Source organism: Lipotes vexillifer, unplaced genomic scaffold, assembly GCF_000442215.2.
Source record: "Lipotes vexillifer unplaced genomic scaffold, Lipotes_vexillifer_v1.1 scaffold492, whole genome shotgun sequence".
NCBI lineage: Eukaryota > Metazoa > Chordata > Mammalia > Artiodactyla > Lipotidae > Lipotes > Lipotes vexillifer.
Window position 1 is genome coordinate 1,609,018 of NW_006780910.1, and position 72,089 is coordinate 1,681,106.

A 72,089-nucleotide genomic window follows, 5' to 3' on the forward strand; every position below is an offset into this window, starting at 1 on the left:
ATACATATATCCCCATATCCCCTCCCTCTTGCGTCTCCCTCCCACTGTCCCTATCCCACCCCTTTAGGTGGACACAAAGCACCGAGCTGATCTCCCTGTGCTATGCGGCTGCTTCCCACTAGCTATCTGTTTTACATTTGGTAGTGTGTATATGTCCATGCTACTCTCATTTCATCCCAGCTTCCCCTTCCCCCTCCCCATGTCCTCAAGTCCATTCTCTACGTCTGTGTCTTTATTCCAGTCCTGCCCCTAGCTTCTTCAGAACCTTTTTTTTTTTTTTTTAGATTCCGTATATATGTGTTAGCATACAATATTTGTTTTTCTCTTTCTGACACAGATTCTAGCTCCATCCACCTCACTACAAATAAACCAATTTTGTTTCTTTTTATAGCTGAGTAATATCCCATTGTATATATGAGCCACATCTTCTTTATCCATTCATCTGTCGATGGACACTTAGGTTGCTTCCATGTCCTGGCTATTGTAAATAGTGCTGCAATGAACATTTTGGTCCATGACTGTTTTTGAATTCTAGTTTTCTCAGGGTATATGCCCAGTAGTGGGATTGCTGGGTTGTATGGTAGTTCTATTTTTAGTTTTTTAAGGAACCTCCATACTGTTCTCCATAGTGGCTGTATCAATTTACATTCCCACCAACAGTGCAAGAGGGTTCCCTTTTCTCCACACCCTCTCCAGCATTTATTGTTTGTAGATTTTTTGATGATGGCCTTTCTGACCGGTGTGAAGTGATACCTCATTGTAGTTTTGATTTGCATTTCTCTAATGATTAGTGATGTTGAGCATGCTTTCATGTGTTTGTTGGCAATCTGTATATTTTCTTTGGAGAAATGTCTGTTTAGGTCTTCTGCCCATTTTTGGATTGGGTTGTTTGTTTTTTTGATATTGAGTTACACGAGCTGCTTGTATATTTTGGAGATTAATCCTTTGTCAGTTGCTTAGTTGGAAAATATTTTCTCCCATTCTGAGGGTTGTCTTTTCATCATGTTTATGGTTTCCTTTGCTGTGCAAAAGTTTTTAAGTTTCATTAGGTCCCATTTGTTTATTTTTGTTTTTATTTCCATTACTCTAGGAGGTGGATCAAAAAAGATCTTGCTGTGATTTACGTCAAAGAGTGTTCTTCCTGTGTTTTCCTCTAAGAGTTTTATAGTGTCTAGTCTTACATTTAGTTCTCAAATCCATTTTAAGTTTATTTTTGTGTATGGTGTTAGGGAGTGTTATAATTTCATTCTTTTACATGTAGCTGTCTAGTTTTCCCAGCACCACTTATTGAAGAGGCTGTCTTTTCTCCATTGTATATTCTTGCCTTCTTTATCAAAGATAAGGTGACCATATGTGCATGGGTTTATCTCTGGGTTTTCTATCCTGTTCCATTGATCTATCTTTCTCTTTTTGTGCCAGTACCATACTGTCTTGATTACTGTAGCTTTGAGTATAGTCTGAAGTCAGGGAGCCTGATTCCTCCAGCTCTGTTTTTCTTTCTCAAGATTGCTTTGGCTATTCAGAGTCTTTTGTGTTTCCATACAAATTGTGAAATTTTTTGTTCTAGTTCTGTGAAAAATGCCAGTGGTAGTTTGATAGGGATTGCATTGAATCTGTAGATTGCTTTGGGTAGTAGAGTCATTTTCACAATGTTGATTCTTCCAATCCAAGAACATGGTATATCTCTCCATCTATTTGTATCATCTTTAATTTCTTTCATCAGTGTCTTATAATTTTCTGCATACAGGTCTTTTGTCTCCTTAGGTAGGTTTATTCCTAGATATTTTATTCTTTTTGTTGCAATGGTAAATGGGAGTGTTTTCTTGATTTCACTTTCAGATTTTTCATCATTAGTATATAGGAATGCCAGAGATTTCTGTGCATTAATTTTGTATCCTGCTACTTTACCAAATTCATTGATTAGCTCTAGTAGTTTTCTGGTAGCATCTTTAGGATTCTCTATGTATAGTATCATGTCATCTGCAAACAGTGACAGCTTTACTTCTTCTTTTCCGATTTGGATTCCTTTTATTTCCTTTTCTTCTCTGATTGCTGTGGCTAAAACTTCCAAAACTATATTGAATAATAGTGGTGAGAGTGGACAACCTTGTCTTCTTCCTGATCTCAGTGGAAATGGTTTCTGTTTTTCACCATTGAGAGTGATGTTAGCTGTGGGTTTGTCAGATATGACCTTTATCATGTTGAGATAAGTTCCCTCTATGCCTACTTCCCAGAGAGGTTTTATCATAAATGGGTGTTGAATTTTATCGAAAGCTTTTTCTGCATCAATTGAGATTATCATATGGTTTTTATCCTTCAGTTTGTTAGTATGGTGTAGCACATTGATTGATTTGTGTATATTGAAGAATCCTTGCATTCCAGGGATAAACCCCACTTGATCATGGTGTATGATCCTTTTAATGTGCTGCTGGATTCTGTTTACTAGTATTTTGTTGAGGATTTTTGCATCTATGTTCATCAGTGATATTGGCCTGTAGTTTTCTTATTTTGTAACATCTTTGTCTGGTTTTGGTATCAGGGTGGTGGTGACCTCGTAGAATGAGTTTGGGAGTGTTCCTCTCTCTGCTATATTTTGGAAGAGTTTGAGAAGGATGGGTGTTAGCGCTTCTGTAAATGTTTGATAGAATTCACCTGTGAATCCATCTGAACCTGGGTTTTTGTTTGTTGGAAGGTTTTTAATCACAGTTTCAATTTCAGTGCTTGTGATTGGTCTGTTTATATTTTCTATTTCTTCCTGGTTCAGTCTCGGAAGGTTGTGCTCTTCTAAGAATTTATCCATTTCTTCCAGGTTGTCCATTTTATTCACATATAGTTGCTTGTAGTAATCTCTCACGATCCTTTGTATTTCTGCAGTGTCAGTTGTTACTTGTCCTTTTTCATTTATGATTCTGTTGATTTGAGTCTTCTCCCTTTTTTCCTTGATGAGTCTGGCTAATGGTTTATCAATTTTTTTTGTTTTTTTTTGCGGTACGCGGGCCTCTCACTGTTGTGGGCTCTCCCGTTGCCGAGCACAGGCTCCGGACGCGCAGGCTCAGCGGCCATGGCTCACAGGCCCAACCGCTCCGCGGCATGTGGGATCTTCCCGGACCGGGGCACGAACCCATGTCCCCTGCATCGGCAGACGGACTCTCAACCACTGCACCACCAGGGAAGCCCTATCAATTTTTTTTATCTTCTCAAAGACCCAGCTTTTAGTTTTATTGATCTTTGCTATCATTTCCTTTATTTCTTTTTCATTTGTTTCTGGTCTGATCTTTATGATTTCTTTCCTTCTGCTAATTTTGGGGGTTTTTTGTTCTTCTTTCTCTAATTGCTTTAGGTGTAAGGTTACAGTTTATTTGAGATTTTTCTTGTTTCTTGAAGTAGGATTGTATTGCTATATACTTCCCTCTTAGTACTGCTTTTGCTGCATCCCATAGGTTTTGGGTCGTCGTGTTTTCATTGTCATTTGTTTCTAGGTGTTTTTTGATTTCCTCTTTGATTTCTTCAGTGATCTCTTGGTTATTTAGTAGCATATTGTTTAGCCTCCATGTGTTTGGATTTTTTACAGTTTTTTTTCCTGTAATTGATATCTAGTCTCATAGTGTTGTAGTCAGAAAAGATACTTGATATGGTTGCAATTTTCTTAAATTTACCAAGGCTTGATTTGTGACCCAAGATATGATCTATCCTGGAGAATGTTCCATGAGCACTTGAGAAGAAAGTTTATTCTGTTGTTTCTGGATGGAATGTCCTATAAATATCAGTTAAGTCCATCTTGTTTAATGTATCATTTAAAGCTTGTGTTTCCTTATTTATTTTCATTTTGGTTGATCTGTCCATTGGTGAAAGTGGGGTGTTAAAGTCCCACTATTATTGTGTTACTGTCAGTTTCCCCTTTTATGGCTGTTAGCATTTGCCTTATGTATTGAGGTGCTCCTATGTTGGGTGCATAAATATTTACATTTATTATATCTTCTTCTCAGATTGATCCCTTGATCATTATGTAGTGTCCTTCTTTGTCTCTTGTAATGGTCTTTATTTTAAAGTCTATTTTATCTGATATGAGTATTGCTACTCCAGCTTTCTTTTGATTTCCATTTGCATGGAATATCTTTTTTCCATCCCCTCACTTTCAGTCTGTATGTGTCCCTAGGTCTGAAGTGGGTCTCTTGTAGACAGCACATATATGGGTCTTGTTTTTTAATCCATTCAGTGAGCCTGTGTCTTTTGGTTGCAGCATTTAATCCATTTACATTTAAGGTAATTATAAATATGTATGTTCCTATTCCCATTTTCTTAATTGTTTTGGGTTTGTTATTGTAGGTCTTTTCCTTCTCTTGTGTTTCCTGCCTAGAGAAGTTCCTTTAGCATTTGCTGTAAAGCTGGTTTGCTGGTGCTGAATTCTTAACTTTTGCCTGTCTGTAAAGGTTTTATTTCTCTGTCGGATCTGAATGAGATCCTTGCTGGGTAGAGTAATTTTGGTTGTAGGTTTTTCCCTTTCATCACTTGAAGTATGTCCTGCCGCTCCCTTCTGGCTTGCAGAGTTTCTGCTGAAAGATGAGCTGTTAACCTTATGGGGATTTCCTTGTATGTTATTTGTTGTTTTTCCCTTGCTGCTTTTATTATTTTTTCTTTGTATTTAATTTTTGATATTTTGATTAATATGTGTCTTGGCATTTTTCTCCTTGGATTTATCCTGTATGGGACTCTCTGCACTTCTTGGACTTGATTGACTATTTCCTTTCCCATATTAGGGAAGTTTTCAACTATAATCTCTTAAAATATTTTCTCAGTCCCTTTCTTTTTCTCTTCTTCTTCTGAGATCCCTGTAATTCGAATGTTGGTGTGTTTAATGTTGTCCCAGAGGTCTCTGAGACTGTCCTGAATTCTTTTCATGCTTTTTTCTTTATTCTGCTCTTCAGTAGTTATTTCCACTATTTTATCTTCCAGGTCACTAATCCGTTCTTCTGCCTCAGTTATTCTGCTATTGGTTCCTTCTAAGGAATTTTTAATTTCATTTATTTTGTTGTTCATCATTGTTTGTTTACTCTTCAGTTCTTCTAGGTCCTTGTTAAACGTTTCTTGTATTTTCTCCATTCTGTTTCCAAGATTTTGGATCATCTTTACTATCATTACTCTGAATTCTTTTTCAGGTAGACGGCCTATTTCCTTTTCATTTGTTAGGTCTGGTGGGTTTTTATTTTGCTCCTTCACCTGCTGTGTATTTCTCTGTCTTCTCATTTTGCTTAACTTACTGTGTTTGGGGTCTCCTTTTCTCAGGCTGCAGGTTTGTAGTTCCCATTGTTTTTGGTGTCTGCCCCCAGTGGGTAAGGTTGATTCAGTGGGTTGTGTAGGCTTCCTGGTGGAGGGGACCTGATGCCTGTGTTCTTGTGGGTGAGGCTCGATCTTGTCTTTCTGGTGGGCAGGACTGCGTCCAGTGGTGTGTTTTGCGGTGTCTGTGAACTTAGTATATTAGGCAGCCTCTCTAATGGCTAATGGGTGGGGTTTTGTTCCTGTCTTGCTAGTTCTTTGGCATGGGGTGTCCACCACTGGAGCTTGCTGGTCATTGAGTGGAGCTGGGTCTTAGCGTTGAGACAGAGATCTCTGCAAGATCTCTCGCTGATTGTTATTACGTGGGGCCAGGAGGTCTCTGGTGGTCCAGTGACCTGAACTCGTCTTTCCCACCTCCGAGGCTCAGGCCTGCCACCCAGCTGGAGCACCAAGACCCTGTCAGCCACACAGTGTTGGCATTCACCATCAGGAAAAGTGGGTGCTCATGCACTGCTGATCCACTTGTGAATTTTTCAAGTTTCTGTGAAAACAGTCTAGCACAATCTGTTTTAAAAAAACCCAACAAAACTCTTGGGCCACTTTTATAAGGCACTAATCACAGCCCAAAGCTACTTCCTAATAACATCACCTTGGGGGTTACGTTTCAACATATAAATTTGTGGGGGACACAGACATGTCAGACCATAGCAGCTCTATGCCTATGGGCATGCTTGATTAGTAGACCTTAATGAGGGTTTTTGAGTGAGGATCTACAAATATCAGTATCTTATCTTGTAGACCAGTGGGTTTCCCCTGAGACTTCTCCAACCTCTTGCTTAAGGGCTCTAAGCCTGGCTATCAGTATTCTGGGAGCTTAATGCAGAGAGGGCAGTGTCTTTCTGTTCAGTATGCAGACTTTCACTTAATCCCCATTTTTAGTATCGGTGCCCCTCCTCCATCCTCACCAGAGAGACTCTGTACCACGGTCCAGAGACTCCCATTTTAATCTTTCTACCTATCTCCCTTCTTCAGTTTGAATGGAGGTGAGGAATCTGTCTGCCTTTGTATGCTGGAAGAGCAGAGCTGGGGCTGCAGACACTTTTTATATAGTCTTCTGTATGATGGTCCTCTGGTGTTCTGCACTCTGCACTCCAGCCTCCAAAGAACCTGATGCCCCCAATTTCCAAGCCTTTCTGGGCTCTTCAGCAAAAACGGTTCACCTCTCAGTGACTTTCCACCTACAGGCTCTTAGCTTTAGCTTTTTCTGCTTTTAAAGGCATACCTCATTTCTTGCACTTCGCTTTACTGTGCTTCCCAGATAGTATAACATGGAGACTTGGTAGTGAAATAAACTTAGGGTCAAATTCTAGCTCTGCTACTTGCTGGCTGCCTGACCCTGGGTGTGTTATTTAAGATCTCTCCGCGTCTCATTTTTGTCCATCTGTAAGCCAGGGGTGATTTTATCCAATTTATAGAATTCTTATGAAGATTAAATGAGATACAGACTTTATAACTATGTAGCACAAGGCCTGTCACATAATATGATGCTCCTTAATGGTTGTGGCTGTCATCATCATCATTTATTAACAGTAGCACAATCACTATCAATTAGAAGGGAAGTAGAGGGCATATTATGGACAGGTATCCTTAGAGCTATGAGAAATTATAATTGATAATATAGTTATAATTGACATTAAAGGTGGAGACAGAAAAGTAACAAAAAACATGTAACAAAAAAGAGGCAACGATATTGGGGTATTTGAATGAAGCCAGATCACTTTTATGGTTCAGTAGACCTGTAATTATTGCTATATAATAAGTGATGTTCACACCGATGATTTGAATTATCAAAAGGTTTAAATGTGTTTGTTATAGTGTATTTAAGAAGACAAATAGAAATGTAATTAGGAAGATTCCTATCTAGAATGTTTAATGGTGAAGAATATTGATATGTATGTATTAAATCTTGAAGCCTATATGGAAAACTCAGTCATAGAGAATAATTCATATGCTTGAAGGTTTCATATAACTGAGATTTTTCTCTTAGGAGTCGTAAAATCTTTAGTGTACATGTCTGATCTTGTTAAGAAAATTTGAATGTTAAATTCAGTATCTTGGGTGTTGTCACCTATGTTACATATGTATTTACTTGAATACTAACTACCACTTGTAAAAATGTACATTTTTTTTTTTTTTCCCTGAAAATGTATTGTTCCTTTTCCCTTCAGAACTGGTCTTTTGAGAATGAATATTAAATGGAAAGAAATTGTTTTCTTAAACTATTATAAAATTTAAAGAATAATCCTGTACAAATTAAGAATATTATTTAAACTGTTTTGTATTTTGGAAAATTTATTTTCAAAACATTTAAGTTGTAAATTATTTTGCTTGTTTTTACATGTATTTCTATTTAATTGAACATTGCTTGCTACAATAAATTATTTTACTTCTTGTAGATCAGTGATACAATGAACAGTGCAAAATCTGAACATACAGCTATGAAAGGAACTTCACTGAAAAACAAACCAGAACTCAAAGCATCGACTGATTCTAATGCCACTTTACATTCATCTTTGGCAACTAACGCTTCTAATCATAACAGTTGTGTGGTGGATATGCTAAGGAAAAATGAAGGTATAAAGATGGCATTCTAAATAAAGCTTAAGCTTTTTATAATAATGGCAGAAAATTTTAGAGTCTTTGAAAAAGTAAATGTTATATGGTTTGGATCCATTTTCAAAATATAATATATACCTGCCATATTAACCCTAATTAGAATGATGTCAAGATACCAAGCAAGAACTTACCTGAATAGTAAAGATTAGTTATTAACTACAGAATTTAAATGAGGCGAGCTCTTGTGTACCATTTGAGATTGGCCAGTGTGTTCAGTATCACTGTTCCATTACCCTGTTGTCCTAGCACTTATAACTATCTGCAGTAATTTATTTTGGGCCAGGATTTTGTCTATCTTGTTCACATAAAGTTCTCCAGCACCCAGATTGATGCCTGGTAAATAGTAATCACTTAATAAATAAATAAATATTTGTTTACCAAGTAACTGGATTATCCCCAGAAAGGTAGTTCATTTATGAAACTGTTGATTAGCCTGTTGAATTCATGGTACAGCTTGTAATTTGATGATCCTTATATTTTAAAGTATTTAATTTGAATATTCTGATACCATTTGAGATATATTAAGTGTTGCCTCTGATTTCATTGTCTAAAATTACTTTATAAATCTCATTCTGATATATCCCTGACATAGGAATATGTGGTTTTATTTTTAATTTGAAAAAATTACGACCGTAAAATATTCAAGGAAAATAATTTCCTATAGTTTTTCTAATTTTATTATTTGTGGAAGAGGAGAGCACTTTTGTTTTGTTGATTTTCTGATATAAGGGAATCATTTGGTCAAAATTATAAAAGTTGGTCTTGGACGTCAGTTTAAATTTCTTTTTTATAGTGATTTTCTATGTCTATCATATAAAGAAGTTTATACTCTTGAAAACAAATATGAGCTTTGAGATTTGAGAATCTTAATGTACTCTGAATCCTACTTGTAAGGCAGTTTGGATAAAATTAATATTAGTCAAATGGAGAAACAAGAGTGGTTGTACAATGACAGTGTCTGGCACATAGTAGATATTCAAATGTGTGAATGAATGGTTACCCAATTTCAGGTTAACAAGAGGAGATTGGGCTTTTTCTCTGTAGGTTGGAGTAGCTGATATGTTTCTTTCTTCTTTCCTTTTTTTGTGTGTTTCAAAAGTGAAAAAGTGACACGATTAGTTGTGTTTCTTTTAATTAATTAATTTAATTAATTTATTTTTGGCTGCGTCGGGTCTTCGTTGCTGCACGTGGGCATTCTCTAGTTGCGGCGAGTAGGGGCTACTCTTCATTGCAGTGCGCGGGCTTCTCACTGTGGTGGCTTCTCTTGTTGCAGGGCATGGGCTCTAGGTGCGCAGGCTCCAGTAGTTGTGACATGCAGGCTCAGTAGTTGTGGCTCGCGGGCTCTAGAGCACAGGCTCAGTAGTTGTGGCGCATGGGCTTAGTTGCTCCACGGCATGTGGAATCTTCCCAGACCAGGGCTCGAACCCGTGTCCCCTGCATTGGCAGGCGGTTTCTAAACCACTACACCACCAGGGAAGCCCCACAATTAGTTTTTGTTTTTTATTTTAGAAAGGACATTCTAGCCTCACCATCAGGAAGAGTTATAATAGGAAATGGTTGGGAGACTCCGTTAGGAGGTTCTTTTAGGACTCCAAGAGATGCATAGAGACTAAAGCAGTGGGTGGGATGGAGAGGAGAGAATGCATCAGTTTAGAGACCTTTAGAAAGTAGCACCTATTAGACTTGGAAACTGGTTAGATATGAGAAATAAAAATGAGTTGAACATGACTCCCGGTATTCTGGGTTGGACATTCAGTTGTTGATGATACTATTCATCAAGATCGGAAATACAGGAGCAAGAACAGATTTGGGGATAAGATAGGTTCAACCTTGAACTTACTGTTTTTGAGCCACTTGAGGAACATATTGGTAAAGATTTCTAATAGGCAGTTGGATACTTAGGTCTGGAGTCTACGAGGCAGTTCTTGGCTGGAAGTATAAATTTAGAAATTAAGAGTATCTAACATGTAAGCTCCACAAGAGCAGGGACCTTGTCTGACTTGTTTACTGCTGGGTTCTCAGGACCTGGCACTGCACCTGGGACATGTATTTGAGAGATGTATAATTCGTGAATGGTAGCTAAAACAACAGGAAAATATGCAAGGGGAGAAAAGAAAAGGCTTAGAAACACCTGCATTTAAAGAGTCATTTGAAGAAGAGAAGCCAGCTAAAGAGATTGAAAAGGCATTCCAAGAAGGTTAGGAAAAAAGATTGGTATCATATTTTTTACCTGTATAGCGGGCATCACTGTTTATGACTGTGCATTTATGATGTATGCATGAGTGAATACAAGTCATAGACAGAAACAGTTTCAAAAAAGAGTATGTGGTCAGGATTGTTTACATTGCAGAGAAGTCAAGTAAATGAAAATAGATAACTATCCCATAGAAATAAGTATCCCTTGACATTTGTCAGAGCCATTTCATTAGAGTTGTGTGCTGGATCAAATTTGGGGAGGTCAAGGAATTAGAGACTGCTCTAAAGGAAATTAGCGAGGGGAGATGGTAACTGGCGAATACTGGTTTATAATGTTTATAGACTGAGGGCCAAAACTACTGAAGAAGAATTTGAAAACCCCAAAAAGAAAGGAATGATTGATAAAAGAGGGTCCCAAAATATGCAGAAGGAATGGAACCAAGAGCACAAGAGAATAGATTAAACTTCCTTAGGAGAGAAGTCATCATCTGAAATGGAAGAGAGGACAGAGGGGCTCGGCACAATCATAAATACATTTCTAGTTTATGACAAGAGAAGGCAGAAAATTGGTGGCATTCATGCCTGATCACCTCTTTTTCTTTTCCTAAAATGGGAGGAAAGGCCATTTTGATCTATGACTGAGTAGAGTTCAAGAACAGTGATTCAGTGTTTAGAATGGAAGAAGGAGCTGAGAAGTTGGAAATCTGTTATGGATATAATGCACTTTATTTTTCTAGATATTTTATGCCTAATGGTTAAGTCATATGACTGACTTTCGTGGTGCTCACGTTTATGATTTTAAAATTGAAAATGCCAAGAATTGGGTGACAAGAACTACAAGATACAGCAGTTATTTGCAGGTGTTATGTTAATAATTAATCCTTTCCCTTTAATTTTAGGTCCTCACACTTCAGTAAATATAGGTGTTCTAAGTAGTTGCCTGGACTTAAGAACAGTAATCCCTGAAACTTCCGTATCCAGTACTGTTTCCAACGCACAAACTATGGTAACCCAGCAGACCATTAAAACTGAATCATCCAGTACAAATGGGGCAGTTGTTAAAGATGAAACTTCACTAACAACATTCAGTACCAAATCTGAAGGTTTGAAATGTGTTTCACATACTGTATTTTGAACCATTTTTGTATATAAATTCATCAAATGTATTTGTTTTAGATGGGAATTGCATTTCATCTTGGATTGAATCAAATATAAAAGGATAAGGCATTTCAGTTAAAGCCATTATATAATATTTTCTCTGCTACCTTACATAAGATAGTTAAATTAGCACACACTGCATTCAATCAGAATGTATCTTTCCTACCATGAACTTATTCTGCAAAATTTTTTTTTCCTTAGAAAAGATTAGTTCTAGGCTATGGAGTAACAATTCTCCCAGCTTGATTGATTTCTCATTTTGTAAATTCTCATTTTATTCTTTTGCAATAGGAATTGTGTTTCATGTTTGGTGAACATTCTCTGAAGTTCCAACTAGTCATCAAATCCTTGAAAAATGAACTTTGTGAATTAGTTCAAGTTAGAGGGTCCATATTTCCAATTATTGTGATTTTTTGTATATTTATAAATTATATTTTAATATATCTGTTTGATAAGTGATTATGTAAGTCTTATCTGATGAACTGTTTAATTTTTAGTTGATGAAACATGTGCATTACCTGCAACTAAGATCAGCCGTGTAGAGGCACATGCTGCAGTGATGCCATTTTCTGTAAGTATATTACCTGGAGATGATATATGTTTACAGACGGTTAAATATGCTTTAAATGCTGAGCACCTTCAACATAAATTCAGGAAAAGATTCGGGTATCCTCTAGTAATTGTTTGACATAGATTGAAAAATGAAGGGTTAAAGAGAAAACTGTTCACAGTATAATGTTAAGTGGAAAACTGTGGACAAAATATATATACTGCAGTCCCAATTTTATTAAAAACATACACAGTGTGTCCATTCACACTCTCACGTGAGTCCTCACACGTCTGCACTACGATGCTAGATGACTTTCTTCAGGTTGTGGGGCCAGAGATAATTTTCACTTTCTTTATGCTTTCAGGATTTTTCTGTAATAAAATGTTACTTTTATAATCAGAAATGTGTGTGTATACATACATATGTGTATATATTGAAATTACATTAATGGTTTAAAGAGTAAAAGGACGTGTCATAAAACATAAAACTTGAATGGCTTTATTGCTAGCTACTTAATAGGAGAACAACAGAATACTGCAGTACTGAGTCAGGCATACCTGTAGGGTATCCCAACAATCGCTGACATTGGGTTTTTTGGTGGAAGGCCAGAATTAGTCTGCCTGGTACCAAATTTAAATGCTAGGAATGTGCCTCACAAATAGTATACTAAGATTGTTTCACTTAGATGAATACATGTGTTTGTGTATATCTTTAAATTTATTTTTAAATTCTCAGTCATTTTAACTTTATTGCTATGAGCAAGAGTTTTTATTTGACCTAAAATTTACCTTTTAGAATCTTCAAAATTAGTCTATTGTTGTAGTTTTCTTTCAGTCATGATTTTATGGCTTTTGATTCTGTATTTACCTTCATCAGCTTTCACCTTTCCAGAATGTTAAGTCCCAGTGTTCTTAGACTCTTCTCAGAGAAGAATTATTAAAATGAATTTTTATCTCTTAAATCTGTTTTACAATGCATCAGCCAGAGTGGTATCTGTTATTTCAGTTGGAGCCAGTTGTTTTATAAAAGTTGTTGAAGAGAGTTTTTACAACTTTAAAATGAAAACAAGTTTAAAGCTATTCCTTTTCTAAAAACCTTAAAGACTCTTCTAGTTAGCTCACTTTGTCATGTGTGATAGCCTAAGTAACAAGTAATGTGAATTATAAGCATGTACCTCTGCTGTTATATATTCAAGACAGAAATAAATAACTGAAGTGCACATTTGTTTTGAGCTTCTGGAAACAGTGTCTCATTTATAAAGAAGATGGCTTAAAAAGGTTAGTTCCAGGGTTAAGTATAATTCACTTATCACTAAAAGTAGCTTAAGGTAGAGGAAGTTTATTAGTCTTAAAGCAAAGGTAAAAATGTAAAACTGTTTAATCTGTTCCTCTTTAGTATATAATAAATTATATTCAAATTGCATTTTAGTTTTGAACATTTTTTCTCCTTTTAGGTTTGGAGAATCACAGGTATTTCAAGTGCAAAGATCACTGAATTTCTGCTAGTTGTTTTTGAATCTAGAAATAAGCCAGCTTGGAATGAATTTTTCCTTATTTGCTCCTTTTGGAGCAAGTTGTAGTGTCACATTAAAGGGATTATTACATTTTCTGAGAGAGTCTCTGAAATGACAATGTTCTATAAAACAGCTGGCATTTTAACGTATCACTGATTGGAAAGCATGCTAACTCCAGCTAGGTTGATAGCACAGAGCTACTGACTTGGAGAATGCCTGTCACTCCCTATGTTTGAATTGGCAACCCTGTTTCACTGTCAGTTGACCTAATCTGTTAAGAGTTTATTTACTTATGAGCTATTAATTGTGGTGTTTACCCATATACCTACTTGTAGATCACTGCATGGATTATTAAATCTTGAAATTTCTTGTATGTTCAGTAAGAGTCTTCATAAATTTTTCTTTCTCTGAAATTAGAAAGAGACTCCTTCAAATCCAGTGGCCACAATGAAAGCAGGAGAACGACAGTGGTGTGATGTAGGAATTTTTAAAAATAATACAGCTTTGGTGAGCCAGTTTTATTTGCTGCCAAAAGGGAAGCAAAGCATCTCAAAGGTAGCTATTGACATACTTTCTACACTGTTAGTTATAAGCCTCAAGAATGAGATTTTAAAAAATAATCCTGATTCAGGACATTTGAATGAGTGAAATTGGGATCTGTTTACAATCTATAATTGCGAGTTCTATATATAGTTATCTTGTATTCTTTTTTAAGACTCTTGTTATAGAATATATCACAAGCAGGTTATTTTAAAAAATCTCATACAATCACTGGGCTGAATTTTGAGTCATAAATGATATGGTGTGGCCAGTACAGATAAAGATTTTTTGAAATAGCTCTAATTTTGTTACCTGGTGTGTTTAAAGAATGTTTAAAGACCATTTTTTTACTTAGAACTTTTGTTATTCCTAATTTCACAGTTTAAAAAGTTTTAAAACCCCTACGCTATTGAATAAAATCTAATTTCCCCTTAATTCTAAAGTCCCTTAAAGAGGACCTCATATATATAGATGAGACATTAACCCTCTAAGAATTATGAAATAGATAACAGCTCCAAAGCATATTGAACTGATTTTTTTCTGGAATGGGGAATTTCAGAGAGGGAATTGCCAAAGAAATACATATTCGGTTTGAATCTCCCAAAGATCTTACTAATGGGGAGTATATCATTTATCATTATATTTTAGTTTCTCTAATATTACTTCTGGTGTCTCACTTTTACATATTGAATTCTTCCAATTCTTGATAAAAATAGATATCCTAGTTAATAATTTGTTGGTATTATGCCTAACAAAATTTCTGGCTGTAGTTTGATTTCATATACATGGAAATATCCTTATCTAAGGGCCTAGTAGCTATCTGTTTTTCCCAAAAGAAAGAAAAGAACATAAAATTTAGAGCCATTAAACTTGAATTTGAATCATTAGTTCCAGTACTTGACAGTGTGACGTTGGACAAGTCACTTGTTTAACCTTGCTGAGACTCAGTTTCCTCATCTGTGAAATGGAGATGACCTAACTCCCTTAAAAAAATGGGATGGTACATTGGCACTACCTGTCTCACAGTGGTGTAGTGAGAGTTAGGGCGAATATGTAAAAATTGTTTGAAAATTGTAGATGTTATGATCTTCTTGTGCAGAGTATGCAGTCCAATTATTTAATTTAACATTTTTTCAGCATCTGCTGAATATTATTAAAATGCTCTGTACTATGTGCTAGTCATTCCTTTTCTATCAAGTTTGCTTGCCTGTGTCCAAAGGGCCTGGCTAGACTGTTTGACAGTAAATTTTCTGAGGTTTCTACTCCACGTTAAGTTTACATGGAGATAGTTGTTACCTTGTTTATAGTGGTCAGTTTTTTTCTATCTCCGTACTCGTCATGTGCAGAATACCCTTATATTTCTTTTTATATCCAGTGATTCTCAACTGGAAAGGTACTTTTCCTCTGGATGAGAATCACCAATTTATGGGCTTAGTTACTTTTGTTTTGGGGGAGGGGGGGTTCATTCCATGTATGAAAGAGGAAAATAAGTAATGTGAACTACAACCCTAAAACATAATTCATTCTTTAAAAGTTTTGTTATTTAATGAAAAAATAATTAATTGCATCTTTTCTTTGACTTTTGCATATATTATATTTTAGATAGGAAATGCAGATGTACCTGACTACAGTTTACTTAAGAAACAAGATCTTGTTCCAGGCACAGGATACAGATTCAGGGTTGCTGCCATCAATGGTTGTGGAATAGGCCCTTTCAGCAAAATCAGTGAATTTAAAACTTGTATTCCCGGTTTTCCTGGAGCTCCTTCTGCAGTCAGAATTTCAAAGGTGAGACATCAGGTCAAGACTTAATGATTTAAATTACTGAAACTTTGTACATGAAGTAAAACTATCAGTTTAGAGATTCTTGTTAGTGTCTGATGAAATGAGAGGTATCTAAAAGGGGTAGATTAAAAATTTTTTAATATTTTTCTCTAATCATTCATGATATTTTTAAGGACCAAAATTTCAAGCAGAATTACAGCATCCAAATTTTAGAAAGTCAGGGAAATCTGTGTATGCTTCTTAATATTAGCTTTGTTCTTGTTATTATGGAACCAAAAAGTTTTGTGCTGGAGAATTTTAATAGAACACATTTAATTGGATTATATTTTATCCTAAGGTCCTATCCCTATTTAGAGAAGATAAGGTCTGCTTTCAGATAAGGAAAATCCCTTTCTTGGGGTAGTACAGGCAGACTTCTAAGCCTAGTTATGTTTTTTAAAAGGGCATGAATTAAACACTATAGATCCAATTAAGGTTAGTTTTTAAAAACCAACAATAAAAGTTCTAACATCTAATGCAGTTACTTTAGTGAAAAGCATCTTGTGTTCTAAAGATAGACTCAACATAATAAGTGATATTAGAGAAAACTTCAGAACTTTTACCTGTTTTTGTTTTTGTTTTTCCCCCGCTCTTCAAGAATGTTGAGTGTATCCATCTTTCCTGGGAACCTCCAACTTCACCTTCTGGAAATATTTTGGAATATTCAGCCTACTTGGCTATCCGCACAGCACAAATACAAGATAATCCAAGTCAGCTTGTGTTTATGAGGATTTATTGTGGTCTGAAGACATCATGTATAGTAACTGCTGGGCAACTTGCAAATGCACATATTGATTATACATCCAGGCCTGCCATTGTGTTCAGGATATCGGCAAAGAATGAAAAGGGATATGGACCAGCTACACAAGTTCGATGGCTTCAAGGTAACAATAAAAAAGCACCTTTAAATTGATTTTTTTTTAAACTGAAGGTATTGTGATGATTATTTATTAGTAACTGGTTTTGGAGATTTGTCATTTAAAAGAGTATTCTCTGACTGTATTTCTAGCAGTTATGAATTTGAGTTTGTAAGTTGTTCTTAAAATGTATTTGCTCAATTCTAGATCCAAATAAAAGTAGAAAAGAAGCAAAGCCTCTCTGAAGACTAGTATATGAATTCTTCCTTAAAGTTATAGCTCTTTTATAAAGGAAAATAGTAAAATTAAGATAAAAGCTAGAAGGCTTTATTACTCCAATATCTTTTATAAAGGCCACGTAACTCAGTCATCCTAGAGTTATTGAGATGATTCTAGTAACTGGCTGTTGTACACTGTGCTGTCTTATATAGTAAATGTTCTCTACATTGTAAAGGCCCTGTCTTTGAGTACTCCCTCTAACTTTATTCTATTTGAGCAGTGGTTCTCTAACAACTATCTTCTACTGGATAATATTTGTAATACTGATTTTAGTAGCCATTTGATTCATTTCTTTATCTACAGTTAGCACAGAGCTTAAGAAATTAAAAAAAGAAAGGCAAGTTCAGAAATCTGCTTTTGAATTTTCATCATTTTCCAAGAATCATGGCAACATACAAAAAGGATAATGGGTTTTCTTGATTCATACCAGGTTGATATATTGGAATATATTTTTGGCCAAAGCACTTAACTTATCTGGCCCTCAATTTCCTGATTAATAGATGAGGGAGTTAAAAGGGTTTACCTTTAAGGTCCCTTTCAGCAGTAAAATTCTGTATGTTCATCAGAAGTAAAGTATATCCCTAAACATTTTAACATCTGTCTCAATGGATCTAATTTTGCTTTTGCTGAAATTAAAATGTTCATAGTTTAAAATTCAAAGTTAAAGTATGTCCTTCTTATTGAAGAAAGAAAGAAGCACCTTAACTGGACATGAGTTTTGAAATAGTGTTTTAAACATTTGTAAGATTTTTGTAAATGCTCTAAATGTTTTATTTTTGCATTGTTTTTACCTTGAAATTGTATAAACTTTTTTACAACTGAAATATAAGCATTAGACAGCTTACTCAGGTTCCATTACAACCTTAAAGATGCATATAGGCATTATGGATACTCTGCTACAGGTAACTTGTTTTAAACCTTTTAGACGTTTCATGGTTCCACTGCCTATTCGAATCTGGAATGAATATACAGAGCAATAATTGCAGAAAAGATATTTCAGACTAAGAGCTGCAATAGCTGCAGGGGCACAGGTCTGTCATTTTATACCATGTAACCTTATGCCAGTTTAGGTTGACTGAGTAGCTGTGTCCTCAAACTTCATGTATAATACTCCAAGCAAAGATGGATTTAATTGTGCAGAATTGATATATATGTATGTTCCAGTTACTAATTTAAAAGTGTATAGAATATTTTAATATATAATTTTTGTAAAGAACTGGGATTTTTATACTACAGTATTTGTAATTAATGTGTCTCACTGATTTTCTCTTGAAGAAAATATGCAAACTGTTAGACACGTAATGAGTGATTTCCAAACTCTAAAGGTAAAATAAATGCACTACTGTGTTGTTGTTAGAATACCTTTTTTGTGGCTACATGAATCCTTAATCTTTAAATGTGTACTTTACAAACAGTGTTTACAAGGAGCTTCTCTGGTTTGTTATCCCAGCACCTCCCTTGGTGAGAGCTTCATTCTGCATTTGTTTAACTCATATGCTTTGCTTTGGGCATATGCTTGCTTTTTGCACTAGTAGAATTTTAACTTACCTCATTATTATGTTTGTAATCATTTGTGTAGCTTCCATAATATGTCTGATATAGGCTAAAGAAGTACTTAACCAAAGTTAAAATAAATGGTAAGCAATTTTGCACATATTAAATGCTAGGGTTTGTTGTATATATGTGTGCGTTTAGTTATAAAAAGAATAACTGTGGAAAGTTATAGTAAGTATGTGTTTCAAGCCCAATCAGTTTAATGATCTGTTTGCTTTATTAGGAAAAGGTCTGGCTTTTAACCCTTTATTCTCTGCATTAATTAACAGTTTGCATCTTGAAGCACTTCTCTTAATGACAAGGAATAAGTTGACTTTAAGCAAAGAATAGAATATTTGTTTGAGTGTGTACATTTATACCTACTTAGTATTTTGTTTAGTTTACTTTGTTTAAATAGCTCTTCTTTTCTAGACTAGGAGGTGAATATGAACCTGTGGTTCTAAAATGTGTCTTATTTTCTAGAGAGAAAGGCAGTCTTTCTATACCAAGGGATTTGTTTAAATAACAAATGTTTTTACTTTGAGAATCAGCCCAGTTTCTTACCATTTTTTCACATTTGTACATTAAGTAGTAATCACATTTATCTCTGATAAATGATTGGTGACTGAAAGACGCCATTAGGAAATATCTGTGGCTTTGACATTAATAGTTAATAAGAGATCATTGAGCTATGTGTTTATGAATAGAATGGATTGGGATAAATAACAAGAAAAGTGCATTTAGCTTCTTATGATTTGCACATTTTCTAAGTGGAGATCCCTTTGTGTAGCAGTGGGTTATAACATGCAGGTATCTTTCATAAGAGGATTTACCCTGAGTTAAATTACTTTCTTTACTCCTCCCAGCTGGATAAGCAATTCAGATGTACAAGTCTTTGTGCCATCGTCCTCTTCCTGGACTCTGCAGATTTGGTTCAATAGGTAGTAAAAAGATTTTGCTGTTGCATGCTCTTAGAATTATGTTTTCTAAAATATTCTATTGGCTTCATTTTAGTTTAGTAAACTGTTTGGCAACTTAACTAGAAATAGGGTATTATAAACTCACTTTTATCTGCATTAAAAAAAAAAAAACAGAAATAATCCAATTGCATGTATGAAGGCCCCCTGCCCTATAACCCAACTGCATAAATGTAATCATCTGTAAGAAGGTGAAACTGTTGATCCATTATTTCAAAGACTTGTAGACTAGCAAAGATTTGTTCCAGTTAGATATATGGTCTACTATAACTGGAGATATTTTTATTTTTAAAAACTGCAGCACTTGTAGCATAAAAATAACTTGTAACATTGGATATGAAGAGATTACTAGTATTTAAAATTACTGTAGTCATCTGATCATAAATGAAATAGGTTACAAAATAGACTTGGTCCTTGACCATTTAAGGTATAACTGACAGTTATGTTTTCCAAGACTAATTTTAGGCAGTTTTATGTATTGTGTACCAATGACATGTAAAATAAAGCACCTTTTCCACTATAAGCAATTACAGGTGTTATTTATTTTGAACTACATGGAAGAAAAAGTATGGTGGCAGAGTAAATCTGTAGAAATGCTGATGTTGTATCATTCACTTAAAATGATACAGGCAGGCTCATAAAGAATGAACTGTGTCTAAAAACTTGTTTATTTAGTGGATTGTGTTTGGGAGTCATTTTCTGATAGAAATGTAAAGCCTATCTAACCCTTACTGTAACTAAACTAGTATGCTTGAAAGTAAAAAGGCAGATAGATGGCTCCAAGAAACAGACTAAAGTTGTTGTCACCTTTTTTTGGTCTTCTTTACTCTGAATTTTTTTTTTCTTTATGCTTTTCATTTTAATTCATAGCAGCCAGTCTTCTGTCCTGCTACTCCATCAAAATGGCTCTAGCAGAGGTCAGGGATAACGTCTCATTTCCCAAATCCATTGAATTCTTTCATTGTACTTAATCTTGTCATTTGAAACTTTAACCACTCCCTTGACACTTTCACGTTTTTTTAGTTTCTGTCAGACTGTGCTCTCTGTCTTTTTATGCACCTCCTTCTGTCTGCAGTCCCCTTTTCCACTGCCACCTGTCTCCATTCATATTTTCAAGATTTAGGTAAAGGTCTCCAACCTGCTGAAGCCTTTCCTGACATACTTAATTTCTAGGTAGATTTGACCCCTTTTTCTTATGCCCCCACTGTCCTTTGTTCAATCTTCTGTCATAGCAGCCTAAAAGCTCTTGTACCCTTACTCGTTAGCGTTGTTATTCCTCTCCCTCTGCCAGATGGTCAGAGACTGGGTCTTTATCGCTCTTCCATATCAGCCATTTAGCTGCTACTTAAATATTCTAACAAATGACTAAAGAAAATTGTACCTTTACATCTCTCTCCATACTCTCACTCCCCTTCTCAAATTGGGTCAAAGTGAGAGGGAGGCTTTGAAAGGGAAAGAGTTTTTAACAGATTTAATAAGCCTCTGGAGGAAATACAAGCTCCACCTTTGTCTTACCCTACCCTGCTGTTACTTAGGTTCCTCAGAGAAGTTCTGGGATAAGTAAGAGATATGTCACATATTTATTAGGCTAAAGGGGATTTAATATGGGTGTGTATAGATCTCAAGAGGAATTCTTTGATCTAAAAAGATCTGAGAATTTAGTGAGACTGGTGGGCATTGCTGGATAATGATTTTTAACATTGGATGATCAGGAAAATGAGCTAAAAATATTTCCAAAGTCAGTCTCTCTGATTTCCATATAGGAAAGCCATGGACAATTGTCTAACTTTAGAAGAAGCTACCTACATATTTAATATGTAAGCACAGGGAGCTGATGGAGGACACAGAGCACCAGCATTAGAACCTCACTGGAGTCTGTCAGGTCACTGTTGTCACCTCTAAGCTTACAGGACAAAGGATTCTTACACTACTGGAAAACAAGATGACATTGGCACACCTTCTTTCCAAGTTTCCCAGTTATAGTCGGGAGTCCTTATACTTATATATTTCTGTAACTCAGAAAAAGACTTTTTAAAAATCATGCCTGGAAAAACATGAACTACAACATTCTGGGGAGAAACAATTCTATAAACCGAATGATGAAGGAAAAAGCTATACCAGCCTCCTTATTCAAAATAGATCTCTATATCTTCTATTTCTATAACTATATAAGGTAGCATCTAGTGTTTGTTTTTGAGCATAGAGTAACTTTGTCCACTAGTAAGTCATGGTCCAAGAAATGTCCACCTCTGACCAAGAGGATTATCCATTCCTCCTCTGAAAAGATAGACTGGAAGTTCCCTACAAGCTTGAGAAAAGCTCCCTCCCTATTTCTGTTTCTTATTGGAGAAGGAGGACAAAGCTACAGGTATAATAATGACATCCGATTTAACAAAGTTGTGGGTGTGCCACTTAAGGCAGCGTAGCATAAGAGAGGGGGCAGGGCTCTGGAGGTCCAGCCAACTGCTTGATCAGAAATCATCCTGCTGCCAGTTGCAGTTTAGCACATCCTGGTGGCATTGTCCATTCCAGCTTACATATGGGTAAGATTTTGGGTCTTTTGTAACAAGCAGCCTAGGATTTTTAAAATAGCACAACGATGTCTGGAATGTTCTGAATGTTTGGAACCTAGTTGAAGAGATTGGACCTGAAGGATACACTGTCTGCCCTCCATTTCCTGAGAATGTATTGCCAGCCATTTGCTGCCGGGCCTAGTCTGCCTCTTGCACCACCTCCCTAACCCAAGATAATAACTTTAGCCTGCCTTGTTGGGTACGAGGGATGGATCCAATGTTTCAAGACCTTTTTTTTCAAATTTCTAAATTGTATACCAAAATGTATAGCAAATCCCCTGAATCAGGTGAAAATGTACCTTAACTGTGCCTTGTTTAATTTGCAAAATGGCACTGCTGGTGAAGACCCTGGCAAAGATATGATTGCAAAATTGTTATAACACTTGTGACCAACCTGGGCACATGTTATTGACCAATGTGGAGAAACAGTCAGTAGCCACCATGCACTTTCTGTATTTTTGGATTGCTTAACACGTAAATGCACTATTAGGAGAATGTGCCAAAGGGAATTTGTACTTTTGAAAGTCAACAGAATTCAGTAAAGAGGCAGTGTCTCAGTTTATTTTGTGATTTGTATCACCTATCATTTCATTCTCTGCTTTATACATATAATTATATACCCAATGAACAACATAACCAACTAACCAGAATCATGCCAGTGGCTGAACCAACTTGGCAGAGCAGTGCTATAATACTGCCATCTCGTTAGATCCTAACTCTCTGGGAACCTAGTTAACTTCTGTGAAGAACAGCCCATATTCATTCTTTTTTTCATATTACTATGTAATTCTTCCCCACCAGTTACAATAATTGCCTGATATGCAATGCAGAACAGTGGCTGAAATCATCGGATGTTCCCTCTCTTTGTTGATGAAGTTATATCCCGTAACCTTATATCCTTTTTCTTTTACAATGTTTGTTGAGAATAAAATGATCCCACATGTGCTTAATCTTCAGCTTAAGAACTAGAATACCCTCAGATGTGTAGAATTACCCCACTCGGTCTTCCCTCCCCACATACCACATGAGGTAAACATTATTCTGGATTTTTTGGTAAAATTCCCATATTTTTATTTATGGCCCTGCCATCTATATTATGCCCTAATAATATATTATTTAGATTTACCTGTTTTTGAACTTTTATGTAAATGGTATCATGCTGTATGTATTCTTCTGTGACTTTTTTCTGACACTGTTTTTGAGATTCTTATCCATGTTTATGCATGTAAGTATATTTCATCTGTTTTTCACTACTGTATAGTATTCCATTATATGACTATACCACAATTTATCTATTCCTCTGTTCATGGAGATGTGGATTGTTTTCAGTTTTTGGCTATTCTGAATGATGCTGCTAGTGAGCATTCTGCCAGTTACAATGTAAGCTCCGTGTGGGCAGGGATTTTGTCTTTTTTGTGTGATTTTGTCTGTTTAACACATTCACAATGTCTAGAGCAATGCTGGCACATGGTAGATGCTTAATAAATATTTGAGGAATGAGTGAATTCCTGTACATGTCTCCTGGTGCACACGTGCAAGAGTTCTCTAGGGCATTTGTTTTCAAAGTATGGTCGAGGGACTCTTGAGGTCCCTGAGACCCCTTCAGGGGAGTCTGTGAGGGCAAAAGCATTTTCATAAGAATACTAAGACATTATTTGTCCTCTTCACTCTCATTTTTCATTTTTAAGTGTTTTCCAGATATATTATGACATCATCACTCTGACAGCTTATCAAGTGTGTACCTATATATTTTTGTTTTGAAAATGCCTGTTTTAATTTCTAATATGGTAAATTTTGATAACTATAACCCACATGAACAACAGCTCTTTGAGGTCCTCAGTAGTTTCTAAGGATGTAAAGAGGTTCTGGACCAAAAATTTGAGAACTGATGCTCTAAGAAGCAGGTTTTACTTAGTCATACTGAACTGTTTTCTACAGCATTTGTACCAGTTAAGCTCCCACTGGCAGTGGTTGAGTGTCATTGCAAACACTTATACCTTAGCAAACACTTAATCTTGACTATCTTTTATATTTGCCAATTGGATGGCGATTGTATAGTATCTTACTGTGGGTTTAATTCGCATTTCCCTGATTACTAATGAAACTGAGTGTTTTTTCGTACATGAATGTGTTTCCTCTTCTGTGAAATACTTATTCATGTCTTTTTTGCCCATTTTTCTATTGGGTGTGTGTCTTTTTTTTCATTGATTCATATGATTTCTTTATATATTCTGGATGCCAGTCCTTTGTCAGCTAAACATGTTGTATGTATTTTCTCCCAGTTTGTGTATTATCTTTTGTGATTGTATTGAATTTATTGATTAGCTTGGAGAAAATTGATATCTTTTCAATAATGAGTCTTCCCATCCAAAAACATTGTGTATTTCTCCATTTGGTTTTCTTTTAATATCTGTCAATAAACTTTAACAATTTTTCTCCATAAAGGCCTTCATGTCTTATATTAGTTTTCTTTCTGGGAGTTTTATATATTTTTTAATGCTGTGGTAAATTTCTTAAAATTACACTTTCTATTCTAAGTGGATGTTGCTGATTATAGATATATTGTTGCTATGTGTTGATTTTGGATCCAGCAACCATGCTAAATGTTTATTAGTTCTAATAATGTATCTAGATGTCTTTCTGAGTTTTTTATATAATTGCATCATCCGAAATGGTGGCAGTTTTCTTCCTTTCTGGTCCTTCTACCTTTTAAAAAATTTCTTCTTACATTTCTGTACTTGCTAGGACCTGTAGTACAACGTTGAAAAGAACTGATAGTGAACATCCTTGTCTCAGCCCCAATTTAAAGGGAGTGCTTTCGACATTTCAGTTGAGTATTTTTTTTTCCCACAGATGGCCTTCATCACGTTGAGATTCTCTTCTGTTTCTAGTTCGCTAATAGTTTTATGTGAATGAATGTTGAATTTTACTGAATGCTTTTTTCTCATCTATTTAAATGGTTAAATTGTTTTTTCTTTTAATGTTAATGTATTAAATTATGATAGTTGATGTTTTAATATTGAAGCAATCTTTAATTCCTAGGATAAACCCAGTTTGATCATGGTGTGTGTGTTTTAATACCTTGCTGGACTCAATTTGCGAATATTTTCTTTAGGATTTTTGCCTCTACGTTCGTGAGTGAAATCAGCTTATAGTTCTCCTATTGTGTCCTGTCATTGTCTGGTTTTGGTATCAAGGTTATACTAGTCTTATTAAATGAGGTTTTCAACTGTCTGTAGAGTTTAAGATTGGAACTAGTCTTTTTTTTTCTTTTCTTTTTTTTTTTTTTAATACACAACGTATTTATTTATTTATTTATTTATGGCTGTGTTGGGTCTTCGTTTCTGTGCGAGGTCTTTCTCTAGTTGTGGCAAGTGGGGGTCACTCTTCATCGCGGTGCACAGGCCTCTCACTATCGTGGCCTCTGTTGTTGCGGAGCACAGGCTCCAGATGCGCAGGCTCAGTAATTGTGGCTCACGGGCCCAGTTGCTCCACGGCATGTGGGATCCTCCCAGACCAGGGCTCAAACCTGTGTCCCCTGCATTGGCAGGCAGACTCTCAACCACTGCGCCACCAGGGAAGCCCCTGGAACTAGTCTTTAAAGCCATGTGGTCATTAAGAGAAGATTTTAAACTATTGATTCATTTCTTTGAGGGTTTTAGTGTCATTAGGATTTATTATTCTCAAGTCAGTTTAGTTAAATTTAATAAATTCTTCTAGGGATTTCTCCATTTCATCTTAGTTTAACTTTTTGATATTGTTATCCTTATTAGCTTTATATCGTTTTAGTTTCCACAGCATATGTAGTTATGACTTTTTCATTCCTATTAGTTCATTTGTACCTTCTCATTTTTTTTCATCATTAATCCTTCCAGAGGTTTGACTTTTTAACCCATTAGTCATTTTCAAAGTGTATTTCCAAATGCTAGGGGTGGGTTATAGTTGTCTTAATCCTTATTTCTTATGTCATTTTTCCAGAGAATATGAGCTATAAGATTTTCTGAAATTTGAGACTAGCTTTATGATTTATCTTGTGATCAGTTTTTATACATGCCCCATGTTTACTTGATAAGAGTGTATATTCCTCGGTTGTTGAGTGCAGTGTCCATTAGATCAAACTTGTTAGTTGTGCTGTGCAGATCTTCTCCTTACTGATTTACCTTATACTTAATTTCTTATTTACTGAAGAGTCTCAAGATCTCATTATGATAAGCAGATTTCTCAATTTCTCTTTAAGTTGTGTTTGCTATCTTTTTCTTCGCTTTCTTTTTCTTTGGGTTTTATTATTAGATACATACCAATTTAGAATTTTTCTATCTCCCTGGTGAAAATTGAATTTTTTATAATTATGTAGTGACTCTCTGTGAATGCTGTTGCTTTCATCTTTTTGTTGTCCTTACTTACTATAGCAGTGTTTCGGTTAGTGTTTATCTGAATATCTTAGATCTTTTTTTGGCCTCACATTTTGATACACACTTAAAAGATACGGCCACAGAAAACATACGGATGGTTTGGTACCTCTATTATGATTACAAGTATAATTTGGATTTATTTCTATGATTTCTATTTTTATGATTTCTCATCATATCATCTTTTTAAATTTTTGTCCACTCCTCCCTTATCTTTCATTTTTCATTTTCTTATTCTTTTTTCCCTTCCTCTATTTGTTGGGGTTTTTTTCAATTATTATATTTTTTTCTTATGAGTTCTATTTGGTTTATAAATGTACTTCTTTTCCTGTGTAATCTTTTGCTCCTTATTCATATTTTCCATGCTTCTATTCCTTTATACATCAGTAATTTTTCTTGTGTTGATACCAGTATTCTTTGTGGGTGAGTCTACTGTTGTATAAATTGTGTTGTTCTTCATTTACGGTGCCATTTCCCCTTGTTTTGTGATACCTGAAACTTATTTTCCTTGGGAAAAAAGGAATTACTTGAAGTATGGACTGAAATTGAGATCCTTAAGATAATTTGTTTGTTCTGCCAAACACCCAGGGGCCACTAACCTGAGACCACTTTAAATTATGAGCTTGAAGTTTCTCTGATTTCAGATCACAAACCTTAGGGCTCACCAGTGATTATGAATTCAAGGGTGGTGGTGATTTATCCCCCTCCACCCAGAACCAAAATTGAACCAGGCAAGGTTCCTTGCTGCCCACTTCTCGGTGGTGGCCCAGCTAGACTCCAGCCTAAGTGAGCCTCAGGCTTTATGTCCAGTTCCCCCGCTACTGGTAGCTTCTGGTCTCCAGAGTTTAACAGAACTCTCATGGCAAAAGCAGGCTTTGGTGCTGGCTCACCTCACAGGTGTCCTGTTTCCCTTTCATTTTTGGCGTTTTGCAGATGCCTTATGCTTTCCTGTCAACTCAGTGACACATTTAAAAAGATATTTATTTAATACAACTTTACATTGTTTCTTACATTTTGTTCAACATTTGGTTTTTTCAAACAGGAGTTACTGAAGGTATCTAGACTGCCTTACTCTCAGAAATGAAGTCTAAATTAAAATTCGTTTTACTTTGTCCTGATGTGAGTAGGAAACATAATAGTTTGTAGTCTGTACAGAATTGTAGGATGCCTCGTTCTTTCCTTTGTACTGTCCTGCAAGACAGCACTTTTATGGTATGGGGACTGCTACTTGCAAGGTTGGAAATGTATAGAAAACCATTTTTTTAAAGTTACACTCTTCCTCCACAGTAAGGAATGGCTCTGCCATTTCCTTAAATGGCTATTAGCCCAAATATTACTTGTGTTCTTTGACTAGTGATTGCTTTGGTCTGAAAAAAAGGATTTGAATTTGGTTTCTTGTAAACCTAATGTTGGGCATTATATATGCGTGAATGGGCCTTCTTGGCATACCTGTCCTAGCTGAAAGGCACTGTCTGTTATGACTTGTCTTTGCCTAGCAACTTGTTTTCAACCTATTACCCAGTGTTTAAGGTTCAGAACTATCTTTCATTCAGATGTACTCTGAAACTGAGCCCTGGAAAAGAGGTGCAAAAGTAAGACACAAAACTGTTACTGTTTGTACTTAGAGGACAATCAAGGAAGACCTAAATTATGCCTTTTTAAAAGAGGCAAAAATTTATGCTGTTGTGTCAGAAGTTTTTAATCTTATGTATTTTTGTGGAAGATGGAGGAATTACCTATCAACTTGTAACTTCCGCCCCTAAAAGGCATACATGGCCATTAGGCCTCTACAGACAGAGCCAGCACATATTTTACTGACTTTATTTGGCACGCTCGGTGGCACTAAACTTGGCAAAGGAGTTCTTACAATACATTGCCTTGCACAGGTATCTATTTAATATGCAGTGCAAAAGGAAATTGTCTCTGGAGTAAGGTCAGGGAAAGCTGTAACTGTATCTCTAGGCAAGCTTGCATCTCAAAATGTGATGCCCAGAAGCCAGAGATATGAATCCATCCCAATGCAATCTGTGACCCATGGTTTGAAAGGATTCTGCCTTATGGTTTTAAAATCCTTAAAATCAGGTATAAAAAGCAGCATAGTCTTGAAGGAAATATCCATGGAGCAGTAGCAGCCAGCATATCGGCTAATTACAAACCGATTTTGGATGGTGCTGTTTTCCGTATTTGATGATTAGTACAAAGTTTTTACAAAAGTTTTAAAGGCTTTCCTGATGAAGTTTAAGCTGAGACCTGAAGGATGAGTTAGCCTTATCCAGGCAGCAGGAAGTAAGTATATGTGTTTAAAGCCATGGCAGGGGGCTGGGAAGAAACAAAGAACACGGCACAAGGAGCCAAGGGACCCGGGTGGCTGGAGCAGAACGAGAAAGAGGAAGCTAAACTTGGTGAAATTAAGCAAAGTAACATTTCCAGCTCTAAAAGAAACCGTAAACTAAAACTGAATAGTTTTTAGACAGTATAGTACAACTCTTTGAAAACAAAGTTAGTAGGGTTGTTCTATTTTTTACTCATGAGCACACTATATGACAATGTGAGTTTAATGTCAATATATATATAAATTATTACATAAACTAATAAATTGCCTAATTCAGGGATACCAAAATTATACATTTAAAATAGACTGGCTTTGGGAATTCCCTGGCAGTCCAGTGGTTAGAACTCAGCGCTCTCACTGCCAGGGTCCCAGGTCAATCCCTGGTTGGGGAACTAAGATCCCACAAGCCGCATGGCGTGGCCAAAAAAATAATAAATTAAAAAAAATTTTTTTAATAAAATAGACTAGCTTTCAGTATAAACCTCATCCAGTATCACTTATTTGACTGACTCAGAAGTGTATTTTATTTTATTTTTTGGGGGGGGGGGCTTTTATTTTTTTATTTACTTATTTTTTACATCTTTATTGGAGTATAATTGCTTTACAATGGTGTGTTAGTTTCTGCTTTATAACAAAGTGAATCAGTTATACATATACATATGTTCCCATATCTCTTCCCTCTTGCGTCTCCCTCCCTCCCACCCTCCCTATCCCACCCCTCTAGGTGGTCACAAAGCACCGAGCTGATCTCCCTGTGCTATGCGGCTGCTTCCCACTAGCTATCTATTTTACGTTTGGTAGTGTATATATGTCCATGCCACTCTCTCACTTTGTCACAGCTTACCCTTCCCCCTCCCCATATCCTCAACTCCATTCTCTAGTAGGTCTGCATCTTTATTCCCATCTTAGCCTTAGGTTCTTCATGACATTTTTTTCTTAGATTCCATATATATGTGTTAGCATACGGTATTTGTCTTTCTCTTTCTGACTTACTTCACTCTGTATGACAGACTCTAGGTCCATCCACCTCACTACAAATAACTCAGTTTTGTTTCTTTTTATGGCTAATATTCCATTGTATATATGTGCCACATCTTCTTTATCCATTCATCTGATGATGGACACTTAGGTTGCTTCCATCTCCTGGCTATTGTAAATAGAGCTGCAATGAACATTTTGGTACATGACTCTTTCTGAATTATGGTTTTCTCAGGGTATATGCCCAGTAGTGGGATTGCTGGGTCATGTGGTAGGTTCTATTTGTAGCTTTTTAAGCAACCTCCATACTGTTCTCCATAGTGGCTGTACCAATTCATATTCCCACCAGCAGTGCAAGAGTGTTCCCTTTTCTCCACACCCTCTCCAGCATTTACTGTTTCTAGATTTTTTGATGATGGTCATTCTGACTGGTGTGAGATGCTATCATCTCATTGTAGTTTTGATTTGCATTTCTCTAATGATTAATGATGTTGAGCGTTCTTTCATGTGTTTGTTGGCAAGCTGTATACATTCTTTGGAGAAATGTCTATTTAGGTCTTCTGCCTCAGAAGTGTATTTTATCACATAAAGCAAGAAATATTGTCTTATTTTGTACTGCTGATAAAATAAGTTTCCCTAAGAGAAAATATATTTTCCAAAAATCTTGCACTGCAAGATTTCATTCTTGGTAAATGGTAGAAACTTTTTTTTTTTTCATTTTTCAGGCCTAATGGATATGCAAGAAGGCATGTTTTTGAAGAAAGGAAAATACTGCATAGATAGTATACTATAAGAGGAAAAGATATACAAATAGCTTAAAACATCATCATACCCAAGCATATGACACTAGAAAGGTAGCATTTAAAAAAATTTTCTCTGGACTAAAGCATCTCCGTTTATAACGAGGTAGTGAGGGGACAGATAGAAGCTAACTTATGTCCCTTCTTCTATGACTTAATCACTGAAGCCCATTTCTCTCTTAGATACTCATAAAGCAACACATACAAAATTATTTTAAAAACTAACTTTTAGGTTACTGTAGGAGCTTATATACTTAAGTTCCAGGGTAGAAAACGTGACATTCAGTTACATGCAACATAGCCAGGTAAGAAGGCAGCACTACTTCTCACATGCATAAAAGGGGATTATGGACCTGACACGTGCAAGTCGCCAATGTTCCTTCAGAGTATGAAGCCCGTATAATCCAAAATTGACCTAATTTTACATACGCTAAAGTTTTAGTACTAATAGCGATTTAGTAAATTTAGAATTTTATTTTGGTATATACTGATATACATTTTAAAGTTGTCTGATTTTTTAATCTTGATTCTTAAACATAGCTCAATCTTTAAACTTTAGAGAAAGAACCTGATAACCAAAGATCAAGTGCTTTTATCAGTTATATAATGACATACTGCCTGGATCAAATGGAAGATATTTCAAAAATACAATTATATATATATCAAAAGCCTTAAAATTTTGCATATCTGTTAAACCAACAATTCTACTAATAGAATTTATTTGAAGAAAACAGTCATGGATGTACACAAGATTCAATGAAGTGTCGTTTATAACTGTGAAAAGATGTATATAGTCAAAATGTCCAATAGAAGATTAAATAAATTATGTTTCAGCCATACAACAGAATAATAAAGAAATAAAAGTAGAAGACTATGTAATGACCTGGGAAAGATGTTCACAATATATTAAGTGAAAAAAGCATGTTACAAAACATTATGCAAGTATGAGCCCATTTTTATAAAAATATACATATTTAGCAAAGTAAAAGGACAAATCGTATTTACCAAAGTATTAACATTGGTTGTTTTTAACATAGTAGGATGATGGCTGGTTTTGCTTAACCACCCTTTTTTGCCCGTTTGAATTTTCTGTAATGAAGATTATTTTTTAAATGGGAAGGTAGTGAGGGAGTTATTAACTTCAGATTATCCCAGTTGTGCCCGCAAAAGCTCCTTCTGGCAAAGTAAATGTTTCTGTCCAGCCTGTATCTAGGAAATTGCTTCTCCCTTATAAATTTGAGTGTCCTTCCAAGATGACATTCACTCAAAGTGCCTTTTAGGCAAACTATACATGAGCAATTGTTGATTTAAAAAAAAAAGAGAGACTCAAGTTAGTTATCACCAAAAAGAATAGGTGAGAAAATACAAGTCCTCACTCTAAAAAAGGAACAACCCAAGTACAATACTAGTAAATTATACAAAGTTACATTATCTAAATTTAGTTTATTGCAAAGATCAAGACAGCACACTAGAAGCTGGCGATTTCTCTTTCGCACCATTCACAGCACTAACTCTGTTCTTCACTTCATTCACTCACCCATGCAAAAAAGCTCTGTATACACACAATGATGTCTGACATTTCTTGGTTCCCATAGCATAACAGGAAACTTAACATTTCAATTAAAAGGGTAAAATGAGGACATTTACCATCAGACTATGAAATTCCTCTTCTGGAAGAGGATACTATATAGTATTTGAAGATATGCCTTTGGAAAAATCATATACAAGATGAAAGGGGCACCATTTCAAGAGCACTAGGACTACATTAAACTTAAATGAATTCCAACACTCATAATAATGTAACTCAAAAACAAATCCAGTCTTAACAAAAGCTCCGATAAACTAAAACTATCTTAATAGGCACAATGAACAGTGTAAACACTGTTAACGGGCACCAACTTGAATAGGGCCGACAATATTTGCTTCTGCATTCACACTTAATTTCTCAATTACATTAAAAAAAAATGGTGCTGCTTAAGCTATGAATGTTTTACAAAAAAGTTAATAAATATGGCAAATGCTAAAAATCTAGCTAGGTTATCATGCAAAGTATTATATAACCAAGACAAACTCAAATTTATAATAAAGGCAACTTGCATTCAAAATGAACTCTACCCTTATTTTTTATTAAAAGGGCAAACATCATGAATTAACCCAGCTGCTTACTTGAATTATTACAAAAGTAACATGATTCAATATGAAAATAAGAAACTGTCTACAAATCTCTGACAGTAATAAACTGCAATATACAATGCATACAGGAGTCATACAGAGCAACAAACTCTCGTACAAAACAAAAATATTTTAATACCTTTAAAATCCAAATTTTTCTTTAAAATCATTCATGAAAAAGATTCTCAAGTCAGAATTAACACCTCAATTAGTCAAGCATTGGGAAGCTACATTACAACTATTTAATATACAAAGAGACATCTTTTCACCAGTCAGCTCCTTCTAATGTCTCTGTTCCGGAATCATACAGACTCAGCTCTCTACACTCTCCAGTCCATCATTTCTTCGGATCATGAAAACTGAATTTGTTGAACACCAGAAATCTAAGATTTGAAAATTTAAATTGAGCAGAATTAAAGAAAAAATAGTTTCCTGTATATTATAAACATTCAAAGAGTAAAAGCAACAGACAATGAAAAATAAGTCTAGTTCCCACCCCAAATCTCCATTCTCTCTACCTAAAGAGCTACTTCAGTAATTCTTGTGTATCTTTATAGAAATCTATGCAAATACGTTCATCCCCTCAGTATCCACGGGGGATTGGTTCCAAAATGCCCTGTGGATGCCAAAATGCACAGATGCTCAAGTCCTTTTTCTTTTTTCTTTTTTTTTTTTTTTTTTTTTTTTTTCTTTTCTTTTTCTTTTTTTTGCGTTACGCGGGCCTCCCACTGTTGTGGCCTCTCCCGTTGCGGAGCACAGGCTCCGGACGCGCAGGCTCAGCGGCCGTGGCTCACGGGCCCAGCCGCTCCGCGGCATGTGGGATCTTCCCAGACCGGGGCACAAACCCGTGTCCCCTGCATTGGCAGGCGGACTCTCAACCACTGCACCACCAGGGAAGCCCGCTCAAGTCCTTTAATCGGCCTTCAGTATCCATGGGTTTTGCATCTGCAAATTCCATCTGCGGATTCAACCAACCACAAACCACACATCGGAAACATGATCCATGGTTGGCTGAATCCATGGGTGTGGAACCCATGGATATGAAGGGTGAACTGTATGAACATCTGTGTACACATCTGTAACCATTAGAGAATACTATACACAGTTATATATTTTGAGAAAACTATTTTTAACAACCTTTATCAGATTCTTAATGTGTTGACGTTAACTACCTGTGATTAAAAAAAAATAATGAATATAATTTTCTTAATTATTTAAAATATTAATAGAAAGAAGGTACTGTACCTGTTGATATGATGTTGTGTAAACCATAACATTTTGTTGCTGACCATCTGCAGTTATTAAGCCAGCTGGTAACTGGTTAGCTAAAAGACAAAAAAAAAAAAGTTAAAGCAGGAAAAGAATTGCATCTGCTTTCTTGACCTGAACCTTAAGGTTGTGTGATTTTTTCCATTTAAAAAAAGTTCCCTAAAAACGCACATTTTTTTCCTATAGCATTTCTCAGTTTTCTTAAGTGTACTTTCGCTAATTAATTCCCCATGGGCATAAAAGACTGGATGGAGTTTCTGACTCATAAGTAGACCTACACTGTGAGGCCTGGTTGGGAGCTACACTTATATAACTAAGCAACATATATTTTAAATATGAGAAATATATATACATATAAATTTTATATAAGAAACATAATCACCATAGGACCTTTTATTTCACCAATGACACTCAATTTTTTTTTTTTTGGGGGGGGGGTACGCGGGCCTCTCACTGTTGTGGCCCCTCCCGTTGCGGAGCACAGGCTCCGACGCGCAGGCTCAGCGGCCGTGGCCCACGGGTCCAGTCACTCCGCGGCATGTGGGATCCTCCCGGACTGGGGCACGAACCCTCGTCCCGTGCATCGGCAGGCGGACTCTCAACCACTGCACCACCAGGGAAGCCCTAACCACGCCCTTTTTTGGTGACCTCACTGTGTCAGGTCCAGATGGCTACTGGGATGGCTCCTGAACCATTGTAGTGAACTTGTTGGTTTTCATGCAGTGGGATCTTCCCGGACCGGGGCACGAACCCACGTCCCCTGCATCGGCAGGCGGACTCTCAACCACTGTGCCACCAGGGAAGCCCAACACTCAATTTTTAAGAAACCTTCAGTTCAAATTTATTTAAATCACAAGATTTTATATTATAAACAACAATTCTCAATACTCCTCTCATGTGAATCTTAAACCAAAAACTAGGGACTATGGAAATCCATTAGAACTATTGGTGAAAGATTATAATCTCTGCAGAATTAAAATTTATACGCTTATCCCTCACTGACTTCAAATATAAGGGCATGAACTAGTAAGAACTATTCAAAATAGTGCTGTGTCAAAACACTCAGTGCTAATATTCCAAAAGTTCTACTACAGACATATAGAATTAATCACTGCCAACAATCTACATGACTCGTAAGAACGAATGTAGCTGCATAAATGTATCATAACACTGCTTACTAAATGCCTCCTCTGTAAGCTCTTCACTTAGTCCATCTGTAGCTGTGACTGCTCCACCAATTCCTTTCTCTCCTTTCATAGCCTGAGGAAGGGAAATCAAACAAGTAATCACTGTATTCAAAACAACAACAACCTGTTTCCTAAATAAGAATGCTTACTTATTTCCTAAAATTAGGAGCTTCTATTATTACAAAATACAGAGTATTTATTAATGCTTCTGGTTAATAACATATGGAAAGGTCCTTCAAAATGCTGTTATATATGCAGTAGTCATCACGAGACAGTGTTAGTAATGACCGAGAAAATCTAAAATATTTGAGTAAAAATAAAGTTATTCCACACTACATCAAAAGGAAAAGAGAAATCTATTTACAGATGAGGTAGTCTGCAAAAACTGTAAATACCCAGCTTGCAGATCTACTACAGATGATCCAAGTTATCATTTAACTATACATGCAGCTCTCAGCCAGCACTATAGCAGCCAGTTTGGAGTTTAAAATTCCTAAATCAAAATTACAGTTTGGATCAAAGACCTCTAAGTTTCTGCCCACTCTCAGGTTCTAATGATGCTGAAGATTTGGAAAAGTTCTGTAAAGAATTTACACATTCTCTTCCTACTTTAGTCATTCTGTGCAGATACCACTAATTTAATGGGATTCTAACACTAGAGACATTAAGAAAGTATTTTGAAAGCAATGTGGATCTGACACCCAAGTTGGAGTGTAGAAATAAATATGCTGATCTCAATTCATTTTCACAAAATTCATACCACATGCAAACAAAAACCAAATAGGAAATGTAGAAGAATTCAATCAATAATAAGAAAAGGATATAGTTATAATTCCCTTTTTCTTATCTAAAAGGCCCCAAGCTTTGAGATGCTACCTCTTTTAAATTAGTTAACAATAACAGCATGTGCTAACATTATCGAGCACTCTGTATGTGCCAAGCCAAGGGCTGTACATAGATTATTTTACTTAGTCCTCTCAGTAACTCTGTGAGGTAGGTACTATTATTATTAGCCTCACTTTACAGACCAGGAAACCAAGGCCTAAAGTACTTAAACAGTCTGCCCAGGGTCACAGAGTTCAGCATCCAGATGGTCTAAATCCAGAGTCCATGCTCTTAATCATTACACAACTATGCTGTCATTAGTAATACAAAGGAAAAAAGAAAGGACTTCCTATTTAAGTTCAGTAATATAAGTGATTACATACTTCTGAGAAATGATTAATACATTTAAAAAGTTAAAAGTGAATAGTGTATCTTATTTTCTTAAAAACATAATGGGAGACACTTTACTTACCTCTCTGAACTTCTGAAGGTATAATTTCAGAGGTTCTACATAACTGTCGAAGCCTAAGGTAGACATGGCAAAGAGAATATCTTCTCCATTGATTGTCTTCCGTTTCTCTTGATGGCATCTTTCACTTGCTTCAGATGTTATAAAGCTGATGAACTCACTTACACATTCCTGAACACATTCTTTGGCATCTTTTGCAATCTGAAGAGAAAAATCATAGGTAAATCTGCAGGGAATATAACCACCACTTTCCTAACAACCTGCAAAAATAAAAGGCTATTCAGAAGAATACAAATTTCAGTTTATGACTGTTAACCTTTAATCTTCAAAATATATGCTGCTAACAGTGACGTAACGTATGCTATCAAAATTGCAACCCTCATTGAGTGAGACTGAAAACTTAAATACAAATGAGAGAAGCCTTGACAACTGTTCACAGAAAACAGAATTTAGGTATAAAAGCAACTACTGGATGACCCTACCACCCCATAAAAATGAAAACTCTTACAAACCAAGTGCCCCAAGAAAATCAGTCCTGTTATGTCTGGAGTATACTGTGGGCTAGACTTAGGTACTGCTTCTCTGCCCTGGCATTTCCACCAATGAGGACACCAGAAAGTTTTTAAAAACAAACTAAACACTAAATTCACTGTAAGGCTTACAAGGGAGTGAAATAATGACATCTGATGACATTTTTATTAATAAAGATACAAAGTGTCCGGAATCCGTTTTGAGTTTATGAAAAAGCCTACCAAAAGAAGCACACACCTGCCATCTCATTATAAAGACAACTCTTCACTTAGTGGTCTAGGGTTTGAAAGTGAAACTCTAATAGATTAAATCATGCAATTCCAAAGCCACTTCTAAGAGGAATGACAAAATCCTTGCTGAAACATTCTGTCTTTCACCTCCATGCCTATTTTACATCCTGGTGAAAAGTAACAAGAGTTACTGCATAAATGCAGTCAAACAAGATAATATAACCTGAGCTAGATACATAACTTTAGATGTTCCAGCAGCTATGCTTAAAAAAAAAAAAAAGGTGAAATTAATTTCAGTATATTTTGCTTAACCTAGTAAATCTAAAATATTATTTAAACACAGAATCCATTTAAAAATTGAGATATTTTAAATACTGTAAATCAACTATACTTCAATTAAAAAAACATTTTAAAAATTGAGATCTCTTTATCCTTTCTTTTATACTAAGCCTTCAAAATCTGGGGTATGTTTTACATTTACAGCACATCTCAGTTCATTCGGCCAACAATTCAAGTGCTCAATAACCACATGTGGCTAGTGGCCACAGTACCAGGCAGCTCAGGCCTAGCCTAGTAAGCAATTATCAGCAGTTGTGCTTTTTTCCCCTTAAAACATAAGGAGGATCACTCAAATTGGAACTTCTAGGCTTAGTGATATATTTTAATAATGTATTTCTTTGTAAGCTTTATTACTTTCGTAAGTATTTTCTAAGCTACAATAAAATGAGAGAAAGCTTATTATGCAATACAAAACAACATACAAAGTGTGGACTTCAGACCAAGTGATAAGTAGAGTGACAATGAGTTTTTAAAAGCTGTTATAAGTAACTGTTTATAGTTATTTCTCCACAAGACAAAACTACTTTAAAAGATCATGCCAGTTGAATTAAATGTATGTTAATATTTATAATTATAGAGAAAGTTTCCATATAGATTTGGGGGGAAAATCCTCACTACACCCATCAGCCCAACATGGTCCAATTTTGCTGCAACATTATGGAAGTTACAACTTCATATGCCCAAAACCTGAGAGTTCTGACAATGCACCTTTTTTTTTTTTTTTTTTTTTGCGGTACGCGGGCCTCTCACTGTTGTGGCCTCTCCCGTTGCGGAGCACAGGCTCCGGACGCGCAGGCCCAGTGGCCATGGCTCACGGGCCCAGCCGCTCCGCGGCATGTGGGATCTTCCCGGACCGGGGCACGAACCCGTATCCCCTGCAGGCGGACTCCCAACCACTGCGCCACCAGGGAAGCCCACAATGCACCTATTTTTAAAACGATTCTTAATTCTGTTTCATCTGCTTCCAGCAAGTGGGGAGCAGGAGCGCCGCTCAGCAACCAAGTGTGTACAACTGAGATGTGTGTTTTGCTGAAAGGCTGAATGACTGAAATCAACAGCTAACTATATTCATGAAATATGTGTTCATGTAGTTTTACATGCCCCCCTCCCCACCTCTGAAAAACAAAACCCGGTTAAATTTCTCCTCAGCATTACCTTTCCCGTTTGAGGTATGGCATTTTTCATTATCCTTGCAACATTTGCAATTGGAAGATATATATCTTGTTCTCTAAAACTTTCTTTTGAACCGTTTGTGTCTTCATGATCATTCATGCTGTCCTCAGTATCTAAGTAAAAATAACAGGTTTATAGCTTCTCATAATTTTTCCTTCAAGATAGAGAAGACTACCTCAGACAATCTAAGATAAGAAACATTCTGGTTCATTTCTTAATCGTTTTTAGGGATTAGGACAGCAGTTCTTTTCACAATTTTCTCAGGGCCATAACTGAGCCTCCTCATTAATTTCAAACCCACTGCCTAGAATACTCTTATCCTCAACTCTGCCTATTAAGTCCTACCTACCCACTCTCCAAAAAGGTCAAATACATCTCCACAGCACCTTCAGAAGTGATCTCTCCTTTCACAAAATATCTCAAACAAGTGCTTCTTTGTGTCTCTTCTCTAACACATTTTATAATCCTTATTTCTCATTCCCTCTCTTAGATTTTTGCTACCTGAGGCCAGGGATCAGCTTTGTGTCCTTCCTAGGACTTGGTACAGCACCTCCAACAGAGGAGGTGCTCATAAATTATCTGTTACATAACTTAGCTATAAAATAGAAGAGCCTATGATCTATGGCTCCATACATATAACAAGATTAAAAGGGTGTGCGTTTATCCAAAGCCAAGTTTATATAGAATGGAAAAACTGGACTTGAATATTACTAACCCAATTGGATTACCACTAATGTAGTAACAGTTTATGAACAAAGCTATAGCAGTAATCCAATGTTCTTACAGAAAGTAAATTTTTAGATATAACTGAAGCTTTCATAGTACAAATAATATCCTTTTATGATTAAATGCAGTATCTTGTAAGTAAACTTCCCACTCTTTTATTAATATATGTATTAAATAAGAAAGGTACTTAAGTTGATTCAGTTTACATTTTTACATGTTTAAAATGATGTCATCAAAATTAACTCGTTTGAATATCTGTTTTAGGATGGAATAATCACCTACCCCCAACTGCTTTCTACAAAAATATATCTTAGTGTTTTTTAATCTTACACATCAGACAGAATGCCACAAAAGCAAATTATTTCTGATAGGCCAACATAATACTGCCATTTTACTACAAGTTAAAACTTAATATTGAATAAAAACCAAAACTAAGTCTGTTCATAAGTACTAGAAATATAATAGCTAGCAACCACCCTCTAAAGAACTACTCAGTTTATCAATTGAGTAAGAATTTGCCATATTTAATACTTAAGTAGGAAATCAATAACAAATCATTAAAGAAACTGTACCAGCTTTAAAAAGGCATACTTTTATAGAATTATTTTCTAAAACCCACCATTCTTTTGAAGACTATTTCTAATAAAAATAGCAAAGTATACCTTTTTAGACTATCACTAAACTGTGACACGAGAGTGCTAATTTTCCTGTAAAGACAAAAGTAACATAGAACATCACATCAATAAAATTTCCACTTTCTAATTTGTTCCTACTTGTGAATTTGTTTCTAATTGTGGCTTTCTTACCATCATGAGGCTGTATAACATAATGACTTCCTCCAATATAGTCTGCAGAAATTCCTAGTTGAGAAGCATCTGTGGTGGAACTGTCACCATCCATCTATAAGGAAAAAAAGCTTTCAATAATCTTCAATAAAACTTGTCTAAAAACTACATAATAGATTCAGTGCTCATAAATTGTCATAGGATGAGTCAGTTACATTTTTCATAGCCTTAAGCTTACTAAAAGAAAACATATTTCTTGATTTGGAAACCTTTTGATAATTTGCCAATGATTCAAGATTCCCTATTCACCCTCTATTAAGTGATAAGCCTACGACCAACGGGGAAACAAAACAAGGAAATGAATTTAAAACACACCCGTCTTTCTTCTCAATTGCATAATCATCAAATATAGTATAGGCAACCCTGACTTACAACCTAATTTATCTCTGTAATGGCAAGCAAAGCCAAAATCAGCTTAGTAGTTAGCCACCTGGATATATCCAGCCTGTTCAGCTCTCCTGCTAAAGCCAGATATTCCTACACGAACTTTTTTGCTCTCGCTGCAAACTTTCTTTGCTATCTCACAGAAGTTCCACAACAGACAATATCCTGGTTTAAACTGTTGTTTGGTATAAGAAGCATATGGATTCCTTGCACAATTCTGTACCCATGCAACCCAAAAGTACACCCACATTTTGAACAAGCTCATCACCCCTAATTCTAGTCAAAGGTTAATTTTCTCTTCCCCCACCCTCAGACTTTTGACTCATTAAGGAAAAAAGAAAAGGAGGGGTCAGGGAGATTGGAGATCTGCATATAAAAATAGGAAAATGATAACCACAGACAAAAATGAGAGTTAAAATGACTTTTGTTTGTCTTTGCTGTACACAGGCCTCTCACTGCTGTGGCCTCTCCCGTTGTGGAGCACAGGCTCCGGACATGCAGGCTCAGCGGCCATGGCTCACGGGCGCAGCCGCTCCATGGCATGTGGGATCTTCTCCGACCAGGGCACGAACCCGTGTCCCCTGCATTGGCAGGCGGACTATCAACCACTGCGCCACCAGGGAAGCCCTAAAATGACTATTTTAAAAGAACCCTGGGAGTTCCCTGGTGGTCTAGTGGTTAGGATTTCATGATTTCACTGCTGTGGATTAGGGAACTGAGATTCCCTGAAGCCACACGGCGCGGCCAAAATAAAAATAAAACCGTGCTTAATTTTACTGAGAGGTAAATGATTTCTAAGAGGGAAACTCTGGGCGGGGGGTGGGGGGGGGGGCGGGATGGACCCATAAGCCCTGAACTGTCTCCATTACAACATGACAAATCCTGGAAGTCTTTCTGCTTTGCAAATAATACTATTCAGAACAATAAGGGACTGGCTAATTGTTGCTGGAAAAATTTTGAATGCATTATCTGAATAAAAAGCATAGCAAAAATTAAGTGTAATTTACATATGCTTTCAGGCCAAATCAAAAGGAGACAGTTGATCCTAAATGTTTATCAAGGCCAAGGACCCAGCACAAACTTAATGTTATTAACTGCAATATCTGAGTCCTCATGTAACACCTCTTCCTTTCCATCTCTGTTGGATTTTTATCTAATACTAAAATACCAGGCTAGTTTCCAAGTCTTCAATAACACGGCATTTCTTTGATGCATCTGTTGACTGTGGTATCTAATTTAATTGTAAATACAGATACATTTCCATAATTTATATCGCTGTTTTAAGGGGTAGAGAATAGAATTCACTTACTTTTAATAATTTGTGAAAGTACAGGGTACCTATTTATGATGCTCCTTAGGGCCCTCTAAGAGAAGGTAAACAACAGTCAGTGAGCTCTGATTTAGTCTCTTATTGATCCCTGAAAACAAGCATCCCTACCGGTTAAATGTATTTCTATATAAAATGGAAATAATAATTTCACCTTCCCCATCTTAAACAGCTAATATATGTATGAAGCATTTTTCCAAATATAAAATGCTATTTTGATCCTAAAATGCTATAAAGATACTAGGAGAGTTGTCTTTAATAGATAGGATGATGGATTTATTAGCCATGAGAGAGGTCAATTAGGATAGCTGTGAATGGATTGGTTTTTACAATGCCCTAGGGGAGATCAAGGTGCAGGAGACAGGACCAAAGTGGTTAAAAGCCTACAACTAAGAAACAAATACAGTTTGTTTTTTTGGGAAGGGGCGTTGGAGGCAGTTACAGAGATCCTTTGCTAAATCAATGTCCACAGGATAGCCTGAGTCTTTTAAAATAAGCTGATGAGCAAGACCCTGTTGTAATAACCACGATCTGAGAGATTAATTTATAGATATAATGTAAAAAAAGTGTTAAAAGCAAAAAGTTTAACTCACATTATCTTGTCATGCACTGGAATTAGCAGCAAGATTATCACCTGAATTAAGAACGTTAGCCTCTAAACCTCAGTCTTCTAAAAATTACTTCTGAAAGTATTTCATAGAGTTGTTGGAATTAAATAAAGACTAGAAACCTGCTAAGGACAGAGTTTGGCACATAGTATACTCAGGAGATGTCAGATCTCACCCTCCCTCCTTTGAAGATAAGCCACATGTCATCTGCTTAGCTGTATGCATCTTGGGTTCTGCAAGTTTTAGCTTTTCTGTCATTTCACCACTCCTGTCTTCCTCTTGTCTATCTTTCTACCATTAAAATCCTGCCCCATACTTTAATCCCAGCGTTCACCCATCCTCCTGAAATCTTTCTGATTTACCCTATTCTGTAAGCCAAAAATCAGTGTTCCCATCTTGGAATCCCCAAGGCTCTTAAAATCTTCCATTCAACAAGCTGGCCTCATCTTTGATGCTTACAATATGCTAGCTATCCTCCTATATATATATAAGAAATGAGGGGGGTAACTTGCTAGATACATCCCAAAGGCTTTTTCTAGGTCTAAAACTTCCTATTAAAATTTACAAAATAGATTGTAGATTGTAAGCCAGTGAACAAATATTTACCAAGTAAGCAGCCTGTATTTATCAAGTCTGTGCTATGTGCCGACAACGTCACAGGTCAACAACAAAGACAAGGTCTCTGTCCTCATCTTGCAGAGAAGACAAACGTTATGTAAACTGGGGTCAGGGGGATGGGGTGGGGAGCACAGCCTATTAGTATTTCCAAGGCACAGGCTCTGGAATCAGATCACCTGGTTTGAATTCCCTGCAACTTACTGGCAAGTGGGGCGAGAATAGTACTTACCATGTAAAGACCTACCATAGTATGACAGGAGTACTCAGTAAATGTTATATACAGTTGTTAAATAATGACAAATAATTAACTAATTGCTAGTGCCCAGTGCTAAGGAAAATAAAGATGTTTTGTTATATGCTTTGGGAGTTTATTCCATAAGGAACCTCATTAGTCTAAAAGAGTCAAGGAAGGCCGTCTTAAGAAAATGACGTTTAAACTGAGACTGAAAGATGAACAGCAATCAGTCAAAGAAAGATGGGACAAGAATGTTCCAGGCAAAGGAAACTGAGAAACAGTACTGGTGGGCTGGGATGAGCGAGTAGAGGCTGGGTCAAGCAGTATCTTGTGGACGAGAGTACATCAAAGAAGAGTTTTAGCAGAAGAATGCAAATCAGATTTTTTTTTAAAAACATCACTCTGGCTACAGTCCAGTGTAGAAAGTGAACTGGAGGGGAGCAAGAATGGCGGCAGAAGTCCAGTAAGGACTGTAATGCTGTATTTAGGGCATGAGTTCAGGAAAGATGATGAACATTCCCAGTATCAACAGGACAGCAGCACTGGACAGCAGAAGCAGAGACTACAGAGCTTTTTCGTTGGTAAAATCAACAGACTTGGTGGCTGACTGAATAAGAGCTGGAAGAAGAACCAAGGATAATGCTGGGATTCTTACAGCTGGGGAGACAGATGGCTTTCCCCAGAGAATGCAAAAGGAAGGGAACAGGAGTGCTAGGAGGATGCAAAGAGCCTAGCTGAAGTTGGTGACCATAAATGTTTAGTGGCATCGATATGTCCAGCTGTGATACTTACAAGCCTGGTAAGAACAGAGACCCTAAAGTGTTGAATTCCATCCAGACAACAAAGAGGAAAGAGCGTGTAGAATAATGACGAGAATGGGTAAGATGATCAATCATTAGATCCAAGGGAACTGAGAAATATGGACAAAGAGTAGTTAAATCCCATTAAATTAACTTTATTGACTATTCTAAGTAGTTTAACTGATAATATTGTTCTCTAAAATATTATGTGAAATAAATGGTCAGCTGTCTAAGTTAGTAAATTTTATTCTATAATTTTTTGATGTAGCAGTATCTTAACTATACTAATAATCTGTTGCACAAATGCGATAAGTAGTGCCCTCTTTAATATGTTTAACATTTTTGAGCACTTTCTAAATACCTTATGCAATGTTCATGACTCCATGAAGCAGGTGAGAAAACTGAGGTTATGTGAGGCTAATGACTTGCCAAAGGTGGCAACCTAAATGAAGTCCAGTCTCAAATGCGAAGTACCTTATAGTATCTGTTCCTGATAGTTTTTCAAATAGTCCTTAAGCCTATGTCTTTAATTTGTCCTCTAAATTCTGAGTCTACTGATTGTATATTAAAAACCTTCAAAGATGCTTCTCAAGCAAGGACAATATTAACTTCCCCATTTTCAAAATGAAATTGCTATGAGAAGTGAAGGTATGGTATAAAAAGCACTTAGCAGGGCTTCCCTGGTGGCGCAGTGGTTGAGAGTCCGCCTGCCGATGCAGGGGACACGGGTTCGTGCCCCGGTCCGGGAAGATCCCACATGCCGCGGAGCGCCTGGGCCCGTGAGCCATGACCGTTTAGCCTGCGCGTCCGGAGCCTGTGCTCCGCAACGGGAGAGACCACAACAGTGAGAGGCCCGCGTACCGCAACAACAACAACAAAAAAGTACTTGGCAAAGTACATGATACACAGTAAGAACTCAGCAAATATACCCTAGTATTATTACTGTCCCTTCAAATACAGTTCTCATATTCTTCCCAGGTATAAAAAGTTTTCTCTCTTACATGACCCCTTTCACCTGTTCTACGGATCAATTCCTTTTTATCTCTTTGAGGATAAGAAATAATACAAAGATTCCTCATCTCTAGTACCAGCTTCTTCATTCTTCCTTAAACATGCTTAGTCTCCCTCATTAAACACACCAAGTACATATAGACACATACAAGCTTAATTCTGCTCCACACTCTGGCTCATCCTCAGCCTGACAGTCCTTAACACACCTCTTCAGTCCTATTGAAACTCTGTGACATGTGCTTTTCCATCCCAACATGATACTGAAACTGCTCTCAAAAGTTGCCAAAGATCTTGCCTTCAACCTACTTGACTGTTCTTTGTAGTGCTGGCCACTGCTGACCCCACATTCATGCTTGGAATTCTCTTCTCCCTTGATTTCCAAAGCAATATTCTTTCCTTCCCACATCCTACTTGTTAGTTTTAACCAACAATCGTTTTCTCTTTCTTCCCTTACTTTAATAAACTCTTTAAATATCATGTCTATGCTCATAAGTCCTACATCTACAACTATATCATGACTGCCACTCAAGCAAGCCAGGCCTGTAGAATATGTCTGATATCCCACCACTGCAAACTTAAGATACTGGAAAATGAAATTCACCTCCCCCATCCCCTGCAAGAAGGCAATAGATAAGAACTCCTTCTGAACTGCTGCAATTCCATTGTTAACAATGCCATCTCTCTACGCTTCCAGGCTAATTATACCAGTGTCATCTTAGGTTCTTCCATCTCCTCCAAGATCTACCTAATCTGCTTAAATGTTTTCTGCATAGGCCCTTCCTTTTCTGTTTCCACTGGATTACTATCCAGCCTACCTGGGTACATGTAGTTTTAAGACCAATCTCACTGAAACATTGCTTCTATAGCTCTTGAACCTATAATGGTTCTAAAATCTTCCGCATCAAATCCAAAGCATTTCATGGCTTTACATGAGAGGTTCCCCTACTCAATCTAACTAAACTGGTTTCCAACTCTATCTTCAGGGCTGATTTTTTTAAAAAAACCTTATTTAGGGACCACCAGATTCTTTTGTTCTTGTTTTTGTTCTTCTGTTTTAGGAGTGAGGCAATCATGTCTCAAGGAAGTTGTGACATGCCTGATGTTACAGATGTAGTATCAGATTCAAGATTAAGTATCCAGACAGGTCACATGGTATCTCTTCACTGGATTATCCTGTGAAATCCCCACCTGGACCATGCAGATCTACTGCCCAGCCACTAAACATAAGTCACTCACCCCTACCTTCAGGCATTTGCTTATGGTGATAGCCTGCACCTATCCAACCCCACTCATCCTTCAAGGCTCAGTTCAAACCCTGCAGGTTCCCTCCATGACATTCCCAACTACCAAGCCCACCACACCTCTCTTTTCACTTGTGCTACCCTTAGAACCAGCATTTTCTGTTCCACACATAACTTGCCTCTAAGTATTCAATTTGACTAAAGCCCTACCAGCTAAACAGATAGCCTCTTGAGAGCTGGGACAGCTTTTTACGCTGTAGCCTGGACAACTCTTAAGGACCCAGAGGAAACACTTAATATATGCAAGTCCCTAAAAAGAAGAAAGCACAGGAATGAGGAGAGGTACTGTCTGGCCTTGAAAGGCATTCATTCTATCAGGAATCTCCAATATAAATCAGTTACAATTTTGTTTCCAGCTAATTACAGTTGAAATCAAATTAACAACCAAAATGATAAAACATACTTACTGTCATGAAATACTTTGAGAACCGTGTTGTCAGTGGTACTCAAGAACACCTGCCTAAAAAGGTGTCTAATCTCTGCCCAATTCCAACCTAGAAGATAAACATCTATTAGTAGTAAAAAAAAGTTAGCCTATAGGCTTTCTTCCTAGTAAAATTTTAAAAGGCATATATAATCTTACCTACTATTCTTATTTAATGGAGTGCATGACTAAAAAATGGTGCAAAAAGCAAGCACCCAATAAATGTTTGTTAAATTGGAAGATATATTTTGGAGAACTTACAAAAAAGTTAATGCCATCAGAGGGAGGTATTGCTTTTCCAACATAACCCTATATTTAGTCATGTTCATCATAAATATTCATCACAACACACCAAATTATATAATATGCAAGAGACCAAAATTCATGTAACATATCTTAACTATTTAAAATATCGACACCCAGACACGAACACCCCATTTATCAACTTAATTTTTTGGTGATGATTTTCTTATTGTTTTAGAGTGCGATTCAGAGTCCAAAAGCTCAAAAGGCGAGACAAATTTACTTCAGAGTATAATGCTTTTAAATATCTCAGATTATAGCGGGAAGAAGATACATGTTGCCCAGAGAACAACACAATTAAGACCTTTATCATTTTAAGGTACCACCATTTTGGACTCAAATTGCATCTCAATAGAACTTCCTTCTCACCTTAAGGCATAAATAGCTGAATAAACTAGGATCTATTACAATGTTACAATCTCCCTTTCTCATTTGCTTTTCCTTTTCTTGAGTGAAACAATTAAATGGAGAGTGGGGGGACAAAAATGGAGAGTGTTAATTTTTAAAAGAAGAAAAAAATACTGATACGCATTCAAGCATGAAATCTAGTAAATAGCAGGAAAAATTATAACCACTGAATTTTAAAATGCCATTACAAGGGTCCAGGCAGCAAAGACTGGCTGACATTGTCCACTGTGTTATAATCTTAAAAGGAATTTCTAATTTCTTTCCAAATATCGTCCTCTTCCTAGCCCAAAGCTGCCCGAAAAATTCCTTCCTTGTAGCTATAAGTGTTATTTTTTAAAGGGTGTCTCTGGGGGGTAAAAAAATCCTCAGAATCCTTAAAATATAGAAGCTGTATATATTTATGTATTTTTGCTGGGGAAAGGGGTGCCACACCTCACCACAATCACTCACCCAAATAGTTGAGTCGGTATATATTTAGATTCAGTATATCAAAGAAAAACACTATCACCTCATATGGTATATATTTTCTTAAAGGCAGGTTATGATATATATGAAAGCTCAAGGGAATGCATACATCTGTTTAATGTTTAAAGAAATGCAAATTTGTATCCAAGAAAAGCAGTAGACCCTTCCTTCCTCCACCCTCCATTCTTTGGCATCAAAACCAGAGTTTTGCATCAATATAATCCTTAAATTAAAAACTACAGCAGCAGTGTGAGGAAGGAATAATTGCCTTTTAAGGTATTTGGGTTAAACTTTCAATACTTTACAAATAAAATCCCTATTTGTTAATGCCACTTACATTGATCAGTTTACCTCATCACTTTATATTGCTGATTAGTTTCCACAGAAGAAAGCCGAAACCATCCCAGTGATTCGTAGCACGAACCGTGGAGTCCATGCAGGTTAGTGGGATACTATTTTTTTAAAGGTCATACGCTACCTAACCTTGCTTAAATCATCTCATTAGAGTACTTCGGTCGAGATTACGACTTGTGGGTCCTCTAATTCTTTGTTCTCGGAGACTACTACTCCTAAAGCCTGACATATCCTCCCCGCCTCCCACCCAAGATTAAAACCTTAGTCCAATCCGGAAGGCTTCCTTCCCACCTTCGGGGCAAGTCCAGGGACCGCAAGCCGCCAGATGGCTGCATTCTTTACGCGCAAACCAGACTGCGGGGAAACCAAATCCATTCCTTCCTCCCGGGGACCTGGCTTCCTCCCCATGAAGGTGCGCGGACTGGCCCCGGCCCCACGGCCCGCCCGGCCGACCTGTCAGTCCCGCCCGCGCGGCGCGGACGCACCGGGCGCGCATCCCCCCGACTCGCCCGGCCCGGGCCCGCGCCCAACGCCCGCCCGTCGCGCGGCGCTCGGGGTGCCGGGGCAGACAAAGCGGCCCGGCCTCGCCGTGCCCCCGCGGACCGGCGGGCGGAAGGGGGGCGCTCCCCGGGGACCCCTGCACGGCGGTCAGGCCCAGGGGTCAGGATCAGGGCCGGAGGTCCTGGCTGCGTCCCCCCGCCCCCCGGCCGGCTCTCCGCACAAAATGGAGCCGGCCGGGACGCCGCCGAGAGCGGGGCCCGACGGTGCCCCGGCGCCCCCTCCTCGGCCTCGGGCCCGGAGCTCTGCGGCGGCGGCGAGCAGGGGGCGGCCTGGCCCGCGTCCCGCCGCTCCTCGGCCCCGCGCACAAAGAGCCGCGCAGCGGCCCCGCGCTCGCTCCTCGGCCGGGCCCGCAGTGGGACAGGCCTCGCAGGCGCCCGCCCGGCCCCGGCTCCGGCCCGGGCGGGAGAGCGGGCGGGAGGGAGGCGAGTGCCCCCGGCCGCGGCGGCGTTGGCGGCGGGGACGGCGCCGGGAGGAGACGGACATTTCATTCGAGCTAAAGTGGAGTCGGTTTAGGAGCGATCATTGGCCGAAGCGAGACACAAACCTCCAATGCAGCCCTGGTTGGCTCCCGTCTCCAATCGGCTGTTTGGTTGGACAGAAAATGGCTGCGAAGGAACCAGTCCCAGCGCGGAGCTCCGCTTCCAGGACTCGGCCTTCCCTCCCTCCGCCGCGGGCCGCTTCCCTCGGCGCGACACCCTCCCTCCGCGCCTCCCGCGTGCCCGCCCGGCGCGGCCCCGCCCGGGCCCCGGCCCCGCCTCCGGCCCCGCCCCGTGCGCCGAGCGGCTGCAGCTGTGCCAGCCTGCAGAGCGGGCTGGGGGCAGCTGCGGGTAGGTGCTGTGGGTAGGTGCTGCGAGTAGGTCCTGCGGGGCACGGCGGAGCCGGCCAGCGGCCTTCTTGCTCGGCGGGGGCTTCCAGGGACCGGGACTTAGGCGCGCTTCTGCTAAGGTCTGTGCGGACTTGCTTCCCGCGGTGTTTTCCCCGGACCTTGCGAAGCGTGATTTCTCAGCCTTCCCTGTCTTTTCAATCGCCTCCCTCCACCAAGTGCAAGTGTCTCATCCGCCTGCCTGAGTGCAGCCTGCCTGCGCCTCGATTTTTAAGATGGAGAAACCAAGGGCAGAAGCTGTCGGCCAGGGCAACACCCGAACTGCAGGGTGGAGTTGAACGGCGATTGTCTCCTGGAACGCTTTCAGTACCTCGTGTTGGCCTTGTGTCCCTGTTAATGTGGCCACATGCACAACGCTCCTTCTCACTCGGCCGCTGAGGTCCGGTATTCGTTGTTCAGATTCCATCTAAAGTTGCAATACTCTCCTTCAGGTTTAACAAGCTGGTCAGTCCAGCCAGCCTTCACGCCAGCTTAAAATGATGCATATGCTGCCCCCCACCCGCATAGTATTTGCAACATGACATGTGGCTTTTCCCAACCAGATGACATTTGGGCTGCAAGAATGCATGGCCCATTCTTGCCTCTGTGCAGCCAAGCTCCCTCGCTGTCTTTCCCTGAGTCCAGTCTGGGTCGGACTTCCCTGGTCTGTGACCATCAGAGATGGGCGGTGGGCCAGACACCACTCACTGCAAAGGGGGCAGGATTTTTGCAACCGGAGCCGGGAATCACGTTCCCTTTACTTCCACTAAACAAGTGGCCCGGTGCCACATTAAACTTTCCAGCTTTAATCACGTAAAAATATGTAGACATGTTTTATTTATAAAGCTCCTACTGTTTCTCTGCATATTTTCACATTTCCGGAGCAAATAAGGAAGCAAAGACGAATGAAAGCCTCCAATTATTCCAAGAGGAGTGAGTAGAAATACCACCCTGGGATCAGACAACCTGATCTGAATGCCAGCTCCCCCTCTTACTGGCATGTGACCCTGGCCAAGTTTCTTGACCTCTCTGTGACAGTTTCCTCACCTCTACAGTGGGAGTAATACTGGCTACTTCTTAGGATTGTTTGGAATTCACTTAGAGTAAATGCACAGAGAAAGCCCTAAGAAAAGTTGGCGCATTAGCTTAAATTGGCTTATTACCTCTGTATCACATGAATTTCAATCTCCATCAAACTTTTAAAAACTGTTATTTGCAGAGAAGAAATAATGTTGGCCTGTGTTTAACTCCTCCCTTTCTCTACAACTACCCATAAAGTGGAGTTTCAGGAGTGAAATGATGTATTCAAAGGCAGGAAATGTAAAAAAGGACGTAGTAGAACTGGAAGAAGTATGACAAATCCACACAATGGATGATGAATCAAAAGATGCAAAGATAACTGACTACTTTCCCTGCATTAATATGGTTTTATTTCAGTGCCATTGATCTAATAACCTACATGCTTAATTTCGAGTCGCCAAAGGATTGTTCAGCCCCTACTGTCTACCAGTCACTGTGCTAGGAGCCTCAGGGCTACAGAGGTAAATAAAGCACTCTCCTTACCCTGGAAGCTAACTCTAGGAGACTGGAGACCCAGGCCACACCCCCTCTGCAGTTGAATCCCAGTTAACCTGCCATGACAACCTATGTTCTCTGTGCCTTTAATACCTGTGTTCAGGAGTCCCCCAGTAAACATTAACCATTTTTCATGATGATATGGTGAAAGAGAGGGATGTGGATCACAATTTAATGTCTTGGAAAAGACATTCTCTAGACTAATCTAGACTTTGTATTAAAGGTCAAAGGATAGGTGATTGTCTTTTTTCCCCTCCCTAATCCATACACCACAGCTGCCCCTTAATTTATACCACCATATATGAGTCATAATTCAGCAAACATCAAAAGAGAATCCCCAGCACAATGAGAACTTCTCAGTTGGATCTTACTTTATTACTTTAATGAGGCCTCACCTCATAAATTCCCCTGATGACAGTGTCTTTTATAGTATTGTCTCCATTTCCAACTTCCTAGTCTACTCTTGCCCCTATCCTCTCCATCCATTCTCTGCCCTGAAGGCCTGGAAGGATCCGGCTTCAGCTTCCCTCTCCCACCCCAGCTATGCCTGTCACCACAGCCCCACCTCACCAGCTTCTAGACCCACTGGAGGTTTTCCCTGACCCCTGACCTCTTTAAAAGCCCCACCCTATAATGTCATCCACTCATATATTCACTCCAATATACTTAACCTCATTGGATTATCTTGGTTGTTTGTTGTCTGTCAATATATCCAAAATAGGAGCACTTCTCAGTGCATCTCCTCTCACCAGGGCAACTGCAGTGACCTCCTAACTTGTCCCCCTGCTTCCGCCCTGGCCTACACAGCAGCCAGAGTCATCCCCCGAAAATAGAAGTCAGATCCTGTCACCCCTCTGCTCAAAAATCCTCCAGTACCTCCCCATTCTCCTCAGAGTAAAGGACAAAAGACTTTACAGTAGCCTTGCAAGCAGAGAGTGCCAAGTTTGTTCATTCCAAGTTGAACAAAGGAAAAGATTAATTGTTTTTTGGCCATGAAACAAGCAACCACCAGAATCTTTTTTAATCAATCTATGACAACCTCCCAATCAGTGACAACCCCTGACTTCAGAAAGTTAGCCAATGAGCAATAGCCACACTCCAGTAATCCTGCTTCCTTCTCTAAAGGTCAATTCGTCTCTGAACAGTCCAGCTTCTAAAAGTGCCAGTCTCTGAACCCCACACTTCCTGAAACACTATATAAGACCAAAGACTTCTCTGTTCAGAGATACTCTGCCTTATAATACAGCTGTCCTTTGCTTAGCAAGAAATATATTCTGCACTTTTTGTTTCTTTCAGACATGAAGATCAGACAAGGCCCTATGGCATCTACAATCTTATTTCCTCTCCACTCCCCCTCTAACTTCATATCCTATTTTCTCCTTTGCTCACTCCACTTCCTTTTGTCCTTATTTCTGAAGGCAGGAATGCTCCTGCCTCCGGGCCTTTGCATTTGCTATTCCATCTGCGTAGCACATTCTTCCTTCTGATATCCACAGTGCTCACTCTCTCACCTCCTTCCGTTTCTTACTGACACCAACCTGATCACTTACCTAAAAATTGCAATTCCAGTTCCCTACCCCCACTTTCCCTTAACTGCTTTATTATTTTTTTTTTTTTTAGTAACACTTATCACCTTCTGACATACTGTAGAGCTTCCTTATTTATTTTGTTTATGTTTTGTGTCTCTTCCTGCTAGAATGTAAGTTCTATGAGGACAAGGAGTTTTGCTTGTTTTGTTCACCCATGCATCCCAAGCACATAGTAGGTATTCAGAAAATGCTGAATGAATGGATTTCTTGGTTTTTTTTGTGGTACGCGGGCCTCTCACTGTTGTGGCCTCTCTCCCGTTGCGGAGCACAGGCTCCGGACACACAGGCTCAGAGGCCATGGCTCACGGGCCCAGCCGCTCCGCGACATGTGGGATCTTCCCGGACCGGGGCACAAACCCATGTCCCCTGCATCAGCAGGCAGACTCTCAACCACTGCGCCACCAGGGAAGCCCCAAAAGAATGGATTTTTAACATTTCAACTTATTACAATGTAAACTCCTTGAGTGCAAAGGCCTTGTGTTCACTGCTGTATAATCAGGGCCTGGAACAGTGTCTGCACATAGTAGGGGCTCCGTAGATACGTAAGGAATGAATTCATGAGCAGGCATTGGATAACACTGTACAAGTGGTCCCCGACCTAAAAGTTTCCACTTATGATTTTTCAACTTTGCAATGGTGCAAAAGCAATATACAGTCAGTAGAAATTGTACTTCAAATTCTGAGGGTTTTTTTTTTTGTTTTTTTGTTTTTTGTTTTGGCCATTTGGCTCTCCTGATCTTAGTTCCCTGACCAGGAATCGAACCCATGCCCCCTGCAGTGGAAGCGTGGAGCCCTAACCACTGGACCACTAGGGAATTCCCCAAATTTTGAGTTTTGATCATTTCCCAGGCTGATGATATTCGGTATAATACCCTCAGGATGCTGGGCAGTGGCAGCAAGCCACAGCTCCCAGTCAGCCATGCGATCATGAGGGTAAAAACCAGTACACTTACAACCTTTCTATCCCCACACAACCACTCTATTTTTCACTTTCAGTGTAGTATTCAATAAATTACATGAGATATTCAACACTTTATCATAAAATAGGCTTTGTGTTAGATGATTTTGCCCAACTGTATGCTAATATAAGTGTTCTGAGCATGTTTAAAGTAGCTTAGGCTAAGCTGTGATGTTCGGTAGGTGAGGTATATTAAATGCACTTCAACTTACAGTATTTTCAATTTCCAATGGGTTTATCAGGACGTAATCCCATCATAAATCAAGGAAGATCTGTATTTTAATTGATAATATAAATGACCCTGAAATTACCAAAGCATCATGTGTCATCTTTCTCCAGAGAAACAGTTAATAAACATATTTAAAATTCCTCAAGTTATTATGAAGTGTTAATCAAAATATTCAAAATACATTCATCTCTAGTTCCACATGGATTAGATGAATTAATATACGAAGATGATTAAAACATTCTTTGATCAACCTGAAAAAGCAACAATATCCCTCTCCTTCCTAGGACCGCCCAGGCCACGGACTGGAGGGGAAATTATCTTGCATAGGCAGGATAGCAAAAAAACAGCTTTTTCTCATTTCGTTTGCTTTTACGTAAACTGTTGTCTTCTCTGAACTCGCGGCCCTGTCTGCAGTCTCTCTTTGATCTATTTACTGTGACAAGTCCAGATTAATCTTACTGACACACAGCTCGTATCATGTTATTACCTTTTAGAAATCATGAAAATACCTGCCACTTATTGTTTGTTTACTGTGTATCGTGTACTCCAATAAATGATTCACACATGTTTTCTCATTTCAGCCACACAATGACTTTGTGAGATAGATATTATTATCCCCATTTAAAAGAAACGAAAATAGGCTCAGAGTTTAAGAAACCCAGAAATCACCCAGCAAGTGGTGACAGAGCCAAGTCTAGGACTCCCTCTTAGTCTCACCCCACTGCAGATTCATTCTGGCCCTAATCTCTCTTATAAAAATCCTACCCATTTACAAGATCTGAATAGATGTTTCTCTGAGAAGACATACAGGTGGCCAATAAGTACATGAAAAGATGCTCAACATCATTAAACATGAGGAAAATGCAAACGAAAACCACAATGTGATACTACTCCACACCCATTAGTTTGGCTATAATCAGAAAGACAGCTAATAACAGACGTCATTGAGGATGGGGAAATCAGAACCTTCCTACACTGCTGGTGGGAATGTAAAATGGTGCAGCCATTGTGGAGAACAGCTTGGCAGTTCCTCAAACAGTTAAACACAGAGTTAACCTTTGACCCAACCATTCCAATCCTAGGTGCACACCTAAGGAAAAGGAAAAAAAAAAAAATCCACACAAAAACTTGTACATGAAGCTTCATAGCAGTATTATTCATAGAGCCAAAAAGTGGAAATAATTCAAGTGCCCATCAATTGATGAATGGATAAACATTATTCAGCCTTAAAAAGGAATGAAGGGGCTTCCCTGGTGGTGCAGTGGTTGAGAGTCCGCCTGCCGATGCAGGGGACACGGGTTCGTGCCCCGGTCCAGGAAGATCCCACATGCCACAGAGCGGCTGGGCCCGTGAGCCATGGCCGCTGAGCCTGCGCGTCTGGAGCCTGTGCTCCGCAACGGGAGAGGCCACGACAGTGAGAGGCCCGCGTACCACAAAAAAAACGAAACAAAACAAAACAAAAAAACAAAGGAATGAAGTCCTGATACATGCTACAATATGGATGAACCTTGAAAACATTATCTAAGTGAACGAAGACAGCCCTAAAAGACCATGGAGTATGCGATTTCATTTATAGTAAATGTACAGAATAGGCAAATCCATAGAGACAGAGGTCAACTGATTGCTTAGGACTCCAGGAGGGGATGGGAGAATAAGGGGTGATAGTTACAGGGCATGGGGTTTCTTTTTGAGGTGATGAAAATGTTCTAAAATTGATTTGTTGCACAAATCTGTCAAAATACTAAAAACCATTTAATTGTACACTATTTTTAAAATAATTTTTTTTAGAAATTGGTGTCTTTTTGTTTATTTTTTTGCTACACTGTGCAGCATGTGGGATCTTAGTTCCCCGACCAGGGATTGAACCCTGGGCCCCCTGCATTGGGAGTGCAGAGTCTTAACCACTGGACCATAAGGGAAGTCCCTCGAATTGTACACTTTAAATGGTTGAATAGTATGGTAGGTAAATGATATCACAATAAAACTGTTATTTAAAAAATCCTACCCATTGTTAATATCTTTATGTATGAAACACATACAAATTGATAAGAAAAAAACACATCTCCAATAGAAAGATGAGCAAAGGACATAAAATAGAAAACTCATAAAAGAAAAAATACAAATGGCTAATAAACGTGGGGCTATTTAAAAAGCTTTACCCTCAAATCAAAGGAAGGAGGGACTTCCCTGGTGGCACAGTGGTTAAGAATCCACCTGCCAATGCAGGGGACACAGGTTTGAGCCCTGGTCCGGGAAGAACCCACATGCCACGGAGCAACTAAGCCTGTGCGCCACAACTACTGAGCCTGTGCTCTAGAGTCCGCGAGCCACAACTCCTGAGCCTGAGTGCCACAACTGCTGAAGACCGCGCGCCTAGAGCCCATGCTCCACAACAAGAGAAGCCACCACAATGAGAAGCCTGGGCACCGCAACAAAGGGTAGCCCCCGCTCGCTGCAACTAGAGAAAGCCGGCGCGCAGCAACAAAGACCCAATGCAGCCAAAAATAAATAAATAATTTTTTTAAAAAAAATCAAACGAAGGAGAAACCTATAAATAAGCTACGAATTTTACAACGAAGATGAATATGAAGGTGTGGTGAGATGGGTGTTCCCATACACCAGTGATGGGAAGCTTTCTAGAAAGCAATTAGTCAGCGTGCATTAGCAGCCTTTAAGATGTTCTTACCCTTCTAGTCAATAAATGTATCATAAGGAAATAATTTGTGATGCAGGTAATAATATAATAATTAGGTAATAAGCAATTCAGAAGAGTTCTGTTAGTAGTAGAAAAAATTGGGGAAAAACTATGTTGTAGGCAGACTCTAAACTCATACTAAGTCATGCCTTGCAACAGTCTTAAGAGTTAGACTGTTATCTCCAAAATGGATGAAGAAAAGCATCACTCTGCAGATAAGGAGATGGGGGCACACAGAGATTATGTAGCCTGTGCCTCCAAGGTCACTCAGCTGGCGGTCACCCTCTTCAACAAGAGAGCCATTGAATAATGGCCAAAACTGTTACCCATTATTGTTGTTCTAATTATTGAGATGGGGGATAACTGAAAAAGAAATCAAAATTAAGAATGACTATGAGTAGTCATTGACTGTTATTAAAATTCTTTATTACAGTGGAATCAGGCCATCTTTAAAGGTTATCTAGTTTACTCAGTTATGGGAGTAATTTATATGCTATGTGATCATTAACACCCATGTCGCTGTGGATTAGAGGTGCAGGGGGGAAGGAATATGAAGGCAGTGAATTTTAATAGGCACGCTAGGGAATGGTTCTACAAGAGAGGTGTGAGTAGGCAGGCTGAGCCCTGGAGGGGAAGGACCAGCTGAGCGAGGTACCTGGAAGGGAAGAAATGGGAGGCCACAGACCTCCCTCCCACCTCTTGGGCCAGGACAGCTCCTGAGAACCTTCAGTGGCCCTAAGCACAAAAAAGATTATGATGCCATGTCTCCCACATCTAGTTCAAAATAAAAAGGAGGCTTCACTGAAAAATACATGGATGGCAGTCCCACAGAGTTTTTGCTTTCTCCAAAATGGGCACTTTAATATGTTTTTCAATGTCAAATTCTTTCCCAAAAAATGTTCCCCCTCATTTTCTGATATCCTTGCTTTGCTGGTCCCTAAGCATGTTCTTGGTTTGCATATTTAATTCCACCTGGGAAGTTTGGGCCACTGACCTCTCACCCATTGCCATTTGCCTGGCTGCTGCTTCCATATCCTCCAGAATTTAGATATCACCCCCTCCAGGAAGCCTTCCTGATCCTCCAAGTCCAAGCCTTAGAGTGATATCCATCTTGTTCATTAAAGCACATCCTGCTCTGGAATGTAGATTCTGTGAGAGCCGGACCACGTCCATCTTGTTCATTACCCACCCTAGAACAATACCTGGCTCAAAGCTGAAAGAAAGTTTACTAAATGAACGAATTATCAAATGAGTGACCATGCCCCCGCCCTGCCCCAGCCCCAACTCCCTCACCTCCCACAAGTGCCTGGACAAATCTAATGCACCACCTCTGTGGAGGTTACCATGACCTGACTCCAAGGCCCTTGAACTTCCCCTGCCTCAGAGTCAGAAACCCTTCCACCATCATGCCTTTGACTTGACCCTGACTGAGTCCAGTGAGAACCCAATCCAACCAAAGGATACAAAACTATAAGCATAGACTGAACTTACGTGACTGAATTTTCTGAACCTAGGGTGATAAAAAAAATTTTTTAAAGGCATTTATGACCTCACTCTGGGAAGTTGCTGAGTTTTATGAAATGTAAAGGGAAGGATGCTTTGCAGTTTCTCCCAAACTGGCATATCCCTGCCTTCATTATCCTTCTGGGAAATAGTGTTTTCCTGGCTGGAAAGACTCCTCCCACTTTGGTTTGCTTATGATCAAAGTCACAGATTCATTTACACAATTGCTAAGACATTCTTGAGGCCTTCTAGCTCAAAGGTTGCAAACTCCTCCCCAGCCAGTGTGGCCTTTGGAGGCAGCACACATATTTTTTTTAAATAAATTTATTTATTTTATTTATTCATTTTTGGCTGCATTGGGTCTTTGTTGCTGCGCACAGGCTTTCTCTAGTTGCGGCGAGCGGGGGCTACTTTCGTTGTGGTGCGCGGGATTCTCACTGTGGGGGCTTCTCTTGCTGCAGAGCACAGGCTCCAGGCCCACGGGCTTCAGTAGTTGTGGCACACGGGCTTAGTTGCTCTGCAGCATGTGGGATCTTCCCGGACCAGGGCTCAAACCCGTGTCCCCTGCACTGGCAGGCGGATTCTTAACCACTGCACCACCAGGGAAGTCCCCAGCACACATATTTTTATTTCACTTATTCAAAGTTTGGAATGGGAAGGGAGGAATTTAAGTCATTTGTGGGTGATGGCTTCTCTCACTTGCTCCAGGCCCCACCAACCCCAGGCTTCTACCAGGCTATCCCTTCCCTTTATGTGACCTGCCTGACCTCCGAAGACAGGTCTCAGTTTTGGCGACTGATGCTGGTTCAACCTCCAACCTATCCCAAGTAAAAACCCTTACCCAGGCTTGTAAACTTGACACCAGGAGAGCAAGTGTCTGCCTCTGTCTGGTGTCAAGCTGGGAGGAGCTGGCCTGGCAACATCCTGGCCCCCAACCTTTCAGAGAAAGCCAACACACACGCAGAGAAGCAGGGGAGGGTCTCTGCAAGGTTCTAGTTTCTCATTCTCCGTTTTGTCTAACTTTTTGTCACCTTAGTACTAGTCATCAACTTAGTACTAGCTGGTTCTTTTTTTCTTCTTTAAATTTACTTTACTTCTTTTTTTCATTGGAATATAGTTGATTTACAATATGGTGTTAGTTTCAAGTGTACAGCAAAGTGATTTGATTATACATATATGTGTATATATCCACATTCTTTTTTTTCCTGATTCTTTTCCATTATAGTTTATTATTAGATATTGAATATAGTTTCCTGTGCTATACAGTAAATCCTTGTTGTTTATCTATTTTATGTATGGTAATGTGCATCTGTTAATCCCATACTCCCAACTTATCCCTCCCGAGGCCCCCCTTCCCCTTTGGTAGCCATAAGCTTGTTTTCTATGTCTGTGAGTCTGCTTCTGTTTTGTAAATAAGTTCATTCGTAGTATTTTATAGATTCCTCATATACGTGATATCATATAATATTTGTCTTTCTCTGTCTGACTTACTTCACTTGGTACTAGCTGGGTTTTTGTCCCTTGAAGTTAAGTCTTGAGTAACACATCCTGTGTCTAGTATGGTCCCAGACGTAATAACCACAAAAGGGAGGTTAATTTTGCTCATTGTGATACTGCTTGTCATCGTCTTTCATCTGAGTTAATATAAACATCCACCTCTCTACCACCCCAGGTGATATGCAGTGCAAAAGAAATCATTACAAAGCTTATAATTAGTGAGACATAGTATCCAGGAGAGAGCCAGGGAAGAGGGGAAATACAGAGAAACACACCCAGAGGAGTCAAAAAAGGGAGATGTGAACTGGACTTTCATTTTTTAAATTTTCAACAGAAAAAAAAAATTATGACACTAGAATCGAACTTTAATGGGTCTAGCGCGATCATTTGGAAAACTATTAGGTAGAATCTCTTACCTTATACCTCATACTAAACTGATCCCAGATGTCCTGTTCACAGCCCACTCCTCTAACACATACCCACCCCCATCCACCCGCCCCCAACGATAGGGTGGGAGTCATGTGCTCACATATGTCCTGTAGCTCACCCTAAGGATCTTAGCACTGTAATCATGGCAGGCACTTAGAAAAATTGCTATGTTGATATGGTTAATAGAGCGGACATGGCCAGTGAATATAGCACGCATTTCTCTGCCCAGCACACCGTCCCATGCTTCCTCAGGTAACATCACTCTTCTCTGGAGACACTGCTCTTCCCCCACTCCAGCCACGTGGTCCGAGTGGGTGCGGCCAATCAGATGATGTGCGTACTTGACACAAGCTCAGCAGATCATAGTACCTCACCTCCACAGCCACGGCAATTAGCTCGAGGAAGGGGCACGCAACCCAAGTCAGGACAGACAGGACCCTTTCATGGGGTTTTAAAATATAGCTCCAGGGGAAGACGAAGCAAAGAACTTTCCTTTCCTCTTAGGTGGCGAAGCTGTGATGTGACTGAGAGTTCTCCACAGGCACCTCCCTTGAAGTATAAAAAACACTCGTTCAGGGCCTTCCCTGGTGGAGCAGAGGTTGAGAGGCTGCCTGCCAAGGCAGGGGACACGGGTTCGAGCCCCGGTCCAGGAAGATCCCACATGCCGCGGAGCAACTGAGCCCGTGAGCCACAACCGCTGAGCCTGCGCTCTAGAGCTCGCGAGCCACAACTACTGAAGCCCGCGCGCCTAGAGCCCGTGCTCCGCAACAAGAGAAGCCACCGCGATGAGAAGCCCGCACACCGCAACGAAGAGTAGCCCCCGCTCGCCACAACTAGAGAAAGCCCGAGCGCAGCAACGAAGACCCAACACAGCCAAAAATTAATTAATTAATTAATTAATTAAAAAAAGAAAATACTTGTCCACACAGGAAAAGAAATGCAGAGAAAAGGGGAGAGAGAGAGAGAGAGAATATGAGTTCAGTTACTGAAATTCATGCTTTCCTGAGGCTGAATTGTTATGCTTCTTCTGAGAACAATTCCAGTATCCAATAAATTACCCCACCTTTCTTTTTTCCCCCTTACATTAGTTTGAATTCAGTTTCTATTGCTTGCAAACAAAGGGTCTCCAATAGACTCACAGACTTAGAGAACGAACTTATGGTTGCGGGGCGGGGAAGGGTGGAGGGGAGAGATAAATTGAGATTTTGGGATTGCCGTGTACACACTGTTATATTTAAAATAAAATGCCTTTCCATGAAAAAAAAAAAAGGTCTCCATCAATTTATAAATTGTCTGGGATCTATTCTGGCTTTGCCCAAGGAGCATTTAGAGAACCCAAGTGAAAAACCTGTAGATTGGGAACAAACTTTAAGAACCAACATTCTTCAAGAGGGCGGTAGAAAAGAGCAAGAGAGAAAAAAGCTCTAAATAGGAATATATTTTGTAACTCCTCATAATAATAATAGCTATTGCTACCTATGAGGTCAGGAATACCTTCATTCTACAGATGAGAAAGGTAGTTCAGCAAGGTCAAACAGCTAGTAAGTGACTGGCTTTAAACTCAGGTCTGTGTGATTTCCAAGCTTAATCTTCATTTCACCAGACTAGAGTATGTTCCTGGCATGAAAAGCAAACCTTCCTTTAACCTAACATATTTTCAGGAAAATATTTGAAATAAAGACATTGGAGCTGGAAATTCCTGCCCATGTCCCTTGTTAGTGGTCAGCCAGTTACACATGCTTCCTTTCTTGGACATCTATAGGAATTAAGGCAGAATCTACTGACTCATTCATTCCTGGCACACTGAAAGCAGTCCAGATTGTTTATCTGTCAGAAGCCAGAATTGGGGAAAGGCCATTTGAACAGATGCATCAAAAGTCTACCTGAAGAGACTTCCCTAGTGGCGCAGTGTTTAAGAATCCGCCTGCCAATGCAGGGGACACGGGTTCGATCCCTGGTCTGGGAGGATCCCACAGGCCGCGGAGCAACTAAGCCCATGAGCCACAACTACTGAGCCTGCGTGCCATAACTACTGAGCCCAAGCACCAAGAGCCTAAGCTCTGTAACAAGAGAAGCCACGATGAGAAACCCACGCACCGCAATGAAGAGTAGCCCCCACTCGCCGCAACTGGAGAAAGCCTGTGCGCAGCAACGAAGACCCAACACAGCCAAAAAATTTTAAAATAAATAAAAATTTTAAAATTAAAAATAAAAAAAGTTTACCCGAAGGCAAAATGATGAAAAAATTCTTAAGTGTCTCGGGCAGAGGTTGGCAAACGATGGCTGGCAGGCCCGCGGTGTTTATAAATAAAGTTGTACTGGAGCACAGCCACACAATTCATTTATGTACTGTCTGAGGCTGCTTTCCCACTGCAGTGTCAGTTGAGTAGCTGTGATGCAAAACTTAAAATATTTACCATCTGTGCCTCTGAGAATAAGTGTGCTGACCTCTGGCCTAGGGCAATGCTCCAAAGAGAAGTCGGGAACCAGCACAATAGTTTTAGGCCACTTCTGCTCCAAGCTGACCCGCCGCTGGTTTTTAACCAGCAGAGAACATCCTGGTACTCAGCGAGCAGCCTTATTACATCTAAATCCACAGTACATCCTGTTCCCACCCCCATCTTCCCTGTTCCTGCTCTGCTACTCACCTTAGTTTTTCTTTCATTTTGACTTTCCAGGTCCATCCAATGTACAGCATTTCCCTCTGTCTCCTATGCCCTAAATCACAAACTCGCCTCTGCCTAAGCCTGTTTCCACCACTGGCTTCCACCTGGAGGACTCAAGCTCTGCTTCTGACTTTGGCCAATGGCGGAAGAAATCAAAGCCCGGAAGAGAGTGGGTCTGGGGCGTTTATTTCCCTGGTTCCTTTGCTGCCGGAAGCAGTGGATTTGCTGCCTCCCTCTATCAAAGGCCACAGTCCTGTCTGGGCAGCCCTCTCCCTTCAGCTCCTCTCCATGGATTCTGAGACTATTCCCTCCCATCGCGCCCCTTCATTGCTAATGGTTTCCGGCTCTTGCTAACACCGGGGGAACCACACTGTCTCCTATTGGTTTACAAACCCTACTCACATCTTTGGCCATCTGTATATCTCCTTTGGAAAAATGTCTATTCAGATCCTTTGCCCATTTTTCTTTTTCTTTTTCTTTTTTTTTTGCAGTACTCGGGCCTCTCACTGTTGTGGCCTCTCCCGTTGCGGAGCACAGGCTTCGGACGCGCAGGCTCAGCGGCCATGGCTCATGGGCCCAGCCACTCCGCAGCATGTGGGATCTTCCCGGACCGGAGCACGAACCCGTGTCCCCTGCATCGGCAGGCGGACTCTCAACCACTGCGCCACCAGGGAAGCCCTGCCCATTTTTCAATTGGGTTATTTATCTTTTTTTTATCATTGCGTTGCAATAGTTCTTTATATATTCTGGTTTTAAATCCCTTATGAGATGTATGTTTTGCAAATATCCTCTCTCATTCTGTGAGTTGTCTTTTCATTTTCTTGGTGGTATCCTTTGAAGCACGAAAGTTTTCTGTTTTAATAAAATACAATTATCTATTTTTTCTTTTGTCTCTAGTGCTTTTGGTGTTATATCCTTTAAGAACGCTTTGGCTAACCCAAGATTCCAAAAGTTTGCTCTCATATTTTCTTCAAAGAATATCTTTTACATTTAGGTCTGTAATCAATTTTGAGTTAATTTTTGTGCACAGTGTAAGGAAGGAATCCAGTTTCATTCTTTTACGTGTGAATATTCAGTTTTTCCACTACCATTTGTTGAAAAGAAAAGAGTCCTAGTTCCCCATTAAATTAATTGATTTTCAGCAAAGGTCTTGGCACCTTTGCTGAAAATCAATTAACCATAAACCTGAGGGTTGTTTTCTGGACTGCTGATCTATATGTCTTTATGCCACTATCACACTGCCTTAGTAATACATTTTTTATGTATTTTGCAAAGGTATCGATTCACAGTGGACTGAAAAAGAAAAAACTTTGTTGTTGGGGTTTTCTTCCCCACCACCAAAAAGAAATTTTCCACCACCAGCTGAGTGTCCTACAGTTCAACACAATCCTGACAGTATCTACCCAGAAATAGAGTCAGATGCCACAGGTTAAGGCCTCAGGACTACAAGATACATCCCCTCCACCCCACTTCAAGACACGATCACAAGTCCAGATTGTCACCTGTGCTTCTGACCACCGGCTAGAGATTGGAGGGTCCAACCACACCCTCCTCAGGTTCAATTAATTTTCTGCAGTGGCTCATAGAACTCAGAAAAAGACTCAGAAACATTTACTTACGTTCACCATTTTATTATGAAGCATATTATAAAGGAAACAGAATAGCCAAATGAAGAGATGCATAGGGCAAGGTATGTGGGAAGAAGCTGGTGTGCCGGTCTCCCCAGATCTCCAAGTGCTCACCCACTGTAAGCTCTTTGAACCCCATCCTTTTGAGTTTTTAATGGAGGCTTCATTACAGAAGCATGATTTTTTTTTTTTTTTTTTTTTTTTTGCAGTACGTGGGCCTCTCACTGCTGTGGCCTCTCCCGTCGCGGAGCACAGGCTCCGGATGCGCAGGCTCAGCGGCCATGGCTCATGGGCCCAGCCGCTCCGCGGCATGTGGCATCTTCCCGGACTGGGGCACGAACCCGTGTGCCCTGCATCGGCAGGCGGACTCTCAACCACTGCGCCACCAGGGAAGCCCCAGAAGCATGATTGATTGAATCATTGGCCATTGGTGATTGAACCTGATCTCTACCCCTTCTCCCCTCTCTGCAGGTGGGAGCTGTGGAGGGGGGAGGACTGAGAGTTCCAACCCTCTAAACACCTGGTTTGTTCCCCCTGGCAATCAGCCCCTAGCCTTAGGAGCTTTCCAAAAGTCGCCTCACTGACATAAACTCAGGTGTAGTTGAAAGGGGTTTGTTGTGAATATGAAGATACCTTTATCCCCTTATTAGGAAATTCTAAGGGTTTTAGGAAGACCAAATGTCTGTTTCTTATTATAAGTCACAATGTCACAAAAACCAATTGGTTCTTCACCCCAGTGGAGATACCCTGGCAGGTGAATTCTCCCCATCCCCCGCCGCAGCTGATCTAGACTTCAGTGTGAATAATGGCTCAGAGTGGTGTGAAGCAGGGGCTATTTCTATCATACAGCTATTGAGTTGTATGTACTGTAAGAGTCTGTTTAGCTCTCTGTCTTCTTGTCTTGACCATGAATTCTTGGGAGGCTAGGGCATCTTTCGTTATCCTTGGCATATGAGCCATAAACACTCCATATATGTTAGTTAAATGAATAGATAAATGAATAAATAAATAAAATGCGTTCTTTTCAGGGGCGAACTAAAACGGCAGGCTCCCAGTTTGGATTTGAGAAATGTGAATAGAGCTTGGTTTATACACATCAAGAGACTCTGGTATAAGCAACAAGACCCTACTGTATAGCACAGGGAACTATATACAATATCCTGTGATAAACCATAATGGAAAATAATATAGAAAAAGAATGTCTCTATGTATATAACTGAGTCACTTTGCTATACAGCAGAGATTGGCACACATTGTAAATCAACTAGACTTCAGTAAAAAAGAAGAAAAAAAAAGATACTCTGGTGCAGTGTTTCTTAAGTGTCCTTAGAAATGTTATGTTACCACAAAGGAGAAGGGGACGATCCCATGCTCAAATGAATTTGGAAATTCTTCTTTCAAAACGAAGTTAAAAAGATTTTTGTTTTTAATTGCAGGACTTCATAGAGCCTGTATTATGTAATATGCACTGCGATTCTCATGACGGGATAATTTGGTTGCAGTGTTTACCCTTTTAGGAAAAGCATTTATCTAGGACTACTGTTCTGTGGTCCACACTTCAGGAAATGCTTGTCTTGTCTCTAGATTTGAATTTAAGAGATGATGAAACCATCCTTTGCTTTTGGCGCAGTTTAATAAACATTTGCTGAGTGCGTACTAGGTGCCGGGCAATAGGATTACAAATATGAATGAAACACAATGTTTCCTGCCTTCAAAAACTGATCTAGCAGGCTTCCCTGGTGGCACAGTGGTTAAGAATATGCCTGCCAATGCAGGGGACACGGGTACAAGCCCTGGTCCGGGAAGATCCCACATGCCGCAGGGCAACTAAGCCCATGTGCCGCAACTACTGAGCCTGCGCTCTAAAGTCCGTGAGCCTCAACTACCTAGTGCCCGTGCTCCACAACAAGAGAAGTCACCACAATGAGAAGCCCACGCACTGCAATGAAGAGTAGCCCCCTCTCGCCGCAACTAGAGAAAGCCCACGTGCAGCAACGAAGACCCAACTCAGCCAAAAATAAATAGATAAGTAAATTTATTTAAAAAAAGAAAATGATCTAGCAAGGGAGACAGCACCAAATTCTTACAATTTCAGGGTGGTACGTTCAGTGAAGAAATTGTGTTTAGGGGAAAAATGGAATATAGAAGATGATCCTGTTAACTCTCTCCAGGGCGGTATGCAATGTTAGGAAAGCTTCAGGTAGGATAGGGACAGTGAAACAAGTTCTGAAACTTAAAGAAGCCATCACTCACTGGGTAGACAAATGGGAAAGGACTACTTGTCTGTTTGCCAGGACATTACTCCCTCCCTCTCCTAGACCCCTGGGGCACAGGTGGTGCACTGCACAACGCCAGGGAGCGCCATTCACTTACACGGTAATGAGCGGCATCCCCTGTAGTTGTACAACGTGGTGGCTCAGCCCACCCCATACACCTGTCATACCTTGTTCTCCATTTCAACTCATCCTCACCACCCCATACCACCACCCTGCTCAGAAAACCCTTGCCTAGCACAATCCTGGACTATTTCACAACACAACAACTGTAGGAAACTTCATTTGTGTACATCACTCTTAATTGGAATGATGCAAATAGCAACATAAACATTCCCAAGATTAAATATAGTGTATTTATCTCATCCTTTTCTTGTTATCTCATCAGTGATATCAGGCTGTGTTTCTGGCTCAGTCTTATTTGCCTTGAGCCACTTTAAAATTTCCTAAACTATATAGGATGGAACAGGCCAACTCTTGAATTCCAGAAACTTCAAAGAATATAGGGGCAGTGCAGGGACCAATAGAGGCAATTCAATAAGTGGCACTTTATTCACTAAGGAAGGATGGAACCAATGCTAACAAGCCTTGCCCTTTGGAGTTGGCTATCTGCTTGTATATGAGACCACAAAACCAAAATCCTTCAGGTCTGCTGCCTATAAAGGTTTTTAAACATATATTTTCGAGGAAAAATTGATTTGGAAGTTCAAAGTTCTTCTGCTCTTTTGATCCTTGAGTCAGTCTATGCTTATCCTTTTATTTTTTGATACATTGCAGACTTCTTATTAAATCATTCTTGGCATGCATGCATGCATGCTTATCCTGTGTTCAGAGTTATCTTTGGGGAGGGTTCATAGCTAGTAGCTCTCCAGCAGGCCGAGGGCATTTTACCTATATCCCTTACTCCAAGCTCGAAACATTCAGAGCAGATAAAATTAATGCAAAGAACAGACTCAAGTGGAAAAATAAAACACACAATAAGATGACTGAGAACATGAGGGATCCCAGGGTCCTATAACCAGTATTGGAGGATCCAGTAGTAGGGGAATTCATGGGCTGACTGTGTGCAGGTATTTTATTTTTGAATTTAATTTAATTTAATTTAATTTTTTTATTGCTCACTAGCTAAACTATCCTTACATCCAGTTAGTTGGTCACTACACAGAAGCTAGATCCAGGAATCCCATTGGCTAGAACTTTTCAAAGTCTTCTAGAACAGACTAAGCTCTATCAGTGGGGATTGGGAAGAAAGTTTGAGGTGAGTGCCCTGCCCAACTCATTGCATTTCTTAGGCCCAGAGCCTGTGAATTCTGACCGAAAAGTGGCCAACCAACCCTGTGAGCTGGGGAGAGCCAGAAAAGCCAAAACATATTCCTCAGGAGCAAACTGATACTAGCCGCTCAAGGTAGAATCAAGGATCAAAATACACTGGGATCCACTCCAGAAGATGAGTGGCAGATATACCAAAGGAGGCAGATAGAGACAATGGGGAGGGATGTTGAAAGTTGACAAAACCAGGACGAGAGGATCAGGCTGAAGTAACACCTGAGAATCAATTTTCTGCCCTAGATCTCAGGTTGTTTTATACACTGGGCAGGAGAGGTCCCAGGCATAGGGCCTGTGAGATATTTGGGATTTATGAAAACATTTGGGTTCTTGCAAGAAAGTATTGCTCTGCAGCACAAAGAGAAAAATCTCAAAATGTAAGTTAATGAAGGTTAACTAAATGTGTATGAAGCATCCTTATGTCAACGTCATTAATTATTCAATCTAGTATTCATAAAAATGTCCTTATATTGGAAAATAATTTGTAGATTAATATAGTAGTTAAAAGTATGAACTGTAAAGCTAAATTGCCTGTGGTCAAATCCTGGCTCCTCATTTACCTGTGTGACTTCCGGCAAGTAATACAATCTCCCTGAGCTTCCGTTTCCTCATCCTCTGTAATCCTGTATATAAGATGGGGTGGGTTTCGCTGGTGGCGCAGTGGTTGAGAGCCCGCCTACCGATGCAGGGGACCGGGGTTCGTGCCCCGGTCCGGGAAGATCCCACATGGCGCGGAGCGGCTGGCCCCGTGAGCCATGGCCGCTGAGCCTACGCGTCCGGAGCCTGTGCTCCGCAACGGAAAAAGATGGGGCTAGTTATACCACTAACCTCAAAGACTGTTGAAAAGATTAAATGAGCAAAACACTTAGAAGAGTACTTGGCACACTCTAAGGATGTGTACTAGCTGTTGTTGTTATTATCATTATTTTCTCACTTGGAAAGAATTCCAAAATATGAACTGACTTCTAAGAAGTCATCACCAAATTAAATGAGTTACTCACACTCAAGTAATTTCAAAAGCAAAATTATAAGAACCCTTTCCAAAGGATTTCTTAAAACATTTTATCAATGAAATTTTCAAGCAAATACAAATGTAAAGGAAATAGTAATAATTAACCCCATGTACTTTTCACTCAGCTTCAGCCATGATCAACTCATGGCCAATCTACATCCCTACCCACTGCCCTGCCCCCAAGCCAGGATTATTTTGAAAAAAATTCCAGATATCCATTCTATCATTTTGTTTGTAAATATTTCAACATTTATTTCTAAAAGATAAGGACTCTTTTAAAAAACATAACCACAGAAACACAAAAAATAACCCCAGAGCCCGGTAAATATAAATAAACACAAACACAAAAATAAACAATAAAATCATAATACCATCAAATATCTAGCCAGTGTTCAAATATGTGTGCTTGTTTATAGAATTATTTTTTTAGAGTTTGTTTGAATCAAGGTCCAAATAAAGTCCATTCTATGCAAATGAATGATGTCTCCTAAATGCCTCTTAATCTGTAGGTCTTTCCCTCCATCTCTTTTTCTTCTTACTGACAATTTGTCTTGTTGAATAAACCAGGTTGTTTGTCCTGTGGAGTTCGCCGTAGTCAGGATTTTGCTAGTTTGCACTTTACAGTGTCACTTCACATCTCCTTTCCCTGGTATTTCCTGAGTTGGTAGTCAGATCAAGTTACTTGATTAGATTATGATGGAATTTTTTTTTTGGAAGCCTCCTTCAGGGGTACCTCTATCAGGAGGCACACAATATCTGGTTGTATTTGTTTTTGAGATATTTGCAACCACTGATGATCATTGCCTAGAACCATTAATTCTTTCAAAGTTGTAAAATGGTGTTATTCTATCATTCCTTCTTTTAACAGTTGGAGTACTATAAAAAGAAACGTTCCCTCATCAATTAATTGGTTACCCCAAAGCATAGCTTGTATAAAAAAGGCAAGGTAAATGCCTGATTCTTTCTTTTTATTTACTAGTTTTCAAAATAATGACTTGGTTCTCTAGCATCCTACAGTGTTGCCCAGAGGCTTGTTTGTTATTTTGGTCTCAGTTCTTCACAATGTGGTTATACTAACAACTGGATATACAGTTAACTTCTTTTTTTTTCTTTCTTCCTTCCTTTTTTTTTCTTCCATTTTGCTTTCACTGTTAAATAATGCTTTTTGTCATTTAATTTTATTTTTATAATTATACAAAATATCATATGGTTCCTTGAATCTACAAAACAAGGTACCTTCAAAGTCTAGCTTTTATTTCTGTTCTTTCCAGTTTCTTCCTCTCACCTACAGATAACTGTTCACTTTAATGGTATATTTTTCCATTGTCCTTTTCTCTGCCAAATAAGTAAATATACATACAGATTTGTATCTCCCTCTTTTTATATAAACATTGGCATATTATACCCACTTTTCTCCATCTTGATCGAATAACATTTATAGCAAAAATTTTAAAAGTATATTTAATGTGTGATGTGCTTAGTTGCTATTTTAATGTTTGCTGTAATAGGTAGGCAGGGCTTCAAAAGCTAAAAAAAATGCCAAGCCCGCTGCTTTTATATTCCCAGCCGAATAAGCTCCATCTCTAAGCCAGGCCAGTTTGAGGTCGACAGAGTGATTGAAATTAGCCGGCTGCACGTGGGAAGTTTCCTGGAAAGGCGAGGAAATGCAGTTTCCGCCAGAAGTTCCTATGAGAATCATGGTGCAGAGTTCTATCCTCAACATCAGACTTCTGCGATGGGCTTGAGATTTGAGGACCACTCCACCTCTCAGAAGGTAAGGTGGAGGATCTCGTTAGGTGAAACACATTGGTTGTTTGGCCCTAACAAAAACAGCACCTTAGAGTGGACACTTTCTGTGTTGTTTTGGTTTGCTGTTTGCAGACTCAAAACAATCCCGTTTGCAGACTCAAAACAATCCCATACAGAGTAAGGGGAGAGGTGCACGCCAGAGCCAGAAGTCCCAGCAGCGAGCAGGGACGGGGCCGGGCCCGGCGGTGGCGGTGGGTGGAGCCAGGCTGTGGGTGGGGCTGGGGCGGGGTCTGGCTGCTTAAGGGGCGGGGCAGGACGCCTGCCGGGAGAGGGCGGTGGAAGTTGGCCAGGCTGGGTCGGGCTGAGCAGGTGTCTCTCCCACCGAGCCCAACGTAAGCAGCCGAGCCTGTTCCTGCAGGATGATTCGTCGGCATGAGCCCCCTCACTTCCTGCCTCCCTCGCGGCCCCCAGAACCTGGCGCAGCAGAGGGCCGAGAAGGAGGCGAGGCCGGTGGAGTGGAGGAGCGAGGAGGTGGCTAGAATAATCTAGAATACTCTTGCCCTCTTCCGCAAGCAGTCTCAGGCTGCATCTCTGTGACCAGGCCTCGCTGGGAGGTCTCGTCTTCTACAAAACGTCTGCACTCTCTGGTTCCTAAGTCTGATTTATTTGCTCAGGCTGCCTTTGGTGTACATTCAAAAGTATATTTCCCTCTGTGTTGAAAGTGGTCCCGTTTCTGGGATGGAAAGAGCAACAGAACATAGTAATTTGACCTCTAAGGAAGGCTCTGCCAGTGGCTCTCAAGTCTTTTGACTCAGAAAAAGGGCACACGGTGAATGATCATGGATAGAAGCACATTGATGAGGGCACATCCCCATATAGAATTCTGTGCGGCTGTGAGAAAGAAAGAGGTAGATCTATAGGCACTGATGTGGAAGGACGTACGTAACATATTGATGACTGACTACTAAATAAAGCAAGTTGCAAAATGATATATGTTTGTAAATGTATTGGAAAAATTCATAGTAAAATGTTATTAGAGGTTTCTTCTAGGAAGTGGGGTTGGA

General features: G+C 39.3%; 2 protein-coding genes and 1 non-coding gene across 4 annotated transcripts in view; 1 reads left to right on the forward strand and 2 right to left on the reverse strand.

Moving 5' to 3' along the window:
* HCFC2 (host cell factor C2) overlaps positions 1-19,900 on the forward strand; it is a 46,332-nt gene extending 26,432 nt beyond the window's left edge. The window contains exons 10-15 of the mRNA XM_007454279.1: positions 7,731-7,908; positions 11,046-11,249; positions 11,802-11,875; positions 13,785-13,922; positions 15,510-15,695; positions 16,330-19,900. Coding sequence (XP_007454341.1) covers positions 7,731-7,908; positions 11,046-11,249; positions 11,802-11,875; positions 13,785-13,922; positions 15,510-15,695; positions 16,330-16,644 — 1,095 coding nt within the window. The 3' untranslated portion in view covers positions 16,645-19,900. The remainder of the gene's footprint in view (positions 1-7,730; positions 7,909-11,045; positions 11,250-11,801; positions 11,876-13,784; positions 13,923-15,509; positions 15,696-16,329) is intronic.
* An 11,528-nt stretch (positions 19,901-31,428) lies between these two features.
* Positions 31,429-49,655, reverse strand: NFYB (nuclear transcription factor Y subunit beta). 2 transcript variants are annotated; one of them, XM_007454281.1, is made up of 8 exons: positions 48,457-48,996; positions 46,927-47,013; positions 40,197-40,290; positions 38,647-38,777; positions 36,395-36,592; positions 35,089-35,170; positions 33,887-33,966; positions 31,429-33,024 (listed from the first exon to the last, which is right to left on the reverse strand). In XM_007454281.1, the coding sequence occupies exons 2-8, from the start codon at positions 46,930-46,932 to the stop codon at positions 32,992-32,994; spliced, it is 624 nt and encodes a 207-aa protein (XP_007454343.1). In that variant the 5' UTR covers positions 46,933-47,013; positions 48,457-48,996; the 3' UTR covers positions 31,429-32,991. The 2 variants fall into 2 exon arrangements, with proteins under 2 accessions (XP_007454343.1, XP_007454342.1); XM_007454280.1 differs by lacking the exon at positions 48,457-48,996 and adding an exon at positions 49,579-49,655 and having other exon boundaries at positions 32,578-33,024.
* A 6,437-nt stretch (positions 49,656-56,092) lies between these two features.
* TRNAG-CCC (transfer RNA glycine (anticodon CCC)) lies at positions 56,093-56,166 on the reverse strand. The gene has a single exon. It is a non-coding gene; the product is annotated as a tRNA-Gly (tRNA).
* Between the last annotated feature and the right edge of the window lie 15,923 nt (positions 56,167-72,089).

Bases quoted from the DNA above. Each gene is read 5' to 3' on its own strand.
- NFYB (XM_007454281.1), bottom strand. The intron at 38,778-40,196 runs GTAAGAAAGCCA...ATTTTTACTTAG, and splicing joins TGTTATACAGCCTCATGATG to ATACTGAGGACAGCATGAAT. The intron at 36,593-38,646 runs GTAATGCTGAGG...TTTTCTCTTCAG, and splicing joins CCATACCTCAAACGGGAAAG to ATTGCAAAAGATGCCAAAGA.